Raw genomic sequence first — 72,089 nt, forward strand, 5'->3', positions numbered from 1 at the left:
CCTAAACCAACTGGGCTCGAAGGTGTTAACTCCCTCAGAACTTAACTAAAATGTACACCATATGCATGTGTGTAATTAGCCTTATGCTTTTTACATCCCGACCTTGAGTCTTTTTCTTCTTTTTAAGAGATTATACAATTTAGTTTTGTATTTTTGTAATTTTTTTTTCAATTGACAAATGTTAGCTACATGTTTTTCAATAATCATCCTCTTATCTGAGTTCATCACTAGAGAGAAAAATTGCTTCACATTATCTTGAGTAACATTTGGATGAGCTATCAGTCATCAACTGAAATTAACCTGAACATGTCTCCAATGAGATGAAGAACATTTAAGCATGCCAGCTGGAAGGCATTTACAGTTTCATTTTTCCAACTTCCACAGAAAATCTTTCCCATGCACATCTGTGAAGGTTTTATAACGATTAGACTGATGTGAGCTTTGTTTGGCATTAGGGCACTCAGAGCCATTTAAACCAGCCTGAAGTGTCAGAAACATACCCAAAAATTAAGACCAAGAAGCATTTCAATTCACAAATTGCAGCTCTGTCCTCTCATTTATGATTGATTTAAAGACTATTGCTAATTTTCTAAAAGGCAGCTCAGAGCATGCACAACCTCTTTAGTGCAGTGTTTGTTCTCTAGTATTCCCTCATCACGATGATTGTTAACCTTAAAATTGGAAAGACCCTGTAGATCACCTGATCCAACCCTACAATTTTATTACTGAAGAGACTTGGCTCTAGAGAGATTGAATGGGTTATCCAGATCTACATACCTACCTCATGGCAACATGAGGACAAAGCCCAGATCTCCCTCCTCCAAGTTCAATGCCGTTTCTACAATATCAGGGTGCTTTCCTTATTCTTTCAAAATTATAAATATGTGAATTATGTTGATATTTGTATTCATATGTGGAGACTTTCATGAGTCATCATTACAAACCAAAGATGATATAAAAACAGTGTCAACATACTTACAATAACATAGAAAAATTATCTTTGATCACTGTGAAAACTACATTTATACTGCAGTAGACAGGCGCTTTATAGCATATACACTTGCTAGATTGTAAGCACTGATTCAGAATTTTTAATACTCTGTAAAGAAAATTAGCATTTAATAGCTTTATGTCAATATTCAAAATCAGATCTTTTTCTCTTAAGTAGCTTCTGTTGAGTAAAAAATAAAAGGAACTTAGCATCACCTGTTAAACTGAGATTCTAAACATTGCAGAGTCTCAAAGACGTACATAGTTATTTTCCCTGCTTCTAGGACTCCCATATTTAAACAATTCCAGATGCATAAAAATCTACTATGTTTTTAAAGAGTTTTTCTAAATAGTTTATTGAAACCTTTAAAATTTAACAAATCTCTATAACATGGTGGAGTCAGATCTGGACTCAAACCCCACCTCTGTCATTTACTGGCCCTGTGATTTGGGGAAAATCCGTCTAAGCTTCAATATCTTCAAAAGAACAAAAAAAGTATAAATAGCCAGTTCATAAGATTGTGAAGAAGATTAACTGATAACCCCCTAATTTAGAACCTAGCACCTAAGAAGTGTTCAAAAAGTGGTAATTCCCAATAATTTTTTAAAACCAATCATCTCACTATTTACTGAAATATAGTAATCAAAATATTAGAAGATATACCTTGGAAAAGCAAGAGAAATATTACACGCAGTGCTGTCTTCAGAGCTACAAAGCACATACAGTCATGAACAAAACGACTTGTATTAGGCAGTAGGATTAAGACCAAAATGGGTAGACCAGGTACTAGATGGATAAAAGTTATATCTGTCCAGAAGTTGGGTTAGTCAGGAAAGACTTTGACAACATCTAAGTTGAGTCTTGTAATTAATAGAATTAAATAATATTCACAGAAGTAGAGAGAAATGGATTGGGCAGGGAGAAAGAATAGACCAAGTGAGCTAATCCATGACATTTGAACTGTTATTGTCTTCAACCTGATGAGAGAAGAAGTTCATATACAACACATAAAGTTAGGCATCGGCACCATGAAAAGCTCTAAAGATGATGGTGAAAAGTTATAGACATATGTCCTGGATATTATTAGTAGATCATCTTGATTTCAAATAATTTCCCATTTTTACCCATAAATTAGAGGATTTAAAAAAACTGTCCCTGGTTCCATTTTCCCTCCCCAAATTGTTTTTTCTCAATTCACCACATATTGCGAGCAGGAATGTAAAAGGGTGCAACCGCTGTAGAAAACAGTTTTGGCAGTTCCTGAAAAAGTTCAACAGTGTTTCAATATGACCCAGCAATTCTGAGCCGAGGTGTATACCCAGAGAATTTAAACATATGTTCATATCTTAAAAAATTCATAGCAGCAGCATTTCTAACAGCCAAAAAGTATAAAGAACCTAAATCTCCATCAACTGATGTCTGGATAAACAAAAGGTGGTACATCCATACAATGGATTATTCAGCCATCAAAAATAAAGTACTGATACATACTACAACATGGTGAACCTTGAAAACATTATGCTAAGTGAAATAAGTCAGATGCAAATGACCACATATTATATAATTCCATTTTTATGAAATGTCCAGCATAGGCAAATCCATAGAGGCAGGAAGTAGATTAGTGATTGCCAGGGGCTGGGGGAAGGGGAAAATAGGAAGTGACTACTAATGCAGTGACTAGTGACTAGTGACTAGTGACTACTAGTGCAGGGTTGCTTTGTGAGTTGATGAAAATATCCTGGAATTAGATAATAGTGATCAATACATAATCTTACATAACTAAGTTAATATACTAAAAACCACTGAATATTGAAAACCCACCTTAAAATGGTGAATTTTAAATTTGTGAATTATATCTCAAATTTTTAAAGAACATGCAGAACAAATAAAAGCCCATTTCTTCTCATTGAAGACTTAGAGACAGGCCTTAAGTCCCTGCCCACTTGGCAATTCAACCTCTCTACTCCTTACAGTTCCTTTAGAAGTCCTGCCTCAGATCCCTACCACTCCCCCACACAAGTTTGGAAACAACTGCCATAAAACTTGAAAATATTTTAAGCGTCTAATACATCACTTCTGAGAGTGCTTATCACACCCAGAAGTAAAATCTTTATATAGTCATAACCACTAATTTTTATTTGGTAAATACGGTCACCCTATCTTGAAGAAAAGGGATCCTTAAAAGTCAAGTGTTTTGTAGAGAATTTCGTAAGTATTTTCTCCACAAAGCGTTTGAGACTAAGACTAACTAGGTTAGGAGATGGGCAATAAAAGTCTAAAAGACTTGATCTTTAACATTTACACCCCCAGCAGCTACTTTTTTTTTTAACTAGGAAAATGCCTAATGGATTTTTGGATGCTACTATTAAAATAAACCTATAAATGTTTGTATACCCATTAGCTTGCTAAAACTAGAAAATATATTTTTGAGGAAAGTCAAGCATAGAAAAGCTGCGGGGGTTGGGAGAGGGAGCACCTACAAGTTTAGGTTGTCTATCTTACTCCAGAAGAATAAAAAGCAAGGGAACCGTGCCCACCACCAGCTGTCTTCCTTATCCAAATGAAAATTACTTCTTACTTTCCTAATTTAGTTGTAGTGTGGGCAGTTAACAAATATATTATCTCAGCCACAAAACCAAAATATTATATTAGTATTAACAAGCAGAGTTATAATTCCAATTTAATGTGGCAAGTAGAACTAAAGGTGTAAATCACACCTGAGTACACGTGATTATAAAGTTATTAGTTCTCACAATATAATTTGGTAGTCTTTACTTTGTGTTATTGTTGCTGCACTTAGCAATTTTGCTCCGCGTGTGTGTGTGTGTGTGTGTATCACGTTGAATGGGGTACCTGGTACCACTGACATTTATTTTCATGCTTGCAAATTTCCTATAGATATGTCTTTTCAGTAAGTATTTTTTTCCTACTATATTTGGAATATTTCGCCATAACTTCTGGGCCCACATGACACTTCCCACTTGGGAGATCTGATAAGATCTATTCATTGTATCAATCAGTATGGAAGATGTAAGTAATTAACACATATATAGTACAAGCTGGTACTATACTGAGCACTTCTCATGCATTGCTTTATTGAATTCTCACAGGCCTATGAGACAAATTTGATGATTAACACCACTTTACAGGTAAGGAAACTAAGGTGTAGAACAGCTAAGTAACTTGTTCAGGGTCACATGGTAATGTTTTAGACCCAAAATTCCAGTGTAAGTTTAGTCTAATTGCAAAGTCAATGACACTAAAACACTTCATTATATATAGCACATTCCAGAAATTTTCCTGAAATCTTTTGCATACATTTCTGCCTAAAAAAGAAAAAGACAAGCATTTTGTTTCCAAAATCATTATCAATAATGAAATGTTTAAAAGTGTGATGGCTGCATTTTTGGCCTTCTTAATATCAGCATGGATAAGACTCAGAGGCATGAAAGAACAGGCACCTATAAAAACTGGCCAAAAGTAAAATATATGTATATGTGTGTGTGTGTGTGTGTATATATATATATAGAGAGAGAGAGAGAGAGAGAGAGAGCTCATATGTGTGTGTGTATATCTATATAGATGATAGATAGATAGATAGATAGATAGATAGATAGATAGATATGAAAATGATTACATCAGTAATAGTGGGTAGGCAAAGGAAAGAAAAATGAAAAAGACTTACCAAGACACAGGTTGTTCTCCATCTGTCAGAGTTAGAAAAAAAAAGATTCAGGTTGACAAGACATGTAGAAAGTCTTAAAATAAATAGAAGGCTATTAGACTGAAGTGGTTTTAATGCCCTGGGCTCCTACCCAAGCAAACCAAAACCAGACTCAAACGCATTTCTTGTAAATGATTGACTTAGAGGAAAACAAAATCTAAACTTAATCATCAGAAACCCCAATTTACCTCTAATTACATAAATAGAACTTTTTACCTATATAGTCCAATTAAGGCAACTACATAGCTATAATAAATCATTTTTTTTTTTTGGCATTGCTTCCACTTTTACTTTATAAAAGCTTTTTCTTCAAGGCCTTTAGGTAGAGCCACAACCACAAACTACGGTTTTCAACTGCCCAATTCATAAATACTAGTTTGCTCAAATAAATGCTTAAAAAATTTTTAATACACCTCAGTTTAACTTTTAACAGTACATTCCCATATAAATGGTTCTTGTTTGGAAACAAGTACTTTTCAAAGTGACTTGGATAAATACATTGTCAGGGAAGAGGTTAGAGTGTGTGGACCTACGAACACTGAACAGTTTCTCATAATTCATTAGCTTTTTCAAAGGTAAATAGGAGAAGCATTCATTTACCACAACTTAAGACTCTGCTCGGGATGCTATGGAGAGGATTTGTCCAACTTGCATTAACACAGGGGTGTTCTATGAGGAATAGACGAAGTTCCTACTGGGAATATGGCTCTAATACACCACTAATACACCTGGAGAGCCATTTGTTTAGGAACTGCTAGCAAGAACAGATCTTTCAGCCACTATAATAAGGATATTTGTGTATATTCTAGTATGATCACAATGGGCCTGAGAAATAATAAATATGGTTTTCATTAATTCCAATGATTTAAAATTTCCATAAATCATTAACTCACTAAGTGAATGCTGAGTGTCTTTGTAGTAGAGTGAAAAATGAAGTGGACCTGCAACCATGGGTGGAATTTTTGCCACTTACTATGTACCTTGATCAAGATCTTCAACTCTCTGAGCCTCAGTTTCATCAATGAAGTGAAGACCATTCAGCAGGTAATTGTTGAATAATTACTAAGCGCTTGGCATTGTGGGATATTAAAGAACAGTGAGACAGAGCCCATACCCCACGTAGGATTTAGGATACTCTTTGTTGTTACTCCATAAAATAAAGACATTGGCTACAGAGAAAGTCAGCACTTCACTAATATTTATTGAGATGCCAGACCTCATCTACTTATTTTGGTGAAGAAGATAATACGCAGTTCAGTGATTTTGTTGCTTTAGGAAAACCCTCCGGAAGGTTGTAGAAGTGCAGGATTACAATCTCATTCTCATCTTTCCATTCTTAATGGTTATTAAGAGCAGACTCTGGAATCAGACTGCTTGGGTTCATGTCCATAGTCTGCGACTTACTGTGTGACTTTGGACAAATATGCCTTAGTTTCCTCATCTGTAAAATGAAAATCATGAAAGTATACATCTCACATTGCTGTGAAAATTAAATAACATACATAAAACATTTGAGCTGACATACGCGTTAGCTATTATCATTAAAATTAGCCTGTCCACACAAATTACTCTAACATATAGAGTCCAGTAGGCACCAAAATAGTGGCAGGCAATTATGGATTTGCCTTTGTAACAAGTGTCTAAACACAGATTAAATTAAATATAACACAGATTAGGTTAAATATCCAAGTTACAATTTATCAGTGCTGCTTAGTTATAGAAATATATAAATATCATGATGCAAGGCCATTAGACAACAGATAATGGAGAGCATTGTTATACACAATTAGATGTTTCATAAGAAAGTAATAAAAAATATGTATTTTTAATGTGTGTGAGTCTTTAGGCAAAGGCAAATGGCATACATGTTTAAGCTAAATATTAATGCATTCATTTCAACAAATGCAAAAGTCCTTTCCTTCAATACTTAGTAGTAGAGACTACCAAAAATGTCAAAATAATATCAAGACATTTGATTACAAGCAATAATATTCATCTAAACTAAATATTTTTAAGAGCAGAAGGAGAGAAAAAGTGGCAGTTTCAAAAGGAAAAAGAAACAATATTTGGCCTGTTTCCTGAAGTTTCTATTTGGGGCATTTAATTCTATTTCACTTTTGTTTTATCTTCTCATTGAATTTGTCCAGAGAGCAGGAAGGAGTTCTGTTATTATATTTTGTGGGTTGTAAACCTTGACATGTCACTCCTTTTTAATGCATTACCATTCAGAAACTTAACCTCTTATTTCTAAAGGAGAAATCTGTCCCTTGATTAATGTCCCAAAGACTTGTACACTTGCTATTTATTATTTTCAAAGAACTATCTCCAAGGAGTAAGGATTTGAATGTATGAAGGATATTAATTTTATCCCTATTATAAATCATTTCACCACATTTCTTTTCCTTCTCTGTGCTAAACTCCCATGTTAACGTGGCAACTGTAAGTCATAACAAAATTCCACAACGTCCGGTGAGATCTTCCACCAAAGTGATTACATGCACAGATAAGATCAAAATGTGCTATATACCATGTTAAACACCCGAGGATTTACATTCCATGTTAGCATATGAAAATCCCTGTAAAGAAGACTTTAACTTTTTACAAGCATAACATTTTTTAGCACACTGTCTCCCAAACATTTCAATCATGGAAAGTTTATTTTTTTTTTGATGCACCTATTAACATTTTATAGAACTTTTGTCCTGTAGGACACATCTTGGGAAGTAATACTGACAAACACAGAGCAGCACTTTAATACCTAAAAAAGCTCACGTATAAAGAACAAAGTACAGTCCTGGAAGCACCAGCAGGCCTCTGAAGTAGCTACAGGAAAAATAGCTGGCACAAAGCAATGCACTTGAATCCATAAATGAACTTCCCTCAGTTCTTCACCCACACAACTGTTTTCAAATTAAGGCTACAACTCAAGAGTTGAGGCTCACTGCTGGTGATGAAATATATCTCCCAGAGGTGTTCACAGAGGACAGCAAATGGCAGCATGCAGAAATCACAAGAGCATAGCATAGTGAGACTGTTTACAGACAGGAAAAATAGTTCTATACACATCAGCAGACTTTGGGGGTATATTACATATTAAAAGTTGAAATAATTTATATTAATAATAATAACACTAATTTTTCCAGAGGAAGTCATGTTCAATATATCACCTTTAAGTGGGTAATCTAGTGTGAAATACACTTCAGAAAGATTCGTTTTTATTTTTTTAAGATAGGGTCTTACTCTGTTGCCCAGGCTGGAATGCAGTGGTGCAACCATAGCTGACTGCAGCCTCAAACTCCAGGCTCTGGGCTCATGCAATCCTCCTGCCTCAGCCTCCCAAGTAGGTAGGACTACAGGCACAGACCACCACGCTTAGCTAGGTTTTTTGTTGATTTGTGTGTTTTTTGTAGAGACACAGTCTCACTATGTTACCCAGGCCGGTCTTGAACTCCTGGGTTTGAACAATCCTCCTGCCTCAGCCTCCAGAAGTACTAGGACTACAGGTTGAGCCACTACACCCAGACAGAAAGATCTCTATTAAAAAAATTAAATTTAAAAGTTTCAGTACGTAAGAAAATTTATATTTAATGGTGCATCTTAATTTCAAATGATAAGAGAAACTTTCTAAAAGCTATTCTAGTGATAATCTTACTGTGGGGAAAGAAACCATAGGAATCACACTAAATATGTTTAGATTTATACTCTGAATGAAATAGGTTTAGAACATACAGTTTTCAATAAATGAGTTAGATAAAAACTTTGAATTCATCTGTGATGCTAACCATGGGAATATTTTATCTTCTAGTGTTATTACATTAATCTACATAAACAAGATGGCTTGCCCAATAAGAAGTAACTCGCCCCTTCCCTCATTTCCAATGAATTAGTTATAAAATATGGCTGCCAGATTCAGCATGCAAAAATATATGATACCTACTCTGAAATTCTCTGAAAGTAAATTTAACTGGTATTTTATCTTTATCTAGCAACTCTACTACAGGTATAAAATATATTATGGATATAAGAAGCTATAGGAAAGTGGATCTTCAAGTTCATAGGGCACCCCTGGGGAAGATGGACAGTTAAGTAGTTAGGTGTTTTAAAACAAAAGTAAAGAAAATAGATTAAAATTACTAATCTACCTTCTGTCATGGGATGATGAAGCAAGAAGGCCCTATCCAAATGCCAGCCCCTCAGTCTTAGACTTCCCAGGCTCCAGAACTGTTAGCAATAAATGCCTGTTCATTATACATTACTCAGTCTCAAATATTCTGCTGTAGCAGCATAAAATGGACTAAGACAACAATCAACTTGGAAGAACATTCCCAGTTATGAAGATCCCTATCCTTGACCCAATGTGGGTAAAAGGCACTACTTTCTTCCTCATACAATAAATATGCTTCTCTCTGAGTGTGTGACTGCTCAGTTTATCCACCTAGGTGTATTGAAGTTGGGTGGAAACAGCTAGCTATTTCTATAAGCCTGGACATATGTTACAACTTAAGCTGAGTAAAATACCTTGGAGAAAACAAAATCACAGTGTCTGGAGTTCAGGTGAAAACAAGGGACCACAATAGATCACTGTGACATCCTCAGTGCCAAGGTTAATGTCTAAGACTAGGGACTTGGATGTAACAGTATTCTTGGAGAAATTACTTTATCTCTTATGCCTCAGGTTCCTCATCTGTAAAATGGGTAGAATAATGGCTCTTACTTCAAAAAGTTGTCATGAAGATTTAACAAGGGCTTACAACAGTGCATGTCCATAGTAGCCTTTGATAAATGTCACTCATTTTTACAGTAAAATTTTACTGTCTTATTCTCTGTTCAACCTGGAGCTTTCCCAGAAAAGAAGGCAAATTGTCCAAAGCCAAAGCTACTTTCTTAAAGCAACTAAGTCAGTAGTAGCATTGGCCTCACTGAACTGTTTTTTACTCTCATGGCCTGAGGTCTTTAGTAGCTTCAGAAGAATCTTCACAAACAATGATGTCCAAAGATATTTAAAACCTTAGAAATGTGTAATTCAATATCCTGACTAGATGGTGACTGGATACTTTATCAATCGGGTGTAACCTCATAGTCAAGAAAGACTTCCCAACTTAGTTGTCAAGTTAGAATGAGGAACAGAGTTACCTGGTTAAAGGTTTCAGATTCTAACTTCCCTGAACTAGGTTACTGAGATACACAGCCCTCTCTACAGGACACATGTAAGTCAAAGGTGGCTGTCTTTGGATTGATCAAGGACACTCTCCTGAACTCCTGCTTGTTGCCCTACCCCAGTCCTCTCCCTGGGCTAAGGTAGCTGAGTTAACTTGGCCCAGCTGAGTGTCAGAGAGAGGCTGCTTTTTTAATGCTGCTTAATGCAAATTATTTAGGAAGGGTCTTACAAAATATCTATTACTACTTAATATTTAGTTGGTACCCTTTGGGGTTGAAGAAATTGTATGTATTGTGACCTTTATTCATTTCATATTCCTGAAAAGCCTTTCATTAAACATTGCCTGACAGTTTTTAAAAACTAATTAGGAGTAGCTGAATGAGTTAATGGAGATCCCACTATCCTTCTTACCCTTCCACATTCTCATTATTCTGCAGTCATAATTCCAAAATTGAGACTTCATCATTGGAGCACCTCTTTGATGCAGAAGGTCAAGCGTTCACCCATGCTATTTCCAGCACTCCATTATTCATTTGGACTGGCAGTTCTCTTAATTAACACCTTGTCTCTATTTACTGCAAAAGTTCAGAGTTGGGAGCTAATGCCAAGAACATATGTAGTGTCTTTAATATGAATTTGCCACATTCAAAATGGAAATGATTTTATCTAAAACATCATCAGCTCAATAATGTTCAACAATGCACTGTAAAGTTGTTTTCTAACACTAATTATTGATCACCCGCATAATACTGGGCAGAATGAGTTTATCATTTCTCATTGCCAATGATTTATATAGGGAAAAACGCAAGTAAACTAATACACATTCTTCATTGTGAAAATGAGAGGCTACAGAGGTAAGGTAGATGCTGGTATTGTTTATAATTATAAGCCACCTAAATAAATATTCATAAAAGAATAAAAAGAACGCATGTTTAACACATTTTTTCACTTTAAAAAACACAATTGAATAATTATAGTATTTATATATAATACTTCCCTTGAGCCACGAATATAAAATTTGAATAATACATTATTAGAAAAAGGTGCAAATAGGAGCCTATGAGGAAACAATTGGAGAAGCACTTTCTCTTTTGCTGTTGGTTTCCGCCTTTGGGATAGTCACACCTCAGTGCAGCCCCTTTAACTCTACAGTATTCATAACATGCCACTTGTCTCAGAGACGAAAGCTATTAATGACTGTCTGATCCTCCTAATTAGCTTGACTGATTGGTGGGAGTCAGAGCAACATTAGCAGTCTGGCGAGGTTAGTTGCAGACTGACTTTAATTGTTTTGCTTATCACTTATTAATTACCATTAACTGCCATTTCAGAGTGTTCTATGTCAAGAAAGTTGGAACTCCATTAGCATAATTTGCCTGTATACACACTTTTTTTTGTATTGTATTTTTATTTGCCTATATCTAACACAACAGATTTTTAGATCCAGTGACAAGAGTGTAGCATTTGAGGACAATTTTACATTGAAGAGTAAATATATTAGTAGTTTGCAAAAAGTCCATTGGTAATATCAGGCCAAAGCAAAATGAAAAAAGTGTTAGAGAATAGCCTTTGCTTGGTTTTATGCAATAGAAGTTTTCTTATAAGAAATTCAAAGCACACTGTGTTTACAGACCTTGAAACAGATGAGAGGATCTTCATCCTTTCACAGAAGCAAGGGAAAGCCTTTTGTGATTATTTTAATGATTTTTAATATTACTAAATCAAAAATTAATTTTGACTCTATAACTATTTGTAATAGTTGTCAAGAATTCTCCTTAACTGGAAAAGGAGCACATCAACTATGTTTTTCTTTACTGATGAAAAGAAAAAAAATGCCTAGAACAATATGATGATTGGAAAATTATCCTGAATTTTAAGTTAGTCCCTGTGAATTATTTATAATTTGTCATCGAATGAGAGACATTTCTGGCTCCTTGTAAGAGACTGAACATAAGATGCACAACTGCTAGATTACATATTAAAATAAAACTCCGGCCCATAACCTGCTGTAACCAGTCCAGGAAGCCAAACCACAACCTCTGTAGCACTTGGTCCAAAAATGGTCAGGACTTGATCAATAATTGACAGCTTCTTAACTTTTGTCCCTGATTCCAACTTGCGATCAATGGGAGAAAGCCAAATATTGCTCCCCTAACCAATCTTATAGGATGCCCCATGAGTTAGTAGACCTCCAGCTTCCCCTGCCAACAGCCTCCATTAAGGGCAGACCTGAAGCCTTGCTTTTTTTCCCACCATAAAGCTTTTCCGCTTCACTACCTGCCTTTGAGTTTCTGCCAAATGCAAATGATGGTGGCTGACTTCCTTGCTATAGCAAGCTTTAAATAAATAGCCTATGCTTATTCTCATTTCAATGGTCTTCATTCATTTTCACACTTAGGAGTAGGCTATGTTTTTCTAAGCCACATCCTTAAAATGTGTGACTCTTATTATCAATATTTTTATATGACTCTTAGGCAGCCTCCATAAGTCAATTATACCTTCCAGAAAAATGAGATCCAATTTTACCTATAGTTTGCCAAATATGAGAGTGATTTTTCACCCCAAAGTAATTAAAGCTATTATTTACAAAAGAAGACTCTTAGTTTACTGGGTATGATGCATTCAATACTTTTCTAAAATAAAGCCAAGGAATTATATTGCTTACATCTGAAAGAAAGAGTAGAATTAAAAATAGTCTTTTCAGAGAAGTTTTACAAAGATAGAATCAAAAAGCTAAAGGCACACTCAGAACAAAGGGGCTTTCATGTGCTTCATAGCTTTCTTAACCATGAAGAGGGTTGAGTAGTGAGATGGATGTTAAGCCTACTTTCAACCCATATGAAAGGGCATAAATTAAAAATAGATTATGCAAAATTTCTAATGAAAGATGAGTCTAACTTATAGGTACAACTGCCTTGAGGTCTGTTTATGCCAAGCAGTTACCATAGTAAAGCCACAATTACATGAAATATCCACACTCATATTAAACCTAAAATTAAAAGGCATAAAAATCACATTAAGGGAAAAGAAACCTACTAAGGCCACAAAGGTCAAAGTTAAAGCCACCCATCAGCCTCAGGAGCTCCATGTTTCTACGTGGTTCTTTATTCAAACGAGCCACCAAGTATGTTAGTACAGAACAGTGTGCTCAAGGATAGTTCCCATCTAATTCATTAATATCCTGAACATACCTCTTAAGAGATCTCTGGGAACACAAGCACTCTCTTCTTTAAAAACCCGTTTCAAACCAGGTTTCTTGGCACAAGAATACCATGCATTCCCCTTTGATTTTCTAAACAAATTGCCACAAAATTATTTTTAAATCTAATTTAGTTTAACATATTTTAAGTATTTTATTTCTTTATTTGTCAAAAATCAAATGCTTTAAAATATTTTCAATACTGTAATCAATTACTATAAGTGTTATAAACAAATTTCAATTTTATAAAATTTCTTCTTTATTAAGAAAGACCCTAAAATGTGCAGCAAAACCCTTCTTCTCAGGGAAACATATTGATATCTAAGGCATCAATATTAATTCCCTGAAACTTCCTAGCCGGAGCATAGTATGAACCAATTAGCCCACCATTATAATGAGGATTGCAGTGGAGGTCATTCTGAAGCTATCACAAGTTTATGGAAAGAACAAATTAATGTTACTTTAATTTCACCCCCATTTTTATATATTACCATCCTCACATTCCTTGCCATCAAAGCTAAAATGAGTCAGTAGAGTATTGTAGTTACAAGTCCCAGACATCTATTTGACTCTTTTTGTTTCCTGATCTTATTTAAAAGAAAAAAAAACAAACAAAATTTTACATAAAATTAATTTAGCATTTATTAGTTTTTCTTGGTCAAATTCTGGTAAGTCTAATGGAAAGTGTGACAAAAAGGCAAGCAAGCAAATAAAACCATCTCGCATCATAGTGAATTATTGGAAAATCACATGTTAATAAAGAATTTGCATTATTTCATCTGTGTCCCTTCTCTAAAAGCTTCTGGAAAAGGGTTTTCACCAAAACAAGGGCATTAGCTAAGAAAAAGAAAAATATGGGATACAGGAAACAGGAGATCCCACGAGAGACACGAGGCAAAGGAAATCCCAGGGTCATTGTGAGGGAGACCCCAGGATGGCGCCTATGGCAAAGGTACAGAAAGCAGTATAGGGATCTCAATGAGAAACTTCTCTGGAGAAAAAAAAATTAATAGAATATCTGAAGCAACTGAACATCTTGAGGGATGATTTACTCTAGGAACTGCGAACTACATACAGCCCATGGGCCCAATCTACAATAGCAGATTTGCATAGTTGTAAAAGAGACTGCAAGGTGTAAGGATTTTTATAGAATATTTTTAAGGAAAAGTGTGCCAAAAAGGTTTCAGAATGATTCACGATAAGCACATTAGAAAATTAAGCAAAAGAAAATAAAGGATGATAATTGACACCTTTGAAAACAAATAGCTGCATAGAAAAGGAGAAATAATAGTTTACTCCATGACTTCTCTGTGAATTGCATTGTACAGTTATAGTAATATAAGTGTTGAATATTCGTCTAAGCAGAATCACAGTATTTGAGGAGGATGGTGAAGGCTAGGAGAGAAAAGAGAGCTTCATCTTTGTCATACATAATAGAAATTCAATAGGTAATGGCTAAAAATGAAAAATCAGAGAGTAACAATTAAAACCATGTTTAAACACATGACACCAAGAGAATCAACTGAAGCAGGTAAAAGTGTTGCCTCTAGTGAGGAAAAGAGAAAGAAAAAGAGTTGACACTGCTGTTTTGTTAACAAACTTTGTACAACTCTTTGACTCAAATTATGTGCATACGTAATTCCACAAAAGATAAAATTAAGACTTAAAATAAAATAAATTTGGCCTGGCATAATATAAAAACCACACATAAAATGTTGATAGTCATTTCAGAAAGTTTTCAGGCCTGGACAATGTACTGCCCGTGTGCATTTAATTCTTCTACTGATCCATGGTTAGAACAATTATCCAAAATGACCAATTCACATAATCTTTGCACCCTAATGAAAAACATTTATTGTTATATAAGAACAGTTAAGTCCCACTGATTCCATGGGACTTTAAATATACAGTTGACCTTTGTACAACATGAGTTTGAATTGTGAGGGTCCACTTATAGGTTAACTTTTCAACCAAACGCAAATCAGAAATACAGTATTTGCAGGATGCAAAACCTGCATATACAAAGGGCCGACTTTCCCTATTGGCAGATTGGGTGAGGCTGACTGCAGAACTTGAGTATGCATGAATTTGGGTGTACTGGAGTGGTTCTGGAACCAATCCCCAGTGTATATGGAGGGATGACAGTAATAGATATTCTGAGAACTATTTCTCCAAGAAGCCTCAGATAATTCTGGAAGTTATTTATTTATGGTGGCACTATAAGCTAATGTTTATTTCAGCTCCTCTGCCTCAAAATGAAAAAAAGAAAAGAAAGAAAAAGGAGAGAAAAGAAAGACAAATATATCCTAAGATTATTATCCAGCAAAAAAGATAAATAAGAATTCTTTGATGCTAGGTAACAGAAAATTTTAAAATACTATATATATAAAAAAAAACATGTATGTTACAGACTAAGAAAAGTATTTGCTGGAGCTATTCTCATTCTCCTCTGACATTTAACAGATTCATGCAATATTCTACCCAACTATCCTGAATGCCAAGCTATAACCAAAGCTTTCTTGTTTCTTGAATAGTGCTTTGCAATTTAGAATAGTTTTTTCTAATAATCACTGCAGTGATTTGGCTTATATTTAATGCTTTTAATTTTTACTTTGATACATAAATGACATACATGCTATTAAGTCTGCCTTCAAAACTAAAGGCATTCCTACATATTATCACAGATACTACACAAAATTGAGTTTCTCTTTGTATGTGCATGTATAATTCAAAATTGAAAATACCATTGCATTTAATGTTCCTGATTCTCCTAGCAATAATTTGTCCTTTTCATACTACATCTAAGACTTGATTCATCAACTATGAGATCATTACTATTTGGGTGCTGGCATCCTAGAATATAAGAGTGATAGAATACAATGAGCCTTGTGTTGAGAAACTTTTACAAGCAGCAAAGAATGCATATAATATGAAAGAAGAGATGAGCTCATGCATAAGATGTAGTAGTGTGAACTGAGGTATTGAAAATTGGTATGCCTTAATGTCAAATAAAGATCTTAATCTTATTTGACTCTTTGAATCTAAGGACTATAAGATTGAATGATGTGGTTATAGTCATTTGAAGTCTAAATTTTCTAACTTTTAATACCTTTTGTTCAAAATGACTCTGTAATCGAAAGAAAACCTAGAAGAATCAGTCAAGTTTTTGAAGATATATTTGGTACTATTTTCAGTAGATTTTTAAACTGTGCCTACATAAAATCAGAACATCAGGATGAAAATTAAATTCAGTCAACCAGAAAGTGTTGAATACAAACCAAAAATACAGATGAAGGATAACAAAGTATAAATCCTAAAGCTTCATGGAAATTTTATTTTTGCTTTATTTCTTGTATTAGCAAGCCCTTCTGATTCTTTAGGCTTTCATCTAATACCATGCCACTGAATCATTTTACTCTGTACTCTCTCTTTCTTTGGGATCTCAAATTTTCTGAGAGATTACATTCCTGTTTATCCTTGAAAAGTTTTACAAAAAAAAATCTTACTGTTTTGTCTTTTAAATCTGTCATTCTACTCCCCAAGATTGGTTTTATTGCTAAAAATCTCTCTTTTCTTCATAACTTCCCAGCTGCCTTCCCACTCAAAGGAAACACAATTTTCCTTCCCTGACTTTAGATTAGGAAAGCAAAACTACCCAAAATAACTTAAATAATTTAAACCAACCAGCATCCTCTTTTAAGCAGAGTTTTTTTATGACTCAACACGAGTCACCTAACTTGATCCTGATTTTGGAATTCCTACAATTTCAGCCATTTCAACGGAATCATCTAATGTTAAGCTTTGTCTTATGGTCCCATGGTCTGCTTTTCTTGGAGAGGTGTCTCTGTTCTCTGCCTTTTGAGTTCTTCATCTGGTTTTCAACCCACTGCTTTATTTATTTGCCCTGGCTCCTGTGTGGTCCTTGATTCCTCACTGGTCACCAACATTTTTCATTCATTAAATTTTTTATTCAACAAATATTTATTGATGACCTTGTTTGAGCAAGGCACTGTGCCACGTACAGCGAGGAATTTTTTTGTTTGTTTGTTTGTTTTTTGAGACGGAGTCTTGCTCTGTCGCCCAGGCTGGAGTGCAGTGGTGATATCTCTGCTCACTGCAAGCTCTTCTTCCCGGGTTCACGCCATTCTCCTGCCTCAGCCTCCCAAGTAGCTGGGACTACAGGCGCCCGCCTCCACGCCTGGCTACTTTTTGTATTTTTAGTAGAGACAGGGTTTCACCATGTTAGCCAGGGTGGTCTCCATCTCCTGATCTCGTGATCTGCCCGCCTCGGCCTCCCAAAGTGCTGGGATTACAGGCGTGAGCCACCGCGCCCGGCCCCTACAGCGAGGAATTTTTGAAAGTCAAACATTATAATAAAGCCTGCACACAAGAGGCTAAAATAAAAAGAAGGATACATAAGCCTACCATAGCACAGTTTTGGAAAATAGTGTGAATTGTGATCAAAGGGATTACTGGGACAAGAGGTTGGGACATGGAATGAAAAAAAGGATGAGGTTGGGACATGGAATGAAAACAACTTTCATGGAAAAAATAAACATGGATAGAATTTGAAAATCTAAGATATGTGCACACTTTGGGGGGCTGTAGGCAGGTGGTAGTACACAGGGTGATTCAAAAAGGGAAGAATTTCAGGCAGAGGAAACATGAGTTGTATCAGGCATAGAAACCTGGAACAAAATATTTATGTTTGCTCAGACCTCAGTCTGAAGGAAAGGAAGAGCAGTAAAAATGAGAGTAACCACCTCCAGTTCACTTTACTCCCAGTTTTCTTGGTACAAAAGAGTGAATAAGATCTTTATCTGCATAAGAATCAGGGACTTTCATCACATGAAATATGAATGAGGAGTATTACTTGGCTAGCACTTTAGAGGGCATTTGTAATCTATATGATATTAATCAGGAAGTGATTAAACAGCAATGCTCTTTTCTACATTTGCCTGGAAATGCTCAATGGTGTAACACAAGCAAGAGCCATGAGGATGCTTCACAAATAAAGGATCCATTTTCAGTTGACTGCAAATAAGAGGAGATTCTTTCCGCTTAAAGGACTTTCAAGCCCTTTCTATCAATTTGCCCAATAAGAATATTTCCCTGAAGTAGTGATGGTTATGTTGAGATGTAATCAATGACCAAGAGCTAGTGAAAGGGGTAAATGTGACACAGGTGTTGCAAGGGGAGGGCACAGCACACACAAAGGCTTAGTGGTGGAAGGGAGAAGGGCACTTTCAAGGAACTGAAAGTCTGTAGCAGCACAGAAGGAGGGAGGGGCAGAGTGTAGCAAGGGTAACAGGAGATCACTAAAGGGCCTTGACCGGGTATACAGCTTCTGGTGGATACCCAAAGAGCAAGGAGAAGCATACAAAAGTTGTAAGCAAGAGAGTGACGTGATCAGAGTTTAACTTCTTTTTTTTATTATTATTTTTTATTTTATTATTATTATTATTCTTTAAGTTCTAGGGTACATGTGCACAACATGCAGGTTTGTTACATATGTATACATGCGCCATGTTGGTGTGCTGCACCCATTAACTCATCATTTACATTAGGTACTTCTCATAATGCTATCCCTCCCCACTCTCCCCACCCCACGACAGGCCCCGGTGTGTGATGTTCCCCTTCCTGTGTCCAAGTGTTCCCATTGTTCAATTCCCACCTATGAGTGGGAACATGTGGTGTTTGGTTTTTTGTCCTTGCGATAGTTTACTGAGAATGATGGTTTCCAGCTTCATCCATGTCCCTACAAAGGACATGAACTCATCCTTTTTTATGGCTGCATAGTATTCCATGGTGCATATGTGCCACATTTTCTTAATCCAGTCTATCAGAGTTTAACTTCTTAAAGACTATTCTGGATATTGTGGGGCAGTGATTGGAGTAGAGCAAGAGTGGACACGAGATCAGTTAGAAGCTATAGCAGTAATCTAGCAGATAGATGGCAGTGCTTAGGCTAGAATATTTGTGGTGAGAGAAATAAAAGAAAGTAGATGGAATCAAGAAGTATTTGGAAGACAAAACTAACTGCATTCAGAAGCTGATAAAAAATAAAAGTAAATAAGGAGAGAATTTATCAGAATTACTCCCACATTTCTATTTGCAGAATTTGATAGATGGTAGACTCATTAATAAGAGTTACGGAATAGAAGAAAGTCACATTTGAAGGGAAAGATAAGTTTATTCGTGGATATAAGGTTAAAGTATTCTTAGGACATCAGGAGTAGTATACATAGAGTCTCCCATCCCCTGCAGCTACAGTAGAATAATCTGAAGGTTGGGCCCACGATTAATTACAACAACAGAGCAACTGCAGAGTAAGTTGAATTCTCCACCCCCTCAGGTATGCTATACCAAGGTCAGGGCCATTTTTGAAAAAGAGTGGGGTCGGGAGACTTGGGATAAAGACATCTGGGCAAATGCACTGGAGATTTATTAATCCTTAAAGTCCCTGAATCCTCCAGACCTGGAGAATTGGACAATTTGTTTCTATTTAAGGATAGCAATGCCTCCTTTGTTGAAGATGATGCAAGGTCTCTGCCATGAAAGATGTATTGGTCAGGATTCCATCAGAGAAATTAGACCAGTAGGAAATATACATTAAGAGATTTATCGCAAGAAATTAGTTTAAGCAATTGTGACAGCTGGCTTGGCAAGTCTAAAACGTACAGGGCAGGCTATCAGGAATGGCAAATTGGAACTTTCAGGCAATACTGAAACTGCAGTCCACAGGTGAAATTTCTTCTGGGAAGCCTCAGTTCAGTTCTTACAGCCTTTCAACTCATTGAATCATACTCACCCAGATTGTGTAAGGTCATTTTCCTTGCTTAAAGTAAACTGGTTATAGACTTTCATCACAACTGCAAAATACATTGACAGCACCACTTTGATGAGAAATTGCTTTAATAACTGTTGATTATAGTCTAGCTAAGTTGGCACATAAAACCGACCATCATACACGATATCATGTGTGCCCATCAAGATTTAGCTGCACCTCGCCTCCTGGTCTCCAGGCCAATGACTAGGGCTAATTCACAGTATAACCAGCAGGGAAGGTGTTGTAAAGAATAAAAGGAATTATACAAATGTAGGGCTCTAGTATCTTCTCCAGGACATGAACTGGCAAGAATCAGGAGAGTGTATATAGGATCCTGAAAGTGCTGTATGAAAATGGGGGTGAGAGAACAGAATATGAACTTGGATAAGGGAGAGTATATCAATATTGGATCAACCCTCTCTTGTAACACAAAATTTAATATGCTGGCAAACACCTCAAGAGATGATGATAAAACAGTGAAGTAGTAATGCTAGCACTGCCATAGCAGTCAGTGGTAGGAAAGACTAAAACGAGCAGAGAAGTGGCCATGCCAGAATGAATGTAGTATTTAATCTAGAAAATTTATTAGCTGACTATGATCCATGTGAGGGCCCAGAGGACATTGGATTTACCAAAGCAATAAAGAGCATGCTGGTGAGAGAAGTATTAACATGATTGAGAAGCTCGGTGACGGTTGTCTTATGGATCCCAGGGCTGAAGGTAGGAGGTGCTGTTACCAAAACCAGTGATGATAGGTCCCCAGAGTAACAAAGCTTGGTGTCAGAAACAGGTGCAATTTTTGGAACAAATGACAAGGTCAGAGTCATCCAAGGATCCTGACCTGCAGAGATCTACAGAAATGTTTAATAGAATGTGGTGTTCTAGGATAAAAATAGGTGGAAAACCAGAAAAATATTGTTTAATTTTTATAAGCAAAAGAAATTGAATATGATAATTGGAAGGTTGAGGGCAAATGACCCTCCCAAAAATATTGATGACTTACCCAGTTTCCAAACCTAAGGTAGATCTTAGGCTTCAAACACATTAACTAAAAAGGGTTTGGATTCTCATGGGAAAGAACCATTTAATTCTATAACAATAACATAAGGTAAGGATTCTCCTTAGTTCTTCTCCAAAGGGACCTATGGTCATTTATTTGGGTAAACACATACCAGGTAATAGTCAGAACTTTTGAGAATGTTGGTAAGAGTCTGAATTGCTATGGATATCTAACAACCTAAAGTATTATCTTGACACCCATATTAGAGTGAGGGGTACATGGGATTAGAATAGGTCATCTCTGTTCATGATTATTTCTCTACTACCTGAATGAAAGCTCAAACTGGACACACTTCGTAATTGGCAGTAACCCTATGTTGATTCAGTGACATGTGATATAAGAGCTCTCAGAGTTGCCAAGACCATGTGTAAACTCCTGGAATTGATTTCCTATCCAAAATCGAGATTGCAAATTTTAAAAAACAATATCAAAGTGAGTAATGACAGATTAATCTCACCATTAAAAATTAAAGTATGCAGAGTGGTGGTCCTATCTGTTATTTTGGGATAGATCTTCAACTCCAAACCCACTCACCTTTACTTTGTTTTGTGATGCTGGGGCTGGTTCTCTGAAAACCAAATATTGGGCTTGTCATCTGGCTGCATGATTTCCTATGTATCAAGGATGCTAGAAGAGTCTGCAAGGCTGTTTGCTTTCTGTAGGCTGGCTTGCTTGCTTGCTTTCTCTCTCTCTTTCTTTCCTTTTTTTTTTTTTTTTTTTTTTTTTGTCTTACTCTATCACCCAGGCTGGAATGCAGTGGTGCAATCTTGGCTCACTGCAACGTCCGCCTCCCAGGTTTAAGTGATTCTCTTCCCTCAGCCTCCCAAGTAGCTGGGATTACAGGTGCATGCCACCACGCCCGGATAATTTTTGTATTTTTAGTAGAGACAGGGTTGCACCATGTTGGCCAGGCTGGTCTTGAACTCCTGACCACAGGTGATCTGCCCGCCTCAGCCTCCCAAAATGCTGGGATTACAGGCATGAGCCACACACCCTGGCCTCTGTGGGCTTTCTTTATCACATGTTAACACCCACCCGAGAACCATGGAAGAGGCACTAAACAACCAGGTAGGCAGAATGAGTCAGCTAATTGATGTCAGCCAGGGTCTGTTATTGCTAGCATAATCACTCATGAGTGCCATGGCCATGGTAACAGGGATAGAGACTCTACACGGATCCAACAGTATGAGCTTCAACTTACTAAGGATAATCTAGCTTCTTCTATGGAATGGTCAACTTGCCAGCAGCAGAAATAAACACTGAGCTCCCAATATAGTATCACTCCTTAAGCACTTGGTGAAAAGGTAGTTTGGACTCCATCTATTCTCAAATGAGCAGAAATTTATCTCGACTAGACTTGTCACAACTTTGGGTATTGGTTTATCTTTTCTGCCCACAGGGCTTTAGGCAACACTACTGTCTAAGAGCCTACAGAGTACTGCTCAATTGACAATAAATACCATATAACATCACCTCAAACAAAGAGACTCACTTTATAGAAAAAGAGGTATGGCAATGACTACGGCATGCACTAAGCCTATACCACACCATACCAACTAGTAGCTTCCAGCCTGATAGAACAACAAGACAATCTTTCCAAGGTGCAGCTAAAGCACCAAATGGAGGTGAGACCCTAAAAGGATGGGACACCATCTACCAGGATTAATTATATATCCTAAACAATGAGCGTTATATGGTGCTGTGTTTCCAGTAGGTAGAGTATATGGGACCAGCAGCAAAGGGGTGAAAGTAGGAATGGCCTCACTCACCATCCCTCCTAGTGACTCAGGTGGGAATTTTCTACCACAAGTTTAGACATTACGGGTCTAGAGACCCTAATTCCCAAAGAGGAAATTCTTTCATGAGAAGACACAGCAGGACTTCCACTTAACTTTGAGTTATGGCTACTAAATTCAGGTCCATTGTACCAAGAGACCAAAAAGTAAGGAAAGGAGTTATCACATGACAAGGGTAATTGACCTTGATCAGAAGGAAGTGGGGCTACCGTTACACAATGTGGATAGGGAAGAGTGTTACTGGCACCCAAGTGATCCACTGGGACATCTCTTGGTACTCTTCTGCCCAACTGTAAATGAACTGGGCAAATGGACAAGTCCAGCAACCATAGCCTGAGAAGGACATGGTGACTTTGGGTCACCATGAGGGAATGGGTATGAAAATCAGTTGTGGTCTCAAGACTAGATATAACAGCTGGAGCTCTAGTTCTTCCTATTAACATTCATTGTGTAAGATTTCCCAAGAAATGAGACCAATAAGAAGCTTGGAGCAACTACTCCTCAGTGTGGTGAACTTACCATATGAAGCAAATGGATCTGAGCAGGCCAATGGATATATTCACCCATGCCATCTTTCTAAAAGAGGAATTCATTTCCCCAGGTGACTGATGGGTTTGTTAGTTGCTGGGGCCTCACAGCTGTATTTCTCTCCTGGAAGTGCCAAAGGGAACCTCCTTACCCGAGGTTTCTCCCCTTCTATTTTAATGCTGGTTAATACAATTATAGACAAAGGACCTACCCTCTTACATCAATTCAGAAAAACTCTGATGAACCATGCCAGTTCCAGAGTTCCCATTAGATCTGGAAAGGCCTCTGGTACAAATGCATCAGTTTGGCAAGCTCTCCTTTTCAATCCTGCCTCCCCAAATTCTTTATAGTCTCTTCTGAAAGTACTCTCCATAAACTTCCTACATACAAACCTCTTTCTAAAATCTGTTTCCAGAAAACCCAACCTGAGATTAAGGTTATTCCCAAAAGTCAAATCTGTATGCAGAGTGGGTACTGATGCCAGTTTGGAATGTATTGAGGAGTAGGTGGGAGAGGAGGAAATGAAATAAAATTTGGTTAAATAAAGAGAAAGAATTAGAGCAGTAGTTCTAGTTTCTCAATGCCCTCATTTGTAAAATGGATATTAATAATAGTACTATACTTCAAAGATATTTTATCCTTTTGTTACAGATTGAGAGGATAATGTTGCTATACACCACAGGGTGTATTTTTATTAATCATCATTTTACCAGTTAGGAAACTGAGATACAGAAAAATTATGACTTGTTCAAAACTTTAGACATATTAAGGAGTAGAACCAGGATACAAACTCAGGCAAACCTGACTGTAAAGTCTGTGTACGGATCTACCATTTTCTACTACTTCTTCAGAAGACAAGAGGGATTGAGGCAGGGGTGGGCTAGAGCTGAGTTGTACTAGATGCAAAGCCTATGTGCTCATCTCTTTCCATGCATGGTGTTGATGTCATATTAGTAGCTTAAAATCAGCCATGGTGGTAAGTTTTACACTACAGAAATCAGCAAATGTTGCAAATCAGGATTTCTTTTTTCAGAAGGCTATTTGTTAAACATTAGCATAAGACTATTGGATTGGTCTTAAAGGGAGGGACACCATCTCAACTGTGATAAGAAGGAACAAAGAAAAGATGAATACAGATTCACAAAAATAAGCAGGGTCAGTGGTGGGAAATCAAGGTGATTTCCATTTTCTCCATGTGGAATCTGGTGGCAAGACCATCTATTACGAGTTGGAGGACAGGTGTGGTATCAAATGATTGTGGGGAAGATCATTATCACTTAGTATAATTCCCACAATAATAAGGATGAATTAAATTATAGCTGTTATTATCAAATATGCCATTGACCATTTATACTCTGACGATAATTATGGAACAGCATACAATTCTCATTACAGGGTGTGGATTTAATTATTCTTAACAAATCCTTTTGCTTTACAAGTCCAGAATTGAAGAACTCCTTCAATTATTATTGAATATAAATTTCTTAACCAAATGAATTCTATTTATTAGATTTAAGAATTTTGTGACCTGAATGACAAAACAATACAGTATGTACAACCTTCCTTTGAAATTCGATCAAAGCTTGTTTTGTCACGTGCCCTATAAAAGTTACTCTTTCTCATATTTCATCTCAATGACTCTGAGAAATGTGCATGTTTGTGTCATTTTCATTGTCCAGTATCTCTCTTTTTAATAATTAACATTAAGATTGTTTACATGAAAGAGATTACTTGCATTTTACAGTGTGCTGAAAAGGAAACAGAAAAGAAGGAAAGAGAAGGAAAGCCTGTAACTCTGTGACAAGCATATTTGGGGGAAAAAGAAGCCCCAGGGCAGAGTTAAGAATGAATGAAGCTGAAATTTAATCCCTGGGATCTGTGGGACATTGGAAAGGGCAAAGAGATGCCACAAGCTGACTGAGAAGTGATCTGGGGGGGGGCTCAGCAGGCAGTAGACAAAGAATGGAGCCTTCTGAGGGCTGAAATGGTGCATCACCTGCATAAGCACCTGTTCCAGATCACCAGCTTTAACACGCACTGGCATGTGTCAATCTCACTTTGGTTTTCAGGGCTTTGAAATAAAAAATATGACATATAGGGCTTTTCAGAAGGAGTAAAATGAAAACAAAAAGTTGCTAATCTATTGTGTCTCCCATAATCACTTTATAAAAGAACTCAGTGTTTAAAAGTTATGTTAGACACATTTGGATGAAAAATATTTTTACTTAAGTATGTCATTTCTAGTAATTTTGTGGGGGAAGAGAAACAATTCTTAGGAAAGGAAAATCTTTATGCAGTTTTTCATCCTGTAACACTTTATCCATGCATCCTATAACCTTGTAAGCTAAGAAGATCTTAGATTTTATCATAAAATAATGACTTAGCATTAGCTTTGTAACTGTTATTCAGGGTAGAATTTAACACTAAGGAGAAAAAAATTGAGCTCTGTCATCATAGGGCTGAATTATTTCTAATGTCCCCTACAGCAGTAAGTGTAGAACACAGCTGAGGGCTTAAAATTCTTTCATCAGAGAACACAATTATTTTATGAAAAGGAAAGACTATATGTCAATGATTTTAGTTGCTGTTTTTATGGTTTGTTAAATAATTAGTCTGATTCAAAACTAGGACATATTCTGAAAAGTCAGCTTCTTATCCTCATGGGATTACTGCTGTATTGTACACTGCTCACAGTACTGAGTTTAAAACATTTGCTGGTGTAATGATGCAGCAAAAGCCAGGGCATGGGTTTGGTGGAAAGAAATGTCAAGTATGTAAGTGAGATCAAGAGATGAGAGAGAACTAAAGGAAAACAATCCTGTGGGACCAATGATACAAATTTATCTAGACAACTGTTGGGTCAGGTCAGAATATTTCTGAATATTTATTTCAGCTGGTAACACCTTACTTTCACCTTTTATTCAGCTCCTCTTCAGTATAATTGTATTCACTCATTCAGTAAGCATTTACCCTACTTAGTGCCAGTTACCAGTATGCTGGGCTCTGCAGCTGCAGCACACAAATGGGAGAAATGGTGACATAAAGAGATAACTACAATGCAATATAGAAACAGTGTTTTGTTTCAATACAATTCAGCTCAGATCAAATATAGCAGCATGAGGTCAAAGAACTAGCCTTGATGTGTTCCATCATTGCATCTGGAAATGGGGATAAATACACATACTTGCCCATCTCGTTGAGCTCAAATGCATGACTTCTAAGTCTTCATCCATAATAATAACAGGCAGTGTACGGTTTGATGCTTAATGTTACCAGTAACGTGGCCAAAAAGGTATGGAAAGGGGCAGAATTAATTTGACCTGATGAAATCATGCAGCCCAGAAAAGTAAACTAGCCATGGGCAGAGAGAATGCTGGTCAGGAGTATGTGGGCAAAACTAGAGATACTGAAATGCACATGGCTTTTTTGTGTAACCAATTGATTTGTTGCGCTGGTTCCCTCCTTCCCATTTTTCCCTCTCCTTGTATTCTCTTCTCCTCTCTATATGAACTCATATGATCTTGTTAGGGGGTAGGTAGAGTAAACTTGCATCACTTAGTCTTTGCTCTGGATTGCTTCCAGCTAATTGCCTGTGTAATCCCTCTAATCTGGGTCATCAGGAAAAGAACTCAGTTTTCACAACATAAGCACTGAATAATCCAGCTGCTAAGATTTGGCCTCATGGGATGTAAGACGTACAATTTTTGAGCTAACTTTAGTCAATCAACTGATCAACCCAACATACACACAATCTGTTGATATTCTATAAGTCAAAATCAATAAACTGTTCTCCAAACTCACCCCCATTACACCTTTGAACTTCTCACCTCAAGTTACTTTTCCACGTTACTCCTAACTACAGCTTTGCATAAGCCTCTACCATTCTATCCATTCTTACTGCTTTTCTTCTCACCCTGATCACCATGGTATTCCTGCCTCCCTATGTTTATTTAGAAGTGAAGTATGACTCAGTAAACCTTCTAGATACTTTCATGCCAAGCTGAAGGCCCCCTTATCAGAGGGAGTTCACCTTGATGATCCCTAGACCTATTATGCTCTTCCATAGCTTACTGGGTAGAGAGAACAGGCTTCACCTGGTTTCACAGCCTGACTTGGACACTGACTATGTGACCTTGGGAAAGTTGTCCACCACCTTGTCTCCATTTCATCATCTGTAAGATACAGATATTTTAACTTACCTTATGAGGTTGTTGTGAGTATTAAATGAGACAAATCAAGTAAAGTGCTAGAAGGAGTGCCCAGCACATACCAAGTACATGATAATGATAACTATTCTTATTTATTAGTAGAAATAACAATGAAGGGGAGGGACCAAGATGGCCCATGAGAAGCAGCTGTGGTCTTTGGCACTCATGAAGAGGAATGAAAGCTGCAAGTGAATTCAGCACCTTCAACTAAAATATCCAAGTTCTCACATTGGGACTGACTAGGCAAACAACTCAATCCACAGAGAATGAAGAAAAGCAAAGTGGGGCGATGGCCCACCCAGGAGCACCACGGAGCCAAATGAACCCCAAACCACATCCTGGGAAACCAGGTGTCTCCCACAGATCTTTGCAATCTGCAGATCAGGAGATCCTCTCATGAGCCCATGTCATCAGGACCTTGAGTCCGATACACAAAGCTGTGTGGAGTCTCAGCAGAACAGCTACTCAGGCACACACAAAGACCCAGGAGCTTTACATACCCCAGCTCCAGGATCCCTGGCAAGGGGGGAGATCTGCCTGTACATATGCCCAGCAAAGGGGCTGAATCCAGGGAGCCAAGGAGTGTCATTCTGCAGGCCCCACTTCCCATGGCACCTCAAAAGTTAAGACACACTGGCTTGGAATTCCAGCCAGCCAATGGCAATGCTAGGCAGGCTAGAGTCAGCCTGAGATGGGACCCAGTTCCTCAGGGGGAGAGGTGACCTCCATCTCTGCACTTCAGTAGATTCAGACGTTTCAGCCTACTGGAGTTGGAGAATCTAAACAGTCTGGAAGAGGAAGGGTCCCCCACAATGCAACACAACTGCCTTGCCAGATGGTGGCCAGACTGCTTCTTTAAGTGGGACCCCAATCCATTCCTCCTCACTGGCCGGGAACTTCCTGTGGAGGCTTCAGCCACTTCAGCCAGGGTTTTATGGAGAAAGCTCTGATCTCTCCCTGAGATGGAGCTCCTTGGGGAAGGGGCAGCCACCATCTCTGTGGTCTAGCTGGCTAAGCCGTGCCAGCCTGCCGGATTTGGAGAACCCAGAAAGTCTGGACGAGGAAGGGTCCCCCCAGTGCAGCACACCTGCTCTACCAAAAAGCAATCAGACTGAGATTCTTTAAGCAGGTCCCTGATCCTGTTCCTCCTGACTGGGTGAGACATCCCAACAACTAGAAAAAACTGGTTGCCTCAGTTTTTCCTATACCTGGAGGTATCTCCAGTGAAGGCCATGAAACAGCAAAAATGGCCACCCGCTCTTTCCTCTGGAAGCTCTGTCCCAGGGGGCTACTGACCTGTTGCTGTCCTGAGTGTTCCTGTAAGAAGTGGCCAACAGGACTGAGGCTGAAATGGCTGAAGTGACAGAAGTAGGCTTTAGAAAGTGCGTAATAATGAACTTTGCTGAGCTAAAGGAGCATGCTGTAACCCATTGCAAAGAAGCTAAGAATCATGATAAAACAATACAGGAGCTGATAGTATAGCCAGTTTAGAGAGAAACATAACTGACCTGATGGAGCTGAGAAACACAACACGAGAACTTTACGATGCAATCACCAGTATCAATAGCAGGATAGATCAAGTGGAAGAAAGAATCTTAGACCTTGAAGACTATCTTTCTGAAATAAGACAGGCAGACAAGATTAAAGAAAAAAAGAATGAAAAGGAATAAACAAAACTCCAAGAAATATGGGATTAGGTAAAGAGACCAGACTATGACTCACTGGTCCTGCCCAGTGAGGAGGAATGGATTGGGGTCCCACTTAAAGAAGCAGTTTGTCCATGATCTGGCAAGAAGGTTGTGCTCTTCCAGACTGTTTGGATTCTCCAATACCAGCAGGGTGGAATGTCTGAGCCTACAGAAGTGTAGAGATGGAGGCCACCCCTTCCCCCAGGAAGTGGTTTCCCTCTCAGGCAGATTCTTACCTATTGCCATTGTCTGCCTGGAATTCCAAGCCAGTGTGTCTTAACTTGTGAGTTACATGAAAGAGACAAGGAGAATGGAACCAAGTTGGAAAACATACTTCAGGGTATCATCCAGGAGAACTTCCCCAACCTAGCAAGACAGGCCCACATTCAAATTAACAAAATCCAGAGAACCCCAGTAAGATACTCCATGAGAAGATCAGCCCTAAGACACACAATTTTCAGATTCTCCAGGGTCGAAATGAAAGAAAATATGTTAAGGGCAGCCAGAGAAAAAGGCCAGGTCACCTACAAAGGGAAGCTCATCAGACTAACAGTGGACCTCTCAGTGGAAACCCTACAAGCCAGAAGAGATTGGGGGCCAATTTTCAATATTCTTAAAGAAAAGAATTTCCAATCCAGAATTTCCTATCTGGCCAAACTAAGCTTCATAAGTGAAGGAGAAATAAGATCCTTTTTCAGACAAGCAAATGCCATTTATCACCACCAGGCCTGCCTTGTAAGAGCTCCTGAAGGAAGCACTAAACATGGGAAGGAAAAACCATTACCAGCTACTACAAAAGCACACTGAGGTACACAGACCAGTGATACTAAGAAGCAACCACATAAACAGGCCTACAGAATAACCAACTACCATCATGATGACAGGATCAAATTCACATATAACAATACTAATGTTAAATGTAAATGGACAAAATGCCCCAATTAAAGGACACAGAATGGCAAGCTGGATAAAGAGCCAACACCCACTGGCATACTGTCTTCAGGAGACACATCTCACATGGAAAGACACACATAGGCTCAAAATAAAGGGAAGCAGGAAAATTTACCAAGCAAATGGAAGAGAAAAAAGCAGGGGTTGCAATCTGAGTTTCTGACAAAACAGACTTTAAACCAAGAAAGATAAAAAAGACAAAGAAGGGCATTACACAATGGTAAAGGGTTCAATTCAACAAGAACTAACTATTCTAAATATATATGCACCCAATACAGGAGCATCCAAATTTATAAAGCAAATTCTTAGAGACCTACAAAGAGACTTAGACTCCCACACAATAATAGTGGGAGACTTTAACACCTCACTGACAATATTAGACAGATCATCAAGACAGAAAATTAACAAAGATATTTAGGACCTGAACTCAGCTCTAGACCTGAATTCTAGTTCAAGAGGACCTGATAGATAACTACAGAACTCTCCACCCAAAAACAATAGACTACACATTCTTCTTATCTCTACATGGCACTTACTCTAAAATTGACCACATAATTGGAAGTAAAACAATCCTCAGCAAATGCAAAATAACTGAAATAATAACAAATGGTTTCTCAAACCATAGCATAACCAAATTAGAACTCAAGATTAAGAAACTCTTTCAAAATCACACAACTACCTGGAAATTGAACAATCTGCTCCTGAATGACACTTGGGTAAATAATGAAATTGAGGCAGAAATCAAGAAGTTCTTGGAAACTAATGAGAACAAAAAGTAAATATACCAGAATCTCTGGGATGCAGCTGAAGTGCAGTGTTAAGGGGGAAATTTACAACCCTAAATGCCCAGATCAAAAAGCTAGAAAGATCTCAAATCAACAACCTCACAACTAAAAGAACTAGAAAACCAAGAGCAAACAAACCCCAAAGCTAGCAGAAGACAAGAAATAACCAAAAACAGAGCTGAACTGAAGGAGAGACATGAAAAACCCTTCAAAATATCAATCCAGGAGCTGTTTAAAAAAAATAGTAAAATAGATAGACTGCTAACTAGACTAATAAAGAAGTATTAAATAAACACAATCAGAAATGATAAGAGGAATATCACCGCTGACCCCACAGAAATACAAACAACCATCAGACAAGACTGTAATCTCTACGCACATAAACTAGAAAATCTAGAAGAAATGGACAAATTTCTGGAAATACACACCATCCCAAGACTGAATCAAGAAGACATTGAATCCCTGAACAGACCAATAACTAGTTCTGAAGTTGAGGCAGTAATAAATAGCCTACCAATAAAGAAAAGGCCCAGGACCAGACGGATTCACAGCTGAATTCTACAAGAGGTAGAAAAGCTGGTGCCATTTCTACTGAAACTATCCCAAACAACTGAAAAGGAGGGACTTCTCCCTAATTCGTTCTATGAGGCCAGCATCATCCTTTTACCAAAACCTGTCAGAGATACAACAACAACCACAACAAACTTCAGGCCAATATCTCTGATGAACATCGATGCAAAAAATCCTCAATAAAATACTGGCATACTGAATCCAGCAGCACATCAAAAAGCTTGTCCACTATGACCAAGTTGGCTTCATCCCCAAGACGCAAGGTTGGTTCAACATACACAAATCAATAAATGTGATTCACCACATAAACAGAACTAAAGACTAAAATCACATGATTATCTCAGTAGATGCAGAAAAGACCTTCAATAAAATTCAACATTGCTTCATGTTAAAAACTCTCAATAAACTAGGATTGAAGGAACATACCTCATAATAATAAGAGCCATATATTACAAATCCACAGCCAACATCATACTGAACGGGCAAAAGCTGGAAGCATTCTCCTTGAAAACTGGCATAAGACAAGGCTACCTTCTCTCACCACTCCTACTCAACAGTATTGGAAGTCCTGGACAGGGCAATCAGGCAAGAGAAAGAAATAAAGCATATTCACATAGCAAGAGAGGAAGTCAAAATGTCTTTGTTTGCATATGAAATAATCCTATATTTAGAAAAACCCATTATCTCAGCCCAAAAGCTTCTTAAGCTCATAAGCAACTTCAGCAAAGTCTCGAGATACAAAATCAATGTGGAAAAATCACTAGCATTCCTATACACCAACAACAGGCAAGCTGAGAGCCAAATCATGAATGAACTCCCATTCATAATTGCTACAAAAATAAAATACCTAGGAATACAGCTAACAAGGGGAGTGAACAACCTCTTCAAAGAGAACTACAAACCACTGCTCAAAGAAATCAGAGAAGAAACAAACAAATGGAAAACATTCCAGGCTCATGGATAAGAAGAATCAAGATCGTAAAAATGGCCATACTATCCAAAGTAATTTACTGATTCAATGTTATTCCCATCAAACTACCATTGACTTTCTTCACAGAATTAGCAAAAACTATTTTCAAATGCATATGCAATCAAAAAATAGCCCAAATAGCCAAGACAATTCTAAGCAAAAAGAACAAAGCTGGAGGCATTATGCTACCTGACTTCAAACTATCCTACAAGGCTACAGTAACAAAAACAGCATGGTACTGGTACAAGAACAGGCACATAGATCAATGGAACAGAATAGAGAACTCAGAAATAAGACTACACACCTACAACCATCTGATCTTCAACAAACCTGACAAAAACAAGCAATGGGGAAAGGATTCCCTGTTTAATAAATGGTGCTGGGAGAACTGGCTAGCCATATGCAGAAAATTGAACTGGAACCCTTCCTTATACCATATACAAAAATTAACTCAAGATGGATTAAAGACTTAAATGCAAAACCTTAAACTGTAAAAACCCTACAAGAAAATCTAGGCAATACCATTCAGGAAATAGACACAGGCAAAGATTTCATGACAAAAACGCTGAAAGCAATTTCAATGAAAGCATAAATTGACAAATGGGATATAATTCAACCAAAGAGTTTCTGCACAGCAAAATAAACTATCATCAGAGTAAACAAATAATGTTCTCCATTCTGTAGAATTGGAGAAAACTTTTGCAATCTATCCATCTGACAAAGGTCTGATATCCAGAATCTACAAGGAACTTAAACAAATTTCCAAAAATAAAACCCAAACAACCCCATTAAAAAGTGGGCAAAGAACCTGAACAGACACTTCTCAAAAGAAGACATTTATGTGGCCAATAAACTTATGAAAAAAAGCTCAACATCACTGATCATTAGAGAAACGCAAATCAAAACCACAATGAGATACCATCTCAAAATCGCAATTACTTTTGCACCAATCTAATATTAAAAAGTCGAAAAGACAACAGATGCTGGCGAGGTTGTGGAGAAAAATGTATGCTTTTACACTGTTTGTAGGAGTGTAAATTAGTTCATCCATTATGGAAGACAGTGTAGTGTGGTGATTTTTCAAAGACCTAGAGGCAGAAATACCATTTGTCCCAGTAATCCCATTACTGGGTACATACCCGAATAATTATAAATTATTCTATTATAAAGAAACATGCATGCATATGTTCATTGCAGCACTATTCACAATAGCAAAGACATGGAATCAACCTAAATGCCCACCAGTGATAGACTGGATAAAGAGAACATGGTATGTATACACCATGGAATACTATGCAGCCATAAAAAGGAATGAGATCATGTCCTTTGCAGGGACACGGATGGAACTGGAATCCGTTATCCTTAGCAAACTAATACAAGAACAGAAAACCAAACACTGCATGTTCTCACTTATAAGTAGGAGATGAACAAAGAGAACACATGAACACATGGGGTGGGAATGAACACACACTGGGGCTTGGTGGAAGAGAGGCTGTGGGAGGGAGAGCACCAGGAATAGCTAATGGATGCTGGGCTTAATACCTAGGTGATGGGATGACCTGTGCAGCAAACCACGATGGCACAAGTTTACCTATGTAACAAACCTGCACATCCTGCTCATGTACCCCTGAACTTCAAGTTGAAGAAGAAAAAAAGAAATAACTGCGGTAACAAGTAATTAAGTAGCTTCTATCTTCCAGGTGTTGTGCCCTGCATAACCTTGCATGACATGTTATTATGATTATTTTACTCATGAGAAAAACAAATTTAAATTGTAGGAAATTTACCAAAGGCCATACAAGAGACAGTGCTAAGATTTTAAGGTCCTTCAGCCTAAAAAGTGGCACCTTTTGTTTGTTTATTTTTTATTTCAACACATTTTCCTCAGTCATTATAGTAAAAGAGGAAAGGAATGGCATGTACAGAATGCTTTTCTTTATGATGTCCTAAGCTGGTCCCATTTTTTCCAATTAATTGGGTGCTTATATGTGTAACCTAGATATCAGCCAAAGTCATTCTATTCTTTGAGTTGAGAAATACGTAAAATTTTCCAGAGGTCTTTCTCCTACATCTTGCAAAAGGGCCACTGTGTTCCCAAGACTGTAGTTTCTCTTGGAAAATTCTGGCTTAGAGTTCCAACATAATGTCTTGGCTTGAACTTCTGGCTCTTACTCAGACTCAATTTCGTTCTCATCTTTAGTCCCTCACCTACAGTTTCTGTTCCCTATTCATGGCCAAAGTTTGGATATTTGATGCTCCAAACCTCATTTTATAATCTGATTCGCAATGTAGGAGGTGGGGCCTGATGGGAGGTGTTTGGGCCGTGGGAGGGGATCCCTCATGAATAGATTAATGCCCTCCTTGAGGAGGCAGGGGTGAGTAAGTGAGTTTTAAGTCTATTAGTTCCCATAAGAGCTGATTGTTAAAAAGAGCCTGTCATCTCTCTCCTCTCTCTCTTGCATCCTCTCTCATGAAATGGTCTCTGATATACACACAAGCTCCCCTTTATCTTTCAGCACAAGGGGAAGCAGCCTGTGGCCCTCACCAGATGCAGATATCCAATCTTCCAGCAAACAGAATCGTGAGTCAAATAAACCTCTTTTCTTTTCTCCAGCCTCTTGTATTCCTTTATAGTAATACCAAACCAAGACTTTTACCCACACATAAGACTTCTTGGTTTTCCCTCTAAAACATGCACATGAGAAGAATGTATGTCAGACTTGGAGAGATGGAGGGCGTTTAAATCACAGAAACATAAACAACACTGAATGTTCAATTTCCTTTGACTCCAGATTCCTTTAAGTCTCCTTGCCACTGGGAATCACTCACTTCCCTGTTTTATGCCCAACCTTGATTTTCCCGCTTGGTTGATTCCCTTTAATCCCCTTCAAAACTCTGCTAACATCTTTTCTCTAGAAGAGTCTTTAAGATTTTCATCCTTTTATCCTTAATTGATTTAGGGTCAAAATTTTGTTGTTTCTTAACAATAAAATAGCTAGAAGAGAGGATTTGAATTTTTCTCACCACAAAAAAAAATGATACATGTTTGAGCCAATGGATGTCCTGAATATCCTGACTTGATCATTACACATCATGTACAGGTATCAAAATATCATATGTACACCATAAATATGTACAATTATTATGTATCAATAAAAAGTATAATAATAAAAACACTGGAAAGCAAGAAAGGAGAGGAGACAAGGACAACTTAGAATTTTAGAGAATGGGGTACTCAAGGACGTCAAAAAGAGAAATTTATTGGCAAGAACAAAAGTAAATTTGTTTCAGACATGCAATAAAGATACTGCATTACGTTTGAGTGCAGAAATCAATCAGGCAGCTGGAAATACCAAAAGGAGATCCTAAGAGAGATCAGGACAAATGTAGATGTTCACACAGTGGTAATAGTTGAAGACAACATGGTGGAGTGTGGTTAAACATACAAAGAAAGAGTGGAGCATGGGGATGGGAATAAGTATAAGAGGAGATACAGGATTTGAAGAAATAGTTTTATTTAAAAGAAAGGACAAGGGGAAACGTAGAAATATAGGAAAACTAGGATGCTAAAACACAGAGGAAGATGAGCAAAGAGAGATTTTTACACAGAAGAGGCAGGACAAGAGTGACAAATGTTCCTGGAAGTAAAGATCAACACTGTAAAGATGGCAATAAATTCCAGGATTAGGAGACCAGTAGTGTCATGAATAAAGGTAGTTTAAGTGAAGCAGTAAGAGATAAAAAGCAAATTTCAAGGAGTCAAGGAGCAAGGGTTACATAAATGAATAAAAAACTTCAATTGTGATATGTTTGAATTTTAAAAGGAAAAAAATTGTAAGAATCAAGGTAGATAAAAAGCTTATTTCAGTATATAGAAGATCTGAGTATTTTTTTAGGGAAAATGTACCCAGTAGAGAAGGAAAGATAAAAGATAATTCCCACACTACTCAACAGAGTCCGAGGATACAATGCTATTTGTCACTGAAACAATTTACCTAAACAGTATATGTGTGTGTGTATGCTTCTATAATTCAATGCATGTATACACACACACACACACACACACACACACACACAGAAAACTGGCTATAGAACAGTGATAAACACTGATCTTTCCATGTTCTGAAAGCTATTGTATACTCTAAGCCAGTATGTTTTAATGCTTCCAAATGGAAGTAATCTCAGCTACCACACCATTCTGAGATGTGGCTTTTGTTTACTTAATGCAAACTCTTTCTCTGATATTTATTTTATATTCCAGAAAATACCAAATGTCTGGCCCACAGTTTGGACTAATAATGGCTAACAAAGTATGCTGGGGCTAGAACCACCACAAAGAGACAAAGAAAGAATGTTTGATGTAAACATGAAGATTTTGCAACAGTTCCAGGTACCATCAGGGAAATGACCAAATTAATAGAAAGTAATTAATGACAATTAAGAAGGGCTACAAAAACTTCACTGAAGCTAGAAAGGACTGACAACCAATTACATTAGTTGTAGCTGGAAAAAACTGTGGCTGACAGTTATGATTTCAAGAAATTTGGAGAAAACAGAAGATATTTTACCAACAGACTATTCTGGTAACAACTTCCAAAGAGGCTGTACCACAAGGACTTAACAGAGCACTGATTCGGTTGTACCTCCAATTCCAAAAGTGCATATTACAGGCTAAAAGGGATGGAACAAGTGCCCAGAGAAAGCTATGGATACAAACAAAAGAATTATCCCTGGAAAGGACAGATTTGTCCTTCTAATTTCTCACAGCACTAAAATAGACAACAATTTAGAGAAGTTTTGAGATGGAGAGTTGAACTGAGATCATAGGAACTGAGGCCATCTGTTAGACCTAGAGTAAGGAAAGAATTCGGGAAAGATTTGGAAAAATAAATAGATAAGTTTTAGAGCAGCATTTTAAGGGATACCGTAAGTAGACTTCTGCTTCTAAAAATGTGAACTATACACAGAGCATTTCTATCCTGAATCTCCACCAAATGACAATAAGGCAATAAAAAACGGCACAAGAGCAAGGTTAAAAGAAGAATAAGGAGATCTGAGATTTTAATAAATAGTTGAAAGCTAGCAAGAAGAAGGATAATTGGAAATCCACTTAGAAATCTTTAGAAAGCTAAAACATACTCTTGCAATGGTAAAAATAGGAGGCATCATAAATGTTTCATTACAGCAAGTCTCAGGAATTTGAAGTACCAGATATTTCTAAGTATGGGCTTAAAACAAGAAGATCGGCTGAAAGTCATTTTTCAAAGGCGTTGGTCTCTCAGGTTGTCTCTACCACACAGTGCAGCAATGTAATCCTCCTCCTTCTCAATCCAGCAGTGGGTTTTCAGGGTTGATGGCACCGTTGGAGCTTCCTATTATATCAGACGCAGCATGGTTTTGGGTCAGCTGAAGCAACAATGGCCTCACCAGGCCAGCTCTGCAGTGCTCCTACTCTGGAAGGTGTTTCTGAAAATTCAGCCATAGATATCGTTTGTCCATTTAATCTGTGAACTATCTGATACCCCTCAGTAAATTACATCCTGGTTGAAGTAGCTACTAAGCTTAAAATATGTGCCTCTTAAGACCCAATAATTTCACCCTTAAGTATATACACAATAAAAATGAACATACCTGTATCTACCAAAAGACTTTTTTAAAAAAATGTTTATGGGGCCGGGCACAGTGGCTCATGCCTGTAATCCCCATGTGTCCGGAATTGGTTCCTTCCAGTGGGTTCTTGATCGTGCTGACTTCAAGAATGAAGCCGCGGTGAGCATTACAGTTCTTAAAGATAGTGTGTCCGGAGTCTGTTCCTTAGATGTTCAGATGTGTCCGCAGTTTCTTCCTTCCAGTGGGTTTGTGGTCTCGCTGACTTCAGGAGTGAAGCCACAGACCTTCAAAATGAGTGTTACAGCTCTTAAAGATGGTGTGTCTGGAGTTTGTTCCTTCAGATGTTCAGATGTGTCCGGAGTTACTTCCTTCCAGTGGGTTCATGGTCTCACTGACTTCAGGAGTGAAGCCGCAGACCTTCGCAGTGAGTGTTACAGCTCTTAAAGCTGGCGTGTCCAGAGTTGTTTGTTCCTCCCGGTGGGTTCGTGGTCTCGCTGACTTCAGGAATAAAGCTGCAGACCCTCATGGTGAGTGTTACAGCTCATAAAGGTAGTGTGGACCCAAAGAGTGAGCAGCAGCAAGACTTACTGTGAAGAGTGAAAGAACAAAGCTTCCACAGCTTGGAAGGGGACTGAGCAGATTGCCGCTGCTGGCTCAGGTGGCCAGCTTTTATTTCCTTATTTGGCTCTGCCCACATCCTACTCGTTGGTCCGTTTTACAGAGTGCTGATTGGTCCATTTTACAGAGTGCTGATTGGTGCTTTTACAATCCTTTAGGTAAACAGAGAGCACTGATTGGTGTGTTTTTACAGAGTGCTGATTGGTTCATTTACAATCCTTTAGTTAGACACAGAGTGCTGATTGGTGCATTTTTACAGAGTGCTGGGTGCATTTAAAATCCTTTAGCTAGACACAGAGCACTGATTGATGCATTTACAATCCTTTAGCTACACAGAAAAGTTCTCCAAGTCCCCACCCGACCCAGAAGCCCAGCTGGCTTCACCTCTCACCAGCACTTTGGGAGGCTGAGGTGGGTGAATCACGAGGTCAGGAGATCGAGGCCATCCTGGCTAACACGGTGAAACACTGTCTCTACTAAAATACAAAAAATTAGCCAGGCATGGTGGCGGGTGCCTGTAGTCTCAGCTACTCGGGAGGCTGAGGCAGGAGAATGGCATGAGCCCAGGAGGCAGAGCTTGCAGTGAGCTGAGATCGTGCCACTGCACTCCAGCCTGGGCAACAGAGCAAGACTCTTGTCTCAAAAAAAAAAAAAAATGTTTATGGCAGCTCTATTTACAGGCAAAACCCAAGATGACCATACAAAAAAAAAATAGATAAATTGCAATATCGATGGAATACCACACATCAATTTCAAATAAAAATACAAACTACCACTACACATATCATGGAATAATCTCACTGACATTGTTGAGCAAAAGAAAACAGAAACAGAAAAAGACTTACCATATGAACCTATATATAGAAAGTTTAAAAACAGGCAAAACTAATCTCTGGTGATAAAAAGAATGGTGGTTACCTCAGGAGAGGGGTACAAGAGGCAAGTAATAGGAAGAGGCAAAGAGTAGGCTTCCAGGCTGCTAAAGATGTTCTATGTCTTCACTGGGATGCTGGATACAGAGTAAACATATGTAAAACTCCCCCAGGCTATGTTTATGTTATACCTCAATTTAGCAAGAAAGAAAAGAAGCAGAGGGAGGAAGAAAGGAAGGGATAAAGGATAGAAAAAGAGGGGGAGAGGAAGGAAGGGAAAGAGGGAGGAGGGGGAGGGAGAGAAACAGGAGGCAGGCAGGCTAGAGTGGATTCTGTTGCTGGCAATCAGAAGCTCTGATTCAAACAAGAGCAAATAAGAAATAAATAACAGGGATTAGATGGTCAGAATTTCTAGTGGGTTTAAATCTGTATTTTCTCCAGCAATGACCATAAGCTCTGAGGTAAAGTCGGAGGAAGAGGGCTAACTAACATTGAGAGCACTTTTCACATGCCTTCTCATCTAAACCACACAATCACTCTCAAGAAGGTATTACTATCTTCACCTTTTAGAGTAGGTGATGGGGACAGAAATGTTACATCATTTGAAAATAAAGAGCCAATTAAATAGAATTGAAAGTTGATTCAATCAGCCTGACTTCACTGACCATGTTCTTTCCATAACTCTGCTCAGAGAAGTAGGAAGCCTGGGTTAGGAGTCTGGGAAAGCAGATGTCATGGAAGGTCAACAGGCCATAGTAGTCCAGGGAAAACTCTTTACTGGGTCCAATTCAGGTATAAGTTAAAACATCATCAGGAAACAAACTGGAAAATAAAGTTGAATTAAAGGTTCAGAGACCATAATTAATATGAAGAGCAGATGCAGTATGAAAGGGAAGAAGTAGTAGGATTAAAGCTTCGGGTCTAGGAGATAGAAGTTTCAAGAGTGATGAAACTATTCAACTGGTGGGTAACAGTTGAATATATGAATACTCAAAATATATTTTGCAAGTTTTTATCATTTCCAGATGATGGAAATGTAGCACAGGCCTACTTTTAGTTATAGTTTGTCGGTAATAAATCAAGAGGAATATGTCAGAAATTAGTCTCATGGCAATAAGAAACAGGACTGGTTCAGTGAACTCAAAGGTCAAAAACAACAAAATAATGTGAAATTAGTTAAGGACAACTTGCTAATGATGTGGACAAGCAGGTCAGTCTTTCAAATCCAATTCCATTTTATTTTGTAAAACCATATACCTATTTTATTTTATTTCTGCTTTTTGGTGTTTCTTTTTTTTGCTATTGCATAATTTGCTCCTTAAATGTAATGTTTGGGAAATGCCTAATAATTGTTCTGGTTTGGCCAATACTGGTCATTTCATTCTTTTTAGTTTTTTAACCACAAATAGAGAGGAGGCTGAAATCCTACAAGCTAAGAAAAAAGTATTCTAAATTTCTCTCTCTCCCAATTTCTTCCTCATTCTTCTCTCTTTTCCTACTATTTCTTTTTTATATGCATATAAATATGAGGAGAAACATTAAAAAAAGAGGATAGAAAATTCCTTTGCAATGATGATAACAGTACTAGGAAAGGGATTTACTAATACTGAGTACTTACTACTTACTAAGTACTATTTACTATTGTTAGTGAGTCTTAATTTCAGGTCTAAATCTTTCCTAAATAAGAATCAATATATTACATGTTCATGCCATAACCGCTTTCCTTTTAGGTTTGTGTGTCAAAGTGATAGTCAAAATGCGGGTACACAGAACTCAGATATACTGCTATGGTGAAGCGGCTCGACACTTTCAAGTCTCTTATAATTGAGTCTTCTAGAAACTATGATGATATCAAACCTGTAGGTCATGAAGAGTCTACTACACTGAGCTTGCACACCACATCAGAAAATCAAATTTTCTGGGGGAGAACCCATCAAAATTCGTGGAGTAATATTGCTGTCTTTTCCTGTATTTGAAATAAACGTTCTTCTCTAACATGTACTTGTGTCTTCCACGAACCAGAAATTTCACTCCACACCTCTGTGTTCATAGTTACTTACTAAAAAAATTTACTAAGTTTTAGATTTGTTTCCACAGTTAATATAATAAGATTTTGATTTTAATTTTTCTAGACTATCTTCCAGAAAGAGAAAATCTAATGACTGAGGAATTAAGAAAAATATGCTTTGTTTTTGTTCTCGTGTTTTAAGCAAAGCACAGGGAAACACTCACGTAAGCGGAGCACACATACTTAATTAACTGGAACCCCCATGACTTCCTAAGTGGAGATCTTGGAGGATGACTCACAGTTTTAGGCAGAGAACTCTTGCTAGAAGTCCAACATTTTGAAGACATCTCAATCACCTAGAAGCGTCCAGAGATAAAGAAATTACTATAGTGCCACATTGTGGTGAGTTCAAGAATAAATGTTAAAAACCTCTGCCTTTTAGCACAAATAAGCAAATAGAAAAGGAGCCACTTCTATCAGATCAACTGGGGCTCTGACACTTAACATTTCTTTGTGGATATAAATCAAAGTGAAGCAAACATGTTAGTCTTTTTGCAAATGCTCAACTGCTGTTTTTTAAAGACTTGTAAGAATTAAATCATCAACCAGACACCTAGAAACCCGAAACCTATGCAGGCTTCAGTGATGGCAGGGGATGGATATGAAAGAAACTTTTAGACAGCTGTTTGATATAATTGACTAGCAAATTTCTCCAGTTACTCATCACAGCAATATAACATTTTCCCACCCTTGAACACTGATGAAAAGATTTCTGTATTTATCTTTCCTGATCCAAGTCATAGCGGGTAAAGGCAAGAAAAACCCAGGGGAGTGACTGAATTGTGAACCCTTGAGTTTGCAAACTGTCTGAGGCCACATGGGGCCATTCCCCACACATAGGTTAATTCTGAGCCTGAATTCAGGGTTTATTTCCAGGGCCTGAAGAAAGTGAACGTGGAGTAGTCTGGGAGTTCTAGAGGGCCACAATACAAAGAACAATGCTGGGTAATCGCAGTCCAAACTAGTTCATCTGTGGAGGCTGTGGAGGCTCTACGCTAGGAATACACCCCTTTACCTGCCCAAATCCACTGCTTCTCAGGCTCACTCTGCATTGGGCCCTGTGGGAAGAGTCTTGTAAGGGCACTGAAGACACCAAGTGGGAGTGATTAAATGGTTCAAATTCATATCAAAACTTCAGATCTTTCATAAAGTCATCTTTAGCTTGGCTAAAAAGAAGTTTCTGAAATATTTTCATATTAGCACTTATTCAGATTCCTTGAAGGCAGAAACTCTATCTTATTCATTCTATATCCTTAGTACTCAACATAGGTTCTAATACAAAGTAGGCACTCTGTCATTTTTTTTTTGATAGAGCAGTTGTTGCAGGCATTTTACTAAATCCTTAAATGTAATATTCTGCCTAATACCACTGTCTCATTTTTTCACAGAATAAGATATTGATGCATATGCAGGTTGGTAAAAACATAGTTCAGATAGATTCAAAAACTCTATAGAAATGCTTCTATTTGACCATTTCACCTGTCAAAATGATGCAAAAATGTGATTCAACTTAATAACGTCATTTGGTTTTATAGCATTTATATTTTTCAGGCATATCCATGTATAATGCCTAGTTATTACTGTGAGATAGGTTAAGTCTAGGAGCATGTCCATTTTATAGACAAAGGCCAAAGAGGTTAAGAGACTTCCCAAGGTTTCCCAGTGTTGCTGATAGGGCAAAGGTTAAAACCAGTTCTTTTCCTTCAGTTAGCTCATTCCATCGTCCTTGCCAAGAGCCCTAGATGTAATATAAAATTCTTTTTCCCAGCCTTTTCAAATGCGATGCTCCTTGAATGGTCATCAGATTCTGTGTGATCATCATGTTGAAAAGGATGGCTGTCACTTTAAGAGCTGGTGGACCAAGATGCAGTTTGAACAATGAAAATGCTTTAAAAAAAAAATACAGAGCAATAGGGAATGAAGCATTAAAGCCAAATCATTATTCAAATCATTTAGCAGGCCAAAAGCCCCAAATTCCAACAAATTTTGCAATCCCCCCACCTAAAAGTTGGAATCATTTTTAAAGAGGTTGCCAAGACACTTGTATTGTTACTATCAATTCACATGCTTGATAAGTTTCAAAAATTACATTATAAAAGATTTTCCACACCTATCCTCTGGGAAATTTTCAACTGCCCAATTTTATTTCTTGCCCATAGACAACTGGAGTTAATTTACATAAAATATTTCTCCAAGTCATAAACCATTTAAATATTTTTCCAGAAGTAATCTTACTGTTTTCTGTTAAAATATATATATATGTACACACACACATATGGAACAATTAATCTCAATGACATCTGGTTTTTTCAGGAAGGGACTTAATTCTTGAATAAGAATACAAATTATTTTCTTGAAAAAATCTGATTAAACCTCATGGAAGTAGGCATAGTGGAAACAAAAACCTAAATAAAGTCTTTTAGGATCAAAAAATCAAATAAATATGGAACTAATTAACAGTTCTTCACGTTTTACTTAAATTGTGAGCTATTTTTACCCCCGCAAAGATTTAAATTAGTGATTACTTGAACTAATTTCCCCCAAATCTTGAGTTTGTGTTTTGTTATGTCTAAAGGCTGTCAAACTCTAACCTAACTAAAGTTTTCAAAATAGACTTGTTCTGTGAATATTAGAAATCAAAATTTATGTCTATTTTTAGGAAGAAACTTGAAATAGATATAGTATTTCCTAAAAAATACCCTAATACTCATTTCAAATTTCTTCCCCAAAGTCTAAAAGTACCACTGTGTCTTCTATGACAACTACATGTGCCAGGTAATTGCATATGAAAATACCATCTCTCGAGAACAACTCTTCCATAAGCCACTCTTCTTAAATAGTCAATGGGGCCAGGTGCAGTGGCTCACACCTGTAATCCCAGTACTTTGGGAGGCCAAGGCAGGGGGATCACCTGAGGTCAGGAGTTCGCGACCAGCCTGACCAATATGAAGAAACCCCATCTCTACTAAAAATACAAAAATTAGCCAAGTGTGGTGGCAGGCACCTATAGTCCCAGTACTGAGTACAGTAGGATGAGACAGGAGAATTGCTTGAACCTGGGAGGCAGAGCTTGCAGTGAGTTGAGATGGCGCCATTGCACTCCAGGCTGGGCAACAGAGCGAGACTCCATCTCAAAAAAAAAAAAAAAAAATAGTGGATCTTATCCTGGGGCTACAGATGGAAGAAAAGGCAGGAGAAGCAAGCACCTTCAGAGCCACCTGGTGGCTCGATTCAGGGGACTTACTTTTATAAAACATTTGATTTGAACATTGATTTTGTATCCTGAGACTTTGCTGAAGTTGCTTATCAGCTTAACGAGATTTTGGGCTGAGACAATGGGGTTTTCTAGATATACATTCATGTCATCTGCAAACAGGGACAATTTGACTTCCTCTTTTCCTAATTAAATACGCTTTATCCTGCCTGATTCCCCTGGCCAGAATTTCCAACACTATGTTGAATAGGAGTGGTGAGAGGGGGCATCCCTGTCTTGTGTCAGTTTTCAAAGGGAATGCTTCCAGTTTTTGCCCATTCAGTATGATATGGGCTGTGGGTTTGTCATGAATATTATTTTGAGATATGTCCCATGAATACCTCATTTATTGAGAATTTTTAGCATGAAGGGTTGTTGAATTTTGTCAAAGGCCTTTTCTGCATCTATTGAGATAATCATCTGGTTTTTGTCATTGGTTCTGTTTATATGCTGGATTACGTTTATTGATTTGCATATGTTGAACCAGCCTTGCATCCCAGGGATGAAGCCCACTTGCTCATGGTGGATAAGCTTTTTGATGTGCTGCTGGATTTGGTTTGCCAGTATTTTACTGAGGATGTTTGCATCTATGTTCATTAGGGATATTGGTCTAAAATTCTCTTTTTTTGTTGTGTCTCTGCCAGGCTTTGGTATCAGGATGATGCTGGCCTCATAAAATGAGTTAGGGAGGATTCCCTCTTTTTCTATTTATTGGAATAGTTTCAGAAGGAATGGTACGAGCTCCTCCTTGTACCTCTGGTAGAATTCAGCTGTGAATCCATCTGGTCCTGGACTTTTTTGGTTGCTAAGCTATTAATTATTGCCTCAATTTCAGAGCCTGTTATTGTTCTGTTCAGAGATTCAACTTCTTCCTACTTTAGTCTTGGGAGGGTGTATGTGTCCAGGAATTTATCCATTTCTTCTAGATTTTCTAGTTTATTTGCATAGAGGTGTTTATAGTATTCTCTGATGGTAGTTTGTATTTCTGTGGGATCGGTGGTGATATCCCCTTTATCATTTTTTATTGCGTCTATTTGATTCTTCTCTCTTTTCCTCTTTATTAGTCTTGCTAGCAGTGTATCAATTTTGTTGATCTTTTCAAAAAACCAGCTCCTGGATTCATTGATTTTTTGAAGGGATTTTTTTTGTCTTTATCTCCTTCAGTTCTGTTCTGATCTTAGTTATTTCTTGCCTTCTGCCAGCTTTTGAATGTGTTTGCTCTTGCTTCTCTAGTTCTTTTAATGGTGATGTTAGGGTGTCAATTTTAGATCTTTCCTGCTTTCTCTTGTGGGCATTTAGTGCTATAAACTCCCTCTACACACTGCTTTAAATGTGTCCCAGAGATTATGGTATGTTGTGTCTTTGTTCTCGCTGGTTTCAAAGAACATCTTTATTTCTGCCTTCATTTCATTATGTACCCAGTAGTCATTCATGAGCAGGTTGTTCAGTTTCCATGTAGTTGAGCGGTTTTGAGTGAGTTTCTTAATCCTGAGTTCTAGTTTGATTGCACTGTGGTCTGAGAGACAGTTTGTTATAATTTCTGTTCTTTTACATTTGCTGAGGAGTGCTTTACTTCCAACTATGAGGTCACTTTTGGAATAGGTGTGGTGTGGTGCTGAGAAGAATGTATATTCTGTTGATTTGGGGTTGAGAGAGTTCTGTAGATGTCTATTAGGTCCACTTGGTGAAGAGCTGAGTTCAATTCCTGGATATCCTTGTTAACTTTCTGTCTTGTTGATCTGTCTAATGTTGACAGTGGGGTGTTAAAGTCTCTCATTATTATTGTGTGGGAGTCTAAGTCTCTTTGTAGGTCTCTAAGGACTTGCTTTATGAATCTGGGTGCTCCTGTATTGGGTGCATATATATTTAGGATAGTTAGCTCTTCTTGTTGAATTGATCCCTTGACCATTATGTAATGACCTTCTTTGTCTCTTTTGATCTTTGTTGGTTTAAATTCTGTTTTATCAGAGACTAGGATTGCAACCCCTGCCTTTTTTTGTTTTCCATTGGCTTCGTAGATCTTCCTCCATCCCTTTATTTTGAGCCTATGTGTGTCTCTGCAGGTGAGATGGGTTCCCTGAATACAGCACACTGATAGGTCTTGACTCTTTATACAATTTTCCAGTCTGTGTCTTCTAATTGGAGCATTTAGTCCATTTACATTTAAGGTTAATATTGTTATGTGTGAATTTGATCCTGTCATTATGATGTTAGCTGGTTATTTTGCTCGTTAGTTTATGCAGTTTCTTCCTAGCCTCGATGGTCTTTACAATTTGGCATGTTTTTGCAGTGGCTGGCACCGGTTGTTCCTTTCCATGTTTAAATCACAAGCATTCTTATACACCAATAACAGACAAACAGAGAGCCAAATCATGAGTGAACGCCCATTCACAATTGCTTCAAAGAGAATAAAATACCTAGGAATCCAACTTACAAGGGATGTGAAGGACCTCTTCAAGGAGAGCTACAAACCACTGCTCAATGAAATAAAACAGAATACAAACAAATGGAAGAACATTCCATGCTCATGGGTAGGAAGAATCAATATCTTGAAAATGGCCATACTGCCCAAGGTAATTTATAGATTCAATGCCAACCCCATCAAGCTACCAATGACTTTCTTCACAGAATTGGGAAAAACTACTTTAAAGTTCATATGGAACCAAGAAAGAGCCCGCATTGCCAAGTCAATCTTAAGCCAAAAGAACAAAGCTGGAGGCATCACACTACCTGACTTCAAACTATACTACAAGGCTACAGTAACCAAAACAGCATGGTACTGGTACCAAAACAGAGATATAGACCAACGGAACAGAACAGAGCCCTCAGAAATAATGCCGCATATCTACAACTATCTGATCTTTGACAAACCTGACAAAAACAAGAAATGGGGAAAAGATTCCCTATTTAATAAATGGTGCTGGGAAAACTGGCTAGCCACATATAGAAAGCTGAAACTGGATCCCTTCCTTACACCTTATACAAAACTTAATTCAAGATGGATTAAAGACTTACATGTTAGACCTGAAACCATAAAAAACCCTAGAAGAAAACCTAGGCAATACCATTCAGGACATAGGCATGGGCATGGACTTCATGTCTAAAACACCAAAAGCAATGGCAACAAAAGCCAAAATTGACAAATGAGATCTAATTAAACTAAAGAGCTTCTGCACATCTAAAGAAACTACCACCAGAGTGAACAGGCAACCTAAAGAATGGGAGAAAATTTTTGCAATCTACTCATCTGACAAAGGGCTAATATCCAGAATCTACAAAGAACTCAAACTTACAAGAAAAAAACAAACAACCCCATCAACAAGTGGGCGAAGGATATGAACAGACACTTCTCAAAAGAAGACATTTATGTAGCCAAAAGACACGTGAAAAAATGCTCATCATCACTGGCCATCAGAGAAATGCAAATCAAAACCACAATGAGATACCATCTCATGCCAGTTAGAATGGCGATCATTAATAAGTCAGGAATCAACAGGTGCTGGAGAGGATGTGGAGAAATAGGAACACTTTTACACTGTTGGTGGGACTGTAAACTAGTTCAACCATTGTGGAAGTCAGTGTGGCGATTCCTCAGGGATCTAGAACTAGAAATACCATTTGACCCAGCCATCCCATTACTGGGTATATTCCCAAAGGATTATAAATTGTGTTGCTATAAAGACACATGCACATGTATGTTTATTGTGGCACTATTCACAATAGCAAAGACTTGGAACCAACCCAAATGTCCAACAATGATAGACTGGATTAAGAAAATGTGGCACATATACACCATGGACTACCATGCAGCCATAAAAAAGGATGAGTTCATGTCCTTTGTGGAGATATGGATGAAGCTGGAAACCATCATTCTAAGCAAACTATCACAAGGACAAAAAAACAAACACTGCATGTTCTCACTCATAGGTGGGAATTGAACAATGAGAACACATGGACACAGGAAGGCGAACATCACACACCAGGGCCTGTTGTGGGGTGGGGGAGGGGGGAGGGATAGCATTAGGAGATATACCGAATGTTAAATGACGAGTTGATGGGTGCAGCACACCAACATGGCACATGTATACATATGTAACAACCCTGCACGTTGTGCACATGTACCCTAAAACTTAAAGTATAATAAAAAAAATTTGATTTGGAATATACACTTGGAAGATATTTCAGCTCTAAAGGAAAAGTGCCACAGCTTCCTTTTTCTGAGGACAAAAAGGTGAGAATTGAGAGGTTGCCACGTGGGCAAGTGGACAGCCAAGCAGCAAGCCGCTTCTGTGTGCACTGTGGCAATACTTGAAAGTTCTGCCATCATCTTGGGGTCTGCATTGTTGCTGCAAAAGTGACTGTTTCCATTGTGTTGCTTTATTTTGCTTTTAAAAAGGAGTATTCCAGTTACCACGTGCTTCACAGTTCTCTCACTCATCCTGTTCCACACTGAAATCTTGATACTTATGCATCTCTGGGAGTGGAGCTAATTACATACAATCTACATGGAATCACCAAATTTTCAGAATTACCCCAGGTGGTACAACATGCTAGCAACTATGTGGACACAGAAAATAACTTTCTACTATCAATTGGCTTTCCTCCTGCCCCATTGTAATGTATGGCACTGAGGAGTTAACATGGCATCCTGATGGGAGCAGGGGGCAGAGGGACAGGGGAGAGAAGGAGGTGCTAATACTCCCCTTTCACTTCATTCCTATTCTTTTCAGGGTCTGCCTGTCCTCACATAAGCCAATCCATTCTCCATCTCCTTTAAGCAGACATATACTGCCTCGTAAGTATAGGATGCCTTGTAGTAACTTACCATATGTGAGTGTTTGTATGTATGCGTATGTTTGCTTCATTCACTTAAAAATATTTATTGATTATCTTTCATAAATATGTTAGACACACTCTAGGCAATGGAGATACAAAAATGAAAAAGAAATACAAGGTCTCTGCTCCCACAGAGCTTGTATACTCACAGAAGGAGACAGATAATAAGCAAGGGGAAAAATAAGCAAGATAATTTCAGAGACTGTAATTAAGCCATTTAATTTACACTGTGCTATGATTTCTCAGGAATCGTTTTACATACAAATAAAAAATCTAACCTACAAATTGTTTTCATATGTAATGAAGTTTTTATGAATAAAATTTAAAAGATTAATAAGACTGACATGTTACAGTATATAAATACTTATTTAAACTTTTTTTTCATTTTGCAACTTCTTTTTTATATTTTGGAGACATTAGTTCCTTTTCCTTGTCACAAACATTTATGTAGGCTCCTTAAAAGAACCTAGAGCTTTGGCACTGTGTTCACAGAGCCCAGTGAATAAGCAGACTTTTCTTGCAGGTTATATCAAGGTCTGTACTACATACTGAGATTTACTACATACCAGAGAATCTCAACCTTCTTTCTAACACAGGGGCTCATCAGAAATCATAAAGTGGTTGGTGCTTACTGAAATAAGTATATATATGGAAAGCCCCTAATGGGAATAGATCCCACTACTGAAATTGGATTGAAAATTACTGCACTATACATAATGACTGCAATTTTATAGTGACTTTCGTTAAAGTGTTATTTTTTCTTTTTTACTTACACGTTAATCAGTGTTGAAAGGTTAAATTGTAGCATCCTAAACTGTTGCTTCAGCAAGGGAGAACAGTTCATGATGTTGCACAGGAAATGCCATGACTATCACAGAACTACCAGTAGGAGAATTTATTTTCAGTGATACTTCTTATTAAAAGTAGTTTAAACTTATTACTTATCACAACAGCACTCAGAAAAAAACAAAGAAGGTAGACACCCAGGAAGAAACACAGAACACTTAAAAGGCCACAGGTTAGTTCAGAAAGATAAATCAGCTGTTTGGTTCTAGAATGAGTGACACGCTAGCTGTGAGACTCTGGATAAGTTACTTGACATCTCTGAGTCTCAGTTTGCATATCTGTAAAATGAGGATAAATTATCATTTTAATTCATGGAGTTGTGGTCACTAAGTGAAGTGACACATGTAAGCACTCTGCCCAGTGTCTGCCCCAATAGCTCAGTGAATGTTAGCTGTTAGCAGAGAGAGTGGCAGCCCTGAGCAGAAAGCAAAGTCTTTTGGGGACCAAAGAACAAAGTAGGTAGTTGGCTTTTTGCAGAGTATATTATTTAGAAATTCTGATATCAAAACTTAGTATTTGGAATAAATCTTGAGAAAAATGTAGGACCAGACAATGTTTTTCATAGCTAATAATTAGAATTGTAAAAAAAAGTAAGAAACTCAGAAATGACTTATGTTTGAGAAAGACAGGAAAAAGTGCAGTCTGGTTTCTTTTACATTAATTATTTATAGAGCAGAAAATGAAAATGGTTATCTAAGCCATCAAGATATCAGAACACCCCTGGGTATATGTTAATTAACAGAATTCTAACATGCATATAGTTGTCATTCATTCTCAAATAATCCTTACGATGTTTCTTTAAAGGTTTGATTCAAAAATTTCTTCATGTTATTATAATTGACAGAAGCTTGGCCTGAATAAAAGCTTCTTGGTACCCAGGTAGCTCTGGCATCAACCGGGCAGGTTTTTAGCTGGCCCTACTGCAATCACTTTATACAGTCCTTCTATACTTGTCATCCTTTTTGATCTGTTCATTTTACAGACGAGGAAACTGACATCCAGTAAAAGATCAACATTAAACATAAGCCTGGTAGCAGAACCATAATAGAACCCTGCACACATGATGCCTTCTGAGGACTCTGCCCATCTTTCTTGATTAACTCCAGAATACAGAAGCAACCCTAAAAATGCAAGCAAACATCCTGAAGAAGTCAGGAATGGATTTTTCTAAGGTTATGCATGACTTCATGAATGTCAGTCAGGATAGACCACAACTTCAAGCTACATGGGAAGATTATGACTCTTTTTTTTTTTTTTTTTTTTTTTTTTTTGAGATGGAGTCTCACTGCACCCAGGCTGGAGTGCAGTGGCATGATCTCGGTTCACTGCAAGCTCCGCCTCCTGGGTTTATGCCATTCTCCTGCCTCAGCCTCCCGAGTAGCTGTGACTACAGGTGCCCGCCACCACGCCCAGCTAATTTTTTGTATTTTTAGTAGAGATGGGGTTTCACCGTGTTAGCCAGGATGGTCTGGATCTCCTAACCTTGTGATCCGCCTGCCTCGGCCTCCCAAGATTATGACTCTTGAAAAACAGACTTCAGAGCATCATACATTGAACCTACCTGAAAACTGGGTGTGTACTTCCAGACAGGTCTGGGAAGCCATCCAGACATTCATGTATATTTTTTATGTGTCAGCTGTTGCATGGGTATTTTGAGAAGCACTTTTTGAGAAGTCACAGCAGGAATCTAGCTTTTGTGTTCTGAAGTACCAGCTTTATTGCAGCTCAAACAAAAATAAAAAGGAAACAGTGTCATTACCCGGCAGGTTTTTCAGTACAGTTCCAGCAGGGTTCTCTCTTTTCTAGCTCCAACATGCTTACCTCCCCAGCCTTGTGAAAAAGAATCTATCTTGGCAGAACCTGAACCAAATATGAAACACAGTTTCAACATTTTCCTGCCATTTTTCCTGGGAAGTACTTTCATCAGAACATTTTGATTTGCTGAGAACATGTGTACCTCTTCTTTTGAGAGACAGAACATTCTTTAATTTGGTGACCTCAAGAGGCTTTTTACCTTCAACTGGAGGTGGGGAGGAGGGAAATGCAACTCCAATGGATAGGTAATTGTACCTCTCAGCCACACACTTTCTGGCTGAGCTATATAATGGTTCATGAGCTCTTAACTGAGACTTATAAAAGTGTTCCCAATTGTTAGTTCAAGGTCTGTAGCCAGCTTAGAAATTGTTAAAATGTACAAAATAAATGAGAAAAAAACAGCAAGGAAAGAAATTCTAGGTCATGCTTTTATGAGCTGCTTGACAAAAAAAAAAGCAGGTTTTTTCAGAGGATGGGAACAATTTCAATGTTCAGTTTTCTATACCAGTGGGATTGTGAGGCACAATATGTACATCTCTGGTGCAGGTGAGTCAATGATTAAAGAGAGTTTAATTCTAGGTCGCATCATGTGTCAATATAGTAAATGGTATGGGATCCTGCCAAATACCAGAAATCCTATATTGTATAATTCAGTTAAATCTCCACATTGTATTCTCCTTTGTAACAATGAGTTAGGAAAAGGCTTTTGAGTTGAGGTAAGAGACAGGAAACAAAGTGATGATACAGCAGGAGTATATTAAATTTTCAGAAGAGTCCTAAAATATCTTACATAAACTTGAGGAAAAATATTGTAGTGCCCATAGAAAATGACATACATGAGTGAGATGATGGTGCCAGGTCAAGATGTTTTGCTGTGCTAGGGCACAGAGTCATCACCAGTGTTGTGCAGTATGCAACATGGTTCTCCCATGTCTCTAGGGTGTCTCTGCCTTAAACAGCAATAACACAAGCCCTCATATGCTGAACCTCCGAGTGACACAACACAGGCCATCTTCCTGGACTTGAATTAGCCTTGTTTTTTACTGCGCATTTTTAAAATGACCTCATTATTGAAGAGTAATATCTGTATGATAATGGATTCATGCCAAAAATAATCATCTCCAAGGTCTTAAAGTTAGATACTAAATGCACATGGTAAAAACTGCCGTCTTTCTCTCCGATTCATTTTACTGCTCACTCCACCCTTTCCTCACACTCTTATTATCTTTCCTAAAAAGAAAAAAACTTTTTTTTCTCTAAGTTAGGATTCCTTGTTTCATTGCTTTACCCAGTGAGAAAAAGCTCAGGACTACATTCATGGCTATTCCCAGAGCCATTCTGCAATTCTTTCAACCATCACCTCTCCCATTTCCCCAGTGGCACAAGGCTTACCCATTCCCTCCATCAGCTGCCTAGAGAAGACTGCAAGTGAGAGGAGATCACAATGCCCGTAACGGGGAGCAGTCAATATCAAGGAGTCCCAGTGATACTAGTAAAAACAGACATGGCCAATCCACAAGTGAGCAGTGAGAGTCTACACATTGATCTAGCTCTTGAAATGGGGAATACTGGTATATCACTTATGGAGGTCTGATTTAATGCTCATTTAAGTGAGCCACCCACTCCCTACTTCTCTTTTGGGTCTCCTTTGCAAAATCGTTTGTAAAATAAAGGACATAATATCACGATTCTCAACTTCTTCACATATATGTAGCATTGCATTATGAATAACCATACAATTTCAGTACTCTATTTAAATTATTATGTATTACATTCCCTCCTGTTTCCTTTTTTCCTACAGACTCTGTATAGGCATACCTAGAAGATATTGTGGGTTGGATCCTGACTACTACAATAAAGAGAGTATAATAATAAGTTAAGTCACATAAATTTTTTATTTACTTAAATTATATATACACTATATTGTAGTCTATTAAGTATGCAATAGCATTATGTCTTAAAATTTGTGTATATCTTAATTTAAACATATTTTATTGTGAAAAATGCTAACAATCATCTTGAGCCTTCAGTGAGTTATAATCTTTTGGCTGATGGAGCGTCTTACCTCAATTATGGTGACTGTTGGCAGAGTGGTGGTTGCTGAAGGATGGGGTGGCTATGGCAATTTCTTAAAATAAAACAATGAACTTTGGTGTATCTGTCAACACTTCCTTTCAGAAGAGTTTTCTGTAGCCTATGATGCTGTTTAACAGCATTTTACCATCAGTAGAACCTCCTTCAAAACTGGAGTCAATCCTCTCCAACCCTGTTGCTGCCTAATCAACCATGTTTATGTAATATTCTAAATTCTTTGCTGTTATTTCAACAATGTTCACAGGGCCGGGCACGGTGGCTCACGCCTGTAATCCCAGCACTTTGGGAGGCCGAGGCGGGCGGATCACGAGGTCAGGATATCAAGACCATCCTGGATAACACGGTGAAACCCCGTCTCTACTAAAAATACAAAAAAGTAGCCGGGCATGCTGGCAGGTGCCTGTAGTCCCAGCTACTCAGGAGGCTGAGGCAGGAGAATACTGTGCACCCAGGAGGCGGGGTTTGCAGTGAGCCAAGATCACACCACTGCACTCCAGCCTGGATGACAGAGTGAGACTCTGTCTCGGAAAAAAAAAAAAAAAAAACAAGGTTCACAGCATCTTCACCAGGAACAGATTCCCTCTCAAAAAAACACTTTCTGGCCAGTTGCAGTAGTTGCTATAATCCCAGCAATTTGGGAGGCCAAAACGAGATGGTCACTTGAGCCCAGGAGTTTGAGACCAGCCTGGGCAACATAGGGAAACACTCTCTCTCCAAAAAAAAAAAAAAAAAAAAAATCAATTTGCTGGGAATGATGGTGCATACCTATAGTCCCAGCTACTCAGGAGGCTGAGGTGGGAGGATTGCTTGAGCCCAGAAGGTCAAGCTACAGTGAGATGTTATCGTGCCACTGCACTCCAGTTTGGGCAACATAGTGAGACCTTGTCTCAAAAATTAAAAAAAAAAAAAAAAGAAAGGAAAAGAAAAAAGAAACCACTTTATTTGTGCATCCATAAGAAGCAACTCCTCATCACTCATCCATCCGAGTTCTATCATGAGATTGCAGCAATTCAGTCCCATCTTCAGGCTTCACTTATAATTTGTAATTGTAGTTCTCTTGCTATTTCTACCATATCTGCAGTTACTTCCTCCATTGAAGTCTTCAACTCCCCAAAGTTATCCATAAGAGTGATAATCGACTTCTTTCAAACTCCTGTTAATGTTCATATTTTGACTTCCTCCTATGAATCACAAATGTTCTTAATGGCATTTAAAATGGTGAATCCTTTCCAGGAGGTTTTCAACTCACTTTGCCAAGACCTATCAGAGGAATTAATATCTATGACTGCTGTAGCCTTGTGAAATGTGTTTTTTAAATAATAAGCCTTGAAAGTCAAAATTACTACTTGATCCATGTGCTGCAGAATAAATGTTGTGTTATCAGGCATAAAAATAACATCAATGTCCTTGCACATGTCCATCAGAGCCCTTGGATGACCAATTCATTATCAATGAGCAGTAATATTTTGGAAATAATCTTTTTTTCTGAGCATTAGGTCTCCATAGTGGGCTTAAAATTTTTAGTAAACAGTCTGTAAAAAGACTTGCTGTCGCCCAAGCTGTGTTGTTCTATTTATAGAGAACAAGCAGAGTAGGTATAGTATAATTCCTAAGGAACTTAGGATTTCCAGAACGATCAATGAATATTGGCTTCAACTTGAAGTTGCCAGCTTCATTGGCCCCTAACAAGAGAGTCAGCCTGCCCTTTAAAGCTTTGAAGTCAGGCATTGACTTCTCCTCTCTAGCTATGAAAGTCCTAGATGGCATCTTCTTCCAATAGAAGGCTGTTTTGTCTATATTGAAAGTCTGTTGTTTAACATAGCCACCTTTGTCAATTATCTTAGCTAGATCTCTGGATAACTTGCTTCAGCTTCTCCATCAGCACTCACTGCTTCACCTTGCACTTTTATATTATGAAGATGGCCCTTTCCTTAAACCCCATGAACCCACCTTTGCCAATTTTAAATTTTCTTCTGTAGCTTCCTCACTTCTCTCAGCCTTCAAAGAACTGCACAGAGGTATGGCCTTGCTCTGGATTAGGCTTTGGCTTTAGGGAATGTTGTGGCTTGTTTGATCTTTTATCCAGACCACTAAAACTTTCTCTGTATCAGCAATGAAACTATTTCACTTTCTTATCATTTGTGTGTTCGCTGAAGTAGCACTTTTAATTTTCTTTGAGAACTTTTCCTTTGCATTCACAACGGTTTGGCTCAAGAGGCTTAGCTTTCAGCCTACCTTGGCTTTCCACATGTCTTCCTCACTAATTTCAATCATTTCTAACTTTTGACTGAAAGTGAGAGATGTGCCACTCTTCATTTCACTTTAACACTTAGAGGCCATTGTAGGGTTATTAATTGGTCTAATTTCAATATTGTTGTGTCCCAGGGAATAGGGAGGCCTGAAGAAAGGGAGAGAGATGAGGGAATGGCCAATTGGTGGAGCAATTAGAATGCCCATATTTACTTATTGAGTTTCCTGTCTTATATGGGCACAATTTGTGACACCCCAGGACAGTTATAATGGTAACATCAGAGATTGCTCATTACAGATCTGCAAAACAGATATAATAACAAGATTTGAAATATTGCAAGAATTACCAAAATGTAACAGATTGAAGTAAAGTGAGCACTTGCTCTTGGAAAAATGGTACCAATAGACTTGCTTGATGCAGTGTTGCCACAAACCTTCTATTTTTAAAAAATGCAATATTTGCACAAAGCACAATAAAGTGAAGTGCAATAAAAGGAAGTATGCCTGTAATTGTCATATGTGTTCCAAAGCCCTATCTAAACCATTCATAGTGATGACAATCCAAAATATTTTTAGAATCTCCAGAAAACTTGATTCATTCTCTACATTTTAGAATCACAATTATATCTAGAATGTATCTTGAATATTATCTGCAATCTTTATTTACAATACTCTCTTGTTCATTTATTTATCTGATGTTTTTCAGTAAACAAAATATTCAATCCTAAGAGTCATGAAAACCTCAAGTATGAGCTCTACTCTAGTTGGTTGTATGACTTTAAAATAGTACTTTATATCTCAGTAATTAAATTTTATACTCTACAAAATTAAGGGTTTAGTCCAACGCATTTTAAAGGTCCCTTCCAGTTTCAATATTTAAGATTTAATAATTACAATAATTGTTTACATTAATGAGTGCCAGCCATTCTACTTAGCACCTAACATAATTTACCTCATTCAATCTTCCTAAAGCTCTATGAAATAAGTGCTATTATTATTGATATTTTACCAATGAGAAGACTGAGGCACAGGGAAGTTACATAACTTTCCTGAAATCACTCAACAGAAAGCATAAAGCTGGATGGAAATCCAAGTATGACTTATTCTACTCTGAACAACATCTAAATCAAAGGGCAGGTGAGTAGAGATAAAAAGTTACCGCAAATGTTAAATTCAGTCACTTCAGAAAATTTCAGAATGCTTGGCAGCAACTCTAGCTATGAATTGCTAAATCACAAAGAAACAGGAAAAATATTTTCTGTCTCCAGCTATCCCTCCCTCCTAAGCTGTATTCCATCAGCACATCAGCACGTCTCCCCACAGACTCTCCCTGACCATGTGCACCAGCTCTACCTAAATATACAAGCACATGTGTGCTCACACACACACACACACACACATACACTGCTGGAAGAAGGATATCTACCTACTAAGTCTATCTTAAAACACAGAATGATATTTTATATGACAATCTTTATATAATAAGATTAGTGTGTTTGAAATTGGATTTTTATAGAGATAACAGAGCTTTTTATTTCATTTACATGGAAACACCTACAAAGACAGTCACACACATACGAAGTCACTGGCCTCAAACTATTTTACCCACTTTTTTATTAACAGAAAAATTTTCTCTTTAAATTAGTTTTGCTTAAGATAGCAATGGAGAAGAAACAAAAAGACACTCAACCTAATAACAACAATTAAACAGGATATTGAGCTAAAATTTGAATGATCCTTATTTTGATCCCTGGCTAATCAAATTTTGAAAGCATTCTCCATAGCCTGTAGGAGTGTTTCAACTACAACATGTTCTAATGTTCTTCAGCATGTTATTCCTTCATAAAACTGAAAAATATAGGAAAAAATGTGCATCAGTTCTTAGTCACTAGTGTAAGCATAATGTAGCCATTAGTTAGAGAGCATATTCTGGTTTGTTTGTGGTAGGAATTCTTCAGTTAACCTATTAACATACTCCAATTTTATTTAAGTAGTTTCAAATTTAAAGAAAAATAAAGAATATTTGATATTTTAATGAAATGATGTATTTAGTTGTACCCATCTGTACAAAAAAATACAAAATAGTAGTCAGGCATGGTAGCACACACCTGTAGTACTAGCTACTTAGGAGGCTGAGGCAAAAGGATTGCTTGCGTCCAGGAGTTCAAGGCTACTGTGAGCTATGATAGTGCCACTGCAATCCAACCTGAGTAACAGAATGAGTTGCTATTTCAAAACAGAAATTTTCTTTTGGTAGCTGTCTCCTTGGAAAATACATGAGTAATTAATAGAGAATTATATACCCAAATAATAATAGAAAAAGATTGAAGAAATACATACATATATATTATATATGTAAATTAAATAAAACATTTGCAAATATTTTTAAATTGAATATTTGTCATATCTTTAGAGGAGAATGCTAAGTTTAAACATCATGCAAGAACTTCAGGAAATAAAAATGCAGGAATTCTACTTTCAAAAACAGTGTGCTAGGTTGGACCAACCATCCTACTGAGAACAACTAGAAAAACTGAATAAAATACAAAAACATATTCTCAAAAAAACGAAGAAGTTTAAAAATAGTGAAGAATTACCTGCTTAAGATCTTGGAAGACTATGAAATTCAGAGAGTTAAGCCTGTCATTTTTGGGCTCAAATGACACTGGTAGCTGAAAGACTGGCATCTTTGACAGTCCTATAATGTTAGGAACCAAATGTTGAGGTACAATAGCAAAGGATGTTGGTCCTTATAAAACACGACCCTTTAGGTAGGAATCCTGAAAGGACGTACCCTAATGGTAATAATGAACCACAAATAAACAAGTAAAGCTGAACTACAGACCAGCTTTGCATCACTCAGATAGCTCAGCAAATCTTGTTCCTCAAAATTGAATTCTAAAAATCTTTAATTTTCATTGAACTGAAGCTAAAAAAGTCAGATAAAATGTTTCTCTCTGTATGAAGATAATATTATCCTAGGCCTTTAAATTTTTACAAATTTTAAAATACCTTGTTAAGTGTACCATCAAAAATAACTAGGTACGTGTATAGAAAAGGCAACATGAATGAGAAATAGTAAAAATAACAGATAAAATAAATATACCTACAGGGGTTTCATGTATTAGAATTATCTGTCACAGACTTTAAAATGAGTGATATGGTTTGGCTCTGTGCCCCCCCAACCCAAATCTCATCTCAAATTATAAACGCTGTAATCCCCACATGTTGAGGGAGGGACCTAGTGGGAGGTGGTTGGATCATGGGGGTGGTTCCCTCATGCTGTTCTCATGATAGTGAGAGATTTCTCAGGAGAGCTGATGGTTTTAGAAGTGTTTGACAGTTCCTTCTTCCTGAACTTGCTCTCTCGCCTGCCACCGTGTAAGACGTGCTTGCTTCCTCTTCTGCCATGACTGTAAGTTTTCTGAGGCCTCCCCAGCCATATGGAACTATGAGTCAATTAAACCTCTTTTCTTTATAAATTACCTAGTCTTGGGCAGTTCTTTACAGTAGTGTGAAAATGGACTAATACAATAACTGTACTTATAACAGCATAAAACAAATTGTGGCAAGAATTAATTATTAAAACATTGCATAGTCAATGTGAAAAAGAATAAAATGGAAGCCCTATAATCAAAAACTGTAATGGAAATTAAGAACTCAGTGCCTGGTTTCAGTAGTAGATTAGACTTGGATGAAGGCAATATTAGTGAACAGGAAGAGAGCTCAGAAGAAAATATTTAGAAAGGAGTAAAGAATGGAAAATATAGGAAAGTGCCTGAGACATAGAGGACATAGTAAAAACATGTTACATATAGTAACTGTTGTTTCCAAAGGAAAGCAAAAAAAAAAAAAAAGAATAGGTCAGAAATTACATTTGGAATTACAGCTAGATAGGAGAGATGAATTATAGTGTTCTGCAGCACTTAGGGTAAATATGGTTAACTATAATGTATTGCAAATTTTTGAAAAGCATTAAGAAGAGAGGATTTTGAGTATTCACAGTGCAAAGAAATGATTAATGCTTGAGGTGACAGATATGTTAATTATCCTGATTGGATCATTATACATTACATATATATATCATTCTATGTCCCATAAATATGTATCATGACTATGTATCAACTAAAAAGAAAAAGAAAAAAAGAAAATATGGTTAGAGATAATGCCTAAGAATTTTTCAAAACTAATGAAATTGATTCACAGATTAAAGACCAATCAACTTCAAAATTGGATAAATAAAATATAAATTCGCACCTAGATGCATCATAATAAAACCAATGATAACAAAAGACAAGGAAGAAATCTCAAAGTAGCTATAGTAGGCAGAATTCCTCCTCCTCCTCTTGAATGAGATCTGTGAATATGATGGGATAGTTCTCCCTTGATTAGTTTTCAGTGCATGGCAAAAGTGGTGGGATAGCTACTCCTGTGATTATATTACATAAGACTCACTGGTAGCAGGCTAAAGACAGATTTTCCTCCTGGATTTGAAGAAGTAAGCTGTCATGTTGTAAGATGGCCATATGACTAGAAACTGGTGGCCTCTAGGAGCTGAGAATAATCCACAGTGAAAAGCCAACAAGAAAACAGGAACCTCAGTCCTACAACTGCAAGGAACTGAATTCTGCAAAAATCTGAATGACCTTGGAAGAGACACCTGAGACTCAGATTAGATCACAGCCCCAGCTGACCTTGATTTCAGCCTTGTGAGATCCTGAGCAGAAACTCCAAGTAACCCTTGTTTGACTCCAACCCATAGAAAATGTGAGATTATAAATGTGTCTTGTTTTGAGGTAATAAGTTTATGATGATTTCATACATAGCAATTGCAACTGATACAGTACCTTCAAAGGAACAATTAGATGGCCATCTTCTTATGTGAAACTATGGAAGTTGAAAGACAGTGAGATGATATCTTAACATGCAGAAAGAAAGTAATTGCAAAATTAAAATTATATGCTTAGCAAAAGTATCAAGAATGAACTCAAATTGAAATATTTTTAGACAAACAAAAACAGAAAATTTGTTACCAGAAGAACTACATTAAAGTAAATGCTAAAACATTAGACAGAAAACAAATGATTCCAAATGAAAACTAAAAGACATTAAGGAATAAAGACCAAAAGAGAGTAAATATGTGGGTAAAGATAAACGACGTTGATAAATTAAGAATGCATGTTTAACTCTCTAGATTTCAACTCGGAAATGGCTAAATTTTATATTTGCATACTTTTCCATATTATAGTTTACAATTTTAAAATGTTAAAATGCAAAAAAAGCAAAAATATGAAAGATAAGGTTTGCTAAATTTGACTACAGATATTGTTTAAAGTCCTATAGGTTAAAAATATCCAACATATATGCTATAAATATGAAAAAAACTAGCATCTTATTTTTCACTGAGCCCATAAAAATCAATGAGAAAATCATGGATTTCTAACAAAAAGAACAAGGAACATTAACAAAGAATCCTCAAAAAAAAACCACGTGCCTAGGAAAACATATTTGGGCTGTTAAATTTGTAAAATAAATCATCTTATTTCTTGCTATTACAGTTTTACATATTTTCTGATATTTACTTTGCAGAAGATCGGATGCATAGGAAAAAAATAGAGTTGAAAGAAATATGACAAAATTATAGTGATGATTACATTATAGCAGTAGTATTATAAGTAACTTTTTGTGTTTCATTTTCTACCTTTTTCTGTAATATTTTAAATCAATTTTAGTAATTTAATTATATTTACTTAATATTTTAAATTTTCTGAAGTTATTATAAACAGAGCTTCTCTGAGTCATGTTGGTATACATTTGAAGTTTTCTTAAAAACACCTTTCTGATCCTCAAGATCCATGAAGAAGATGAAATTCAGAGTTAAGCAAAATATTAATTGCTATATCTAACCGGAATCATTGATTTTAATATCTTATCCATTGCTCTATTTAAACTCAGGTACAAAAGATGTTTTGATTTCCTCCCCCAACCCACCACACAAGTAAATAAATGTTTTTTCCTAATTCATATGAGAAAGAAGGCAGGGTGAGCATCACTAAAAAAGTTAACAGAATATTTCCAGAAACTTACTCCAGTAACCATGGGTTCTTTTGGTTTTATATTAATAAATGGCTCATATATACATTACATGCACATCACTCACACCATAAACAACAAAAATTCTCAAATTTCTCTTTGACCGTTTTTAGACTTTTATAAGGAGAAATGAGAAATTCAGAATATAACTTGTACCACATGAAAATGATTAATTTTATGGCTTCTGAATTTTTCTATCAGAAATTCTTACCCACTAAAAGATTATTTTAAAAAATTCCTTCATATTTTTATAGTACCCTATGGTATTAATATATTTTTATATTTAAATTTTGATCCACATGAAATTTGATGAAAAAAGTACCTTTATTTTTCACTATTATCTAACACAATTTACTGAATAATCCATCATTTTTCCATACTTAAAAGGTATACTTCATTACATACTAAATTTTCATGTATATCTATATCTCTTCCTAGACTCTTATGTTTCTATCTCTGTTTGTTCTTGGGCTTGTAACAAATTGTTTTACTTATTGTCTCACAGTGTACTGGTTAAGAGCACAAACTCTGAAGCCAGGTTGCCTGAATTTGAAGCCTGGTTCTCCCACTTACAGGCTGTGAGATCTTGAGCAAATTACTTGACCTATCTGTACCTCAGTTTCCTTATCTATAACATGAGGATAATAATAACAACTTGTTAGGATGTTTGTTACAAGGAATATTTCATAATATTTACAATCGGTACCAGCCACTGCAAAAACATGCCAAATTGTAAAGACCATCAAGGCTAGGAAGAAACTGGATCAACTAACGAGCAAAATACCCAGCTAACATCATAATGACAGGATCAAATTCACACATAACAATATTAACCTTAAATGTAAATGGGATAAGTGCTCCAATTAAAACACACAGACTGGCAAATTGGATAAAGAGTCAAGACCCATCAGTGTGCTGTATTCAGCAGACAAATCTCACATGCAGAGACACACATAGGTTCAAAGTAAAGGGATGCAGGAAGATCTACCAAGCAAATGGAAAACAAAAAAAAAAAAGGCAACAGTTGCAATCCTAGTCTCTGATAAAACAGACTTCAAACCAACAAAGATCAAAAGAGACAAAGAGGGCCATTACATAATGGTAAAGGGATCGATTCAACAAGAAGAGCTAACTATCCTAAATATATATGCACCCAATACGGGAGCACCCAGATTCATAAAGCAAGTCCTTAGAGACCTACAAAGAGTCTTAGACTCCCACACAATAATAATGGGAGACTTTAACACTCCACTGTCAACATTAGACAGATCAACGAGACAGAAAGTTAACAAAGATATCCAGGAATTGAACTCAGCTCTGCACCAAGCGGACCTAATAGTAGACATCTACAGAACTCTCCACCCCAAATGAACAGAATATACATTCTTCTCAGCATCACACCGCACCTATTCCAAAATTGACCACATAGTTGGAAGTAAAGCACTCCTCAGCAAATGTAAAAGAACAGACATTACAACAAACTGTCTCTCAGACCACAGTGCAATCAAACTAGAACTCAGGATAAAGAAACTCACTCAAAACCGCTCAATTACATGGAAACCGAACAACCTGCTCCTGAATGACTACTGGGTACATAACGAAATGAAGGCAGAAATAAAGATGTTCTTTGAAACCAACGAGAACAAAGACACAACATACCAGAATCTCTAGGACACATTTAAAGCAGTGTGTAGAGGGAAATGTATAGCACTAAATGCCCACAAGAGAAAGCAGGAAAGATCTAAAATTGACACCCTAACATCACAATTAAAAGAACTAGAGAAGCAAGAGAAAACACATTCTTTTGTGGTTTTTATATGTTGTACAACTACTGATTTTTGCATATTAATACTGTAATCAGCTATTTTATGGAGTTTTTACCTATTGCTTCTATTATTTTTATCATTTGATTATTTGGGTTTTCTATGCATATAGTCAAATAATCTCCAGATTGACATTTGCATCTTTCCTTCCAATTTTTATGTTTCAACTTTTCTCATCTAATTGCCTTAGTGAGGATAGCATGGCTCTAATATTTCACCATTAAATGTGATGTTTAAAGCTTAATTTTCACTTCCTATATAATGTAATAATAATGATGATAGTTGCTAATAATCATTGAGTGTGTAGTGTGTTCTGTGCTCTTCACATATGTGATTGAATTAATCCTCACATTAACTCTCTAAGGAGATTTTATTATCTTCATTTTACAGATAAAGAAACTAAACTACAGAGAGTTCATGCAAAATGTCCAAGATCACATACTTGGCTCTTATAACTAGCACTGTACTAGCGACAACACTATAGTTATTGCTTTATCTGTCTCCTCACTACAATGTACCCTTTGAGGGTTGGAGTTCTTAAGACAAAGCCCTGAACACACTAGACATTCATAAATGTTTGCTTGGAGAAGAAAAGAAGGAGCTGGCTTCTGAGAAAACAATAGATTCAGTTTTGGATGTGACAAAAGAGAGTTGCCTGCAGAAATTCTGGTGGTGACCTCCTATAGACAATTGAATGAATATATCTTGAGCTGGGGAAACACGTTGGCTAAAGTTAAGGCCTGAAATCATGAACATCTTAGGTGCTTTGAAGTCATGAATGATCAAAAGCACACACAGATTTAGAGTAAGTAAAAAAAGTGAGATGGTAGACAACATCGTGCTATTTCCCACCAGTAATAAACAATATGCCTAGGAAACTAGGAGGATAATTTCATGCCAACACATTTTCCTAATAGATTTCTTCAGTAAAAATTCTACACATATACACACATATTTAAACTATTTAAATCTAAATAAGAATAAATTGTCTGGAAAAGAAACCCTTTCTTAGCTCCGCAGGTACACTCTATTATTCTTCCCTTCAGTGATCCTTATTGTTTTGCCTACTGTTGATATTACTTAATCTACAGCAAATGGGCTTACCTATTGCTTTATTTTCTACTGTAGCATCTAAATTTGCCACCAATGTCTTTAATACTTCTTGAAACAACCCAATTCATATGTTAAAACCACTAAGTCATTAAAATAAAGTAAAACATGAAAAAATCTGGCATGCAAAAAAGTTGCACGCTCACTAACAGGACCAATTTTAATAATACCGACCAGATGTCAGGACCAAAAACTCAAGCAGAGTAAACATATAGGGAAAGCAGGCAAGATGACAGAGCCAGCTGGCGGAACCAGGCCTCCAGTGTCCTGTGTCAGTTTCTGCTTCTTCCTATCAGCAACAAACTGCAGCACCATGGCTTCCCTGGAATTCCCAGAAAACATGTTAGTCCAGTGCTGGATTTAAACACAGAATAGAGTTGAGAGAATTCCAACGAAAAAGCTAAGATGGAAAAAGAGTTCATAATGGACTGCCTTCTGTATTTATACCCATTTTATTTATTTGGCAGGGTTTTTACGGAGGGAAAGCAGGGAGACTGCTGAAAATAACCGAAATCCCAATTAAAACCAGGCTAAGCAATTAGGAAAAAAAAAAGTTACATTAGGGGAAGTCTAGGGGTTGATTCAGCAGCCTAGTGATGTTAACAAGGATGCAAGCTCTTTTTATTTTTCTGCTCTGCTGGCCTTTCTTCTCCCTTCTTTCTGAGACAGGCCCACCTTGTGGGTATGCCTAATGGCAGATGCAACTGGGGCAATGGGCTTTCTTAATCACATAGAGCAGGAAAGAAAACATCTCTCCCAATTGTAGAATATAAAGTACTCATTCTGTCTAATGGGGCAAACCTGAAATACATGAACCAATAAAACATGTTAGGTAAATTCCATGTGATGATTCTCATTTATACTAACCCAGATCCAGCTCTAGGGTTTTGGATGAGAAGAATACATGAAAAAAGAGGAGTTTCTCTGAAAAAGGCTAAAGGAGACATTTGATGCTAAAGAGGAAACAGATCATGCTCTCTACATGCCATCAGAAAAATATGATGGAAATTAATAGGCACAGAGTTTGCTGTCATTTTCTAATCCAATATATTTTATCAGTTCATTGCTATGTATTTTAATTGTATTAAAAGTCATAGTGCATTTGCATATTTTAATGAAAATACTAGCTTTCTTTTAAAATAGAGTTAAGCTTATTTCCATTATATTTTTGAGCCATTTTTTGGCCAGAACAAATGTACTACTAATTTTCTAATAAGGCTCAATGTGAAATCCAACAAGGATCCAGAAATTATATAATATGAGATACATCCACATTTCTGCATAATAGAAAGTAAAAAAAGATAGAAAATCTTCAGAATATCCACTATTTTCTGAGTCAAGATGGCATGTTTTGTTAATTAAATCTTTCTTGTTAATAGTTAATTAGCATCTATGCCCTTTCTCAGTGGTTTTCAAAATTATGGTAGCACTGGAACATTTTTTGCAAATAAAACTGGCATGAAATGCTAGTATAGAAAACAAGTAAGAAGTGGAATTGCTCTGATTGAAGCAGGAGTTCCACCGACTTTGCCTGTTTCTTGTTTCGTCACTGTTCCCACCATTGGGTGAAGAGTAGGGGACTTATAGAACCATTTGGAAACAATTGCCCCTTATTATTGCCAAGTATCACGGAAGTAGCAAAAAACAGACGGCTCTTGGAATTAAAATAATGTTGTCCACAGTGCTAACCCTTTCTATGACTACTCAGATTCACATCCTTCCTAACATTAATTCACACTTTTAAAGATGTAGAAACCTCAGTCAATAGAGAATTCCATTTAATAGAACATGATATGATTATCAAGAGAAGACCGCACTGTGAACCAAATATAACATAGTAAGCAACATTCTTGTTGGAGCATATAAAAAATTAATAGTGTGAGAAAACAGTGATTCTTTTGCAGCTGCATTACTATACATTGTTTTGTATGATTTTCCTGTTTCATCTTATCAATTATGTATTGCATATTAATTTTCTTGTAATTTAATTATGATTTGGCTCACCCAGTTGCTATTAGCAATCAGCACAAAATAATGTAATGCATTGTAAGTAAACATATCCGTGTATAGTTAGTGCTATAGGAAATTCCAAATAAACCATTTGTTGAAATTACCAAATCTCTTTTTCACATAATAAAGAGTTGAGTTTATTGTCTTGATTATATATTATTAGGTGTGGGGGGTCATGAGGATGGCCTTTCAGATTTGTCACAATTTGAGAAAAGGTCAGGACTTTTCCCCCTCCCATCCCAGTGACCAGTCATTGGATCCGTCTGTCTGCAGGGAAGAGGCTGGTGCATAACCTTGGGTAATACAACTGCCTTCTGCAGAGGACGTTCTTGTGGAGGGTTCAGCTTTGAGCAGCAGCTTCTAACGTTTCCCACAGCTGTGGAATGAGTGCTTCATTCCTGAAGGGAGGTCAGTGATACACCATGGCATCAACTTCTGACTCCAACTCTTTCCTCTAAAAGTTACTTACTAAAGAAAAATAATTCAGCTTTTATTCTGACTTTTTGAAGTGAATTGGCAGAGTAACCTTGTAGCATTAATGGATGAGAGGCAGTTCAATAAAAAGGAATCTCAACTACCAAATGTGAAAGGAATGAGAGAGTTGGAAAATCAACATTTTGCAACTTCTAAGTGAAAAATCTGATTCAGACAATGGTCATCAATAGATGCCAAAATTATGAGGGAAAATGCTGAAGGACAACTTTATAGTGAAGGGATCAGAGTTTCATCTTCTGAACTCATGGATTAATCTTAGCATCATAAAAGTTGTGCAATATGAAATACACAGCACCACTGATGAAGTATTTTGTTCTAAAAAAAAGTTGGAACCTGCCTTTAGAGCTAGCATTGTCTACACAGTAAGAGAAACAAGTAAAACTGCACAAAGAAGCAACAGTGAAATCCGATTAGGTGGGACCTCATGCAGGTAAATGGACCTGATTCCTTCAAAATGCCAATGGCTTGAAAAAACAAGGTGGGGTGCTAGGGGAGGAAGTGAGCAGGAAGACAGGAGGGGGAGGGTAGACTTAAAGGACGAGAAATAACAACAATAAACAACGTGGAAAATACCTTGTTTTGAGCTTGATTCAAAGGGACTGTAAAAAGACAGTTTTAAGAAAATCAACAAAAGTTAAATATGGAGCGCATATTAAATAACATCGGGGAAGTATACATTAATTTTTTAAGTATGATATTACCATTGTGGATATATTAGAAAATGTCCTTACTTTTTTTGGAAATGCATTTGAAAGTATTCAGGGGTGAAATAACATAATATTTTGTATTTATTTCAAATTACTCCAGGCAAAAATAAGAAAAGGTGTAATGAGGTGGCAGGGGTGGGGAAAAGAAATGAAACAAAGGTAGCTGAGTGTTGACAATGATTAAAGCTGTGGAATAGGTACAGGGGTACACTTCCCTACTCATGCCACTTTTTCGTATGTCTAAAAATTTCCATTATAAAGTATAAAGAAATTTATTTTCTAAGTTTTATGGTATTTTTCTTTCCCAGAATGAGAAAGAATGGGAATATTGAAGACTTCAGTCCATAATGTGTTTGAGGACATGTGTGCAGAATAGTTCATTTATAAATACAACACACACTTCTGAATTTATAATTAAATACAAAGTATGTGGCAATTTAGAACTTTCATTATGCCAAAAGAAAGGAATGCTTATTTTTCCTTCCTTGATGCATGTCTACTATTCAGTGATGCTAATATTGTGTAAACACAAAGCAAATGATGGAATATAATGTATACTTTCTTTAATGAAATATTATTATTCTGTTTGTGAAGAAGGGATTCTATCTCAGACTTCTAGCCCCAAGATGATACTGTCCAGCATCACTATATTTCTAGCCCAACCTACTTTTTAGCTGAAATACTCATGAAAATATGCAGGGAAACATTGTACTTTCATAATTCACTTACTGCATATCAATTTCTGAGACTGAATCTTCTGACTATATATTTGCCCTAGTTTCTACAAATCTAGAGGCATAGTCAAATTGTAGACTGAGGTTAATATGTGTTTGAGTACTTTGAATGTTTAGACAAGGTGTCATAGTGTTGACTGTAAACATTATTGATATCAAATTGGGAGAGAGAGAATGAAAGATGAAGGATACTAAGTGTCACTGGACTCACATGTCTGAGTACAAGGACAGTGTCACGACTTCTGGCATTTCGCTCAGGATCCATGAGCCTTCAGTCAGAGTAGGGTGTTCCTGCATTACTAAGTTGTTCACTGTAATGGACATGATGCGGAATCTTGATATTTTTTTCTTCCCAAACCAAGGATCTTTTCTAAGTTCCCATTTCTGTTTACGTGTCAGTGCAGTTTATATTCTTGAGCAAAACTAGCTGTCACTTGAAATGTATGCTTGTATGACTAGTAGAAAATATACTCATCTTCAACTCTAGATTTTTTGTTTCAGTTCTTAATCATACCACTTGTAGTGGTCATGTAGTCACAATAAATGAGGATTTATTATATAGTTCTGAAGTATTTGGGGGTCACAGACCACTTTGAGTATCTGCATCAGTCAATGTCTTTTAGTTGCAAGCAACAAAAGCCAGTTCTGCTTAATTTAAGCAGAACTCTGATACATTAAAGGTATAGTGGATAGTTCACAGAATTGTTGGGCATGATGAGGAATCAGCTTTGGGGTTAGGCATGCAAGAACTCTGTCCAAAATCTTTCTTCAGAATCGGTTTCAGTGAGGACACCCCAGCTGCATCTCTGAGTATCTGTGCTAAGGCTTTGCTGCTTGAATTACCATCACCTGTCACTGGGCAGGACTGCAGGACTAGCAGCGTCCTACTGCCACCACCGTCAGAGAGTTCCCTGCATACCCCACGTTTGGGTCTCTAGTTCCCAAATACAGTTCAGGAACACTGGTAAAGTAAGGGGCAAGTGTTCACACCACAGCTTCAAGGGAGGATACAAAAGCATTTGTCTGGCATTTTCACCTTCCGCAGTGGGAGGTGAACAAGACTCGTGGAAGGGCTGCCAGGTGCCAGGCAGAGAAAGGAGAAAAAAAGATAAATATCCAGTATAAAACCTCAAATGAATGTTAGGTTCTTCCTAGAAAAAAAAAATACACAAACACAATTTTTAAAGTATTTTGGGGTGAGTTTCTTGAAGTTTCAAGACCCATTCTTTGGATTACTAGAGAGAAAATAGATTTTGATGGTTGTAGTAGTTGCTGCTGAGAAAACAAATTCTGGTAAGCCTATAGAGAATTCATTCTAATTTAGTTCTAATTTTCAAAATCAAATATTTAAACTTAATATTTATATATCAGGTTGAGTTTAAGGTGAAAAGTATACTGATAGGTATGTGTTTAAAATTAAAACGATTTATATAAATAATCCCTTTCCCTTATGAGTTTTATGTCTGTGAAAATAATCAATTATCATCATGTTAATGAAAGAACATTTTTATTATTACTCATGTAATAATAATATTAATCAGAGCCCCATCTATCTTGTCTTCAGCTGTGAGTCATATATATATATATACACTCTGAAAAGCAGTACTGTATCCCTCCAAAGATATAAACATGGATGTTCCCATGGCAACATAAACAAATAAGGGCAAAACTCTCAAAGATGTCCCGTAGATGCACAAAATGAGAAGCCTCTGCCACAAACACATTTTATGAATAAACTATATATATATGACTCATATATATGATGCATATATGACTTAATTGTGTATATATATATACACACATCCAATGCGTATATATACACATATACACTCAATGTGTATGTATATACACATATATATGTACATGTGTATATGTATATACACACACACGTAATCCAGCTATCGAAACTTATTTCAGATAAATTTTGATCTTTTAGTTTTATCTCTCAAGAAATAAGAAAAATCTAATTCACAATCCATCACACTTGACTCCTCTCCTCTCCTGTCTTCCCTCAGTCTCTCATATCCCCTTGATTCTCTAGAGTTTTGTTGTCTGATAAAGTAGACATTAGCTATATGTAGCTATTAAGCTGTAAAGTACTAATAATTAAAATGAAATGAAATTTGAAATACTCCAGTCACATGAGCCACAGACAAGTGCTCAATAGCCATGTGCAGCCAGTGGCTACATTATCGGACGGCTCAGACATAGAACAAGTCCATAACTGCAGGAAGTTCTATTGGACGATGCCTCTACTGTAACCGACTACCAAACTCTGACACCCGCCTGTGCAGTGTCCTGTTACCCCAGTGTCCCCAGCTCTTGAAATGAAACGGTGGACACTCAGTTTCAGCCCTTCTTTTTCTTTCACTTCTCAGGTCAGCTCCTTCTCTCGCAT

At 37.2% G+C, this 72,089-nt stretch overlaps 1 long non-coding RNA gene across 1 annotated transcript; it reads right to left on the bottom strand.

Moving 5' to 3' along the window:
• Window positions 1–5,898: 5,898 nt before the first annotated feature.
• LOC129532492 (uncharacterized) lies at window positions 5,899–41,919 on the bottom strand. Its single transcript, XR_008678268.2, has 2 exons — window positions 41,865–41,919; window positions 5,899–6,156 (listed from the first exon to the last, which is right to left on the bottom strand). It is a non-coding gene; the product is annotated as an uncharacterized lncRNA (long non-coding RNA).
• Between the last annotated feature and the right edge of the window lie 30,170 nt (window positions 41,920–72,089).

Source organism: Gorilla gorilla, chromosome 2, assembly GCF_029281585.2.
Source record: "Gorilla gorilla gorilla isolate KB3781 chromosome 2, NHGRI_mGorGor1-v2.1_pri, whole genome shotgun sequence".
Lineage (NCBI taxonomy): Eukaryota > Metazoa > Chordata > Mammalia > Primates > Hominidae > Gorilla > Gorilla gorilla.